Source organism: Equus przewalskii, chromosome 4 (genome assembly GCF_037783145.1).
Source record: "Equus przewalskii isolate Varuska chromosome 4, EquPr2, whole genome shotgun sequence".
Taxonomy (NCBI): domain Eukaryota; kingdom Metazoa; phylum Chordata; class Mammalia; order Perissodactyla; family Equidae; genus Equus; species Equus przewalskii.
The window spans coordinates 51,872,777-51,944,865 of record NC_091834.1 but is presented as its reverse complement, the minus strand read 5'-3'; the positions used below and the strand labels follow the sequence as shown (position 1 = coordinate 51,944,865).

Here is a 72,089-nt window from a genome sequence, read left to right as displayed (position 1 = left end):
CTCACAAACATGAGAAAGGCATAAATTCTAAAATAAGAGGATAAATGATTACAGTCAAGTATAAGAAGGTATATCTATGAGTAGTAGGATATCATTTTTTAAAGGAACAATTTATGTTAAACATTAAAAAGAAAACACCTCCTGAGGATAACAACTATTCAACTATGGAATGCTCATTTAAGAGAGGCAACGTAAGCTCTATTTCTCAAGACAGTGCAAGCAAAACAGATTAAGCAGCCAGAGGGTAGTTACAGGGAATAATGCTTTGCTGACGAGATGTTGGTTTGGTTTAGCATCCAAAACACTGAAATTGGTCTCATTTAAAAATATACTAAGAGATACTTAATTTCAGATAATTTTTTTTTGTCTTTAGCTTGTGTTATTAACAATTATTTGTCTCTGAGTAAGTGGATAAGAAAGATGAAAGATCTGTTTCATGGAACATGTTAATGTGTTTCTGTAGTGTCAGTAAAACTCATGGTAGTTTTGACCAAAAAAAAAAAAAAAGCCCTCCAGGTTTTCCTGTTCTATTCTCAGCTCATAAAACAGGGCCTGGCATCTTGTAGGCAGGCAGTAAATATTTTTTGGGTAACTGATGAAAATATTAAGCTTAGAGGAAAATACACAGACCTAAATTAGGCTCAGTATTTAAATACAAAATGGAGAAATTATTATGCCATGCCAAATCCAATTTTCAGCACCATATTGAATCCCAGATTCTGTTAGGGTTTTAAGTGCTATGGAATAAATTCAATCCTGATATATTTGGAACTCAATTATTTTGATTTTTCTTGTTCCTTAAAGCTCTTTGAAGGTCTAACAGTAATACAGTATTAAATTTCCTAGGTAAAAATGAAATTACAGTAAGAATTTCAGATCCTACCAAGCTCTACTTACCAAATATTTTGTAAATATCATAGACTGTATAGAACAACAAACAAAACCATTCTGGGTGAAATGGACACGTTAACATTTTGCTGGCCTACCACTTTTCCTCGTGGCGGAAACCTGTTTTGTCAGGTTCTTCACAATCTTCTTTTATAAATGAATGTTATACATATAACACAAAGGATGATAGTAAGAATCTAAGACCAATTTATAACTTATGGGGCAATTAAATTGTCATGAAAGCAGCATTTGTTCACTCTTTTGCTGTCTTCTGGTTTATAAATTGTCTATTAGGTAAAATTGATATAAACATTCTCAAAATCTCTATATAAGAAACATCACATTGCTTTTTAATTTAAATACTTTGACTTAAATCACCATTTCCAGAGTTTCTAATAAAAGTCATTGGGATGGGGAGGTGGGGAGACATTTTTTTCTATCCAAGAATTGTGGTATAAGAGTTGGAGAACACCCATTTCAAAAAGTTGGAAAATGATTTTGCCCTTGATTCATCATGGTCTACCCTGAGAAGGTCATTGCCCAAATCAGCCCTTCTCAATTGAGAGTATTGAAAGAGTTAAGCCCTAAAACCCTAAGGCATTCATTGTATATAATGAATTCACTTTTCTCCTATGCTTCTAGAATGGTACTACCTATAAGACATCCCTGGGAGAATTGACAAAATATTCATTTTTTACGGAGCTTAATTCTCTTGCAGAACCTTGGTTGAGAAAAGGTGGTTTAACTTCGGGTAGTCCATTTTAAGCCTATTCCTTGACTACTCACAGCATCCATTCATGTCCTTTCAGCCACTGGGACCTTTTGACATTTCCAAGACCCCTGTTACAGCAGTCATTTATACAACTCCATCAGATGTCTTTCCATCTTCCAGAGCCCTGCATGAGAATGGGGGCCAGATTTCATCACTCACAGGGAAATTATCTCCTCCACTGTCCCTTAATTCTGGCAAATCTAGTCTTCCTCCATCTCTCTTTCAACCCTTCCAAGAGCCCTCCAATTCTCCTCTACCAAAACAAAGCCTCTTGATTCTACTGGAGCAAAGGAAGTCTCAAGCACAATTTTCTCTTTTGAAAGAGAGAAGAGAAATTACCCCCTATTCTTTCTTGAAGAGTCTAAGTAGCAACAGGGCAAGATAATTTCTCAGTTAATCTGTTTAGACATGAATATCTCAACTGGCTCCTTGCTCCTTGCTCCTTCCTGAGGGACAGTATTTCCTGAGTTTCTTGACCTTCTTCAAATCGTGGCATATAGAGAAAATTATGGGATATGGGCTGTTGGGGAAAAATGGAGAGAATTTGGGGACAACTCTATGGGATCTGATAAAAAAATAAATCATTACACTCCTTTATATGGCATAATTGTGATTTAAAAACACATAAAGTATTAGAGAAAATATTACATTTTGAATTTGCATAAAATTTCCAAATATAATCTAACAAAAATTTTATGGAACGTAAGATTATATCAAGCTTTTTTCCAGTGAAATTGATAGATAATTTCTCTTCAAAACTTTGCCAAAATGATCTCTTCAAGTTCTTGAAGAAACTATATTTGGATCAGTAGTTGGTAATAATTTTAAATCATTGCTATGAATCATTATAAATGATAATGTTTGAAATGTAAAAATTCTGACAGCTATTTCTTTTCTGTAATTTACAAACATACTTTTGAAATTTCCTGTAGTAATGTGAATGCCCTTCAAATTCAAGTAGTTTTTTGTATCAGGCATTTCCTAACAACCATCTGTAATCACAAAACTGCTTGCAACTAGCTTGCATGGCACTAAAAGGAATTTTGCATGGCACAAAAAAGAATTTTCCACTAAATATGAAGAGACTGCTACCTAAAGCTGTACCCTCCAGAAGCTTCCACATGGCCACTGATTCCCCCTCCCCTGACTTTATCACCTTGTGCTGCTTCAGTGATCCTCAGGCACCTGGAGCAAAGGATCCTCCAAGGGCCACTTTTTCCATGGAGTATGTTTGCATCTGGCAACTGAAACAGAAGCTCAAAAGATAGAGCACCTCCTTGGCAATGCTCAGTATCACATACTATAGCAGTACGAACTGGAGGATGCTGAATACTCTGCTGCCTGCAACACCTGCAGATTCATCGAGCAGTGGGAAGTGTCAGCAGTGGAGATGGGAAAGGTGATGAGAGGATGGAGGAAGAGCTCCATCCACCCTATACTCCACCCCATGAACCCCTCTAAAGACTGAGAAGACAAATCTTTCCTGTCACGTGTGTAATGCATTTACTGTTTTGCAAAGTGGTAAAATACCAGTACCAACCTCTGCCTTAGGTAATTTTGTGGAGCCACTCTTCCTACGTCTCCTCTTTCGTTCCTTGGCCTGGTTTCAATTTCTCAATCCAGCGCTATAAAATAATATTGCAGTTGAATGCTCTACTTTTTTTGTTTAATTCAGATTTTTTCCATGCATGATATTGTCAAAATGTCCTTCTCACCACCTCCAACACTACCTCCTTCATCCAAGCCTTCATTTATGACTGTGATAGACTCCTTTTGTTTCCATCTCCACCCCATCCCTTAGTGGATTGTATCTGGAGCCAGCAGATTAGGAGATTGATTTTATTAACGTATTAAGCATATCATGTCACCTGCCTTCTCAAACCCTCTAATCTATCCACTTATAACTAAATATAAAACATTACCATGGTCATGCGGCCTTAAATAATCTAGTCCCTAGCTACTTCTTCAACCTCATTTCCAACTTCTTTCCCCCTAACTCACTAGGCTTTAGGCATTCTAGAAACACTCCACACTCCTTTCTGCCCTTTGCCTTCTATGATCTTCCCCCAGTTCTTCCTCAGCTTCACGCGCTCATTTCTCCATTCAGGTCTCTCTACTTATGTGTCATCTGTTGGACTCTCTATCTAAAATACCCATCTATCACTTCATTCCCATATCTTGATTTACTTTACTTCACTATCTGAAATTATATCATACAATTATTTGTTGATTTGTTTGTTGTATGAATACTCTACTGAATGTAAGCTGCTATAGGTCAAATATTTTCTTTCATTTATGGAGTATCCGCAGTGGCTAGAATGGTGTCTGGTAGATAGTAAACCCTCCAAATACATTAGCTATTTTTCATATTCAATATTATTTCATAAATCAGTATTGCCCTGTCCTCCTGCTCAGAAAATGTTTCCAGGGTCTGAGCCCATACATAGAACCTCAAGTCAAGATCTGGTGTGTGAGTGAGGGTAAACTAATTGGAATACTTCAGAAGAAAGATTTATTTAATCAAATTTATTGATATTGTGTGGCATCTCTCTTCCTAACCCAAGCCCCTCAATGTAAAATTTGACCACTTCTTTAAATCTTCTACTGTTATAGACAATGCAATTGTCCAATCAATAAACTCAAAATTTTTAGTTGCCATTGGCTACGAACAGAGTTCTCAAATAAGAGTTCTGAACTAAGAACCATTCCTAAGTTACCAAGAAAATGTAAAAACTACTTTTATTCCTCAAGACTTACTAATTGAAGATGCAAGAAGTGAAATAAAATACTAATTTTATTTTTATCTCAATGGCCTGAAAAAATGAACAGAACTTCTGGCGTTTCTTATTTATTCCCAGCAATTGGCATATGTGCTGAGAGAATATAGTGTTGGCTTAGCAGAAAGGATTTCCTTTGAAATCTCAGAAACTTTATGCTTATTCAACCCCTGTGGCATATGATATACTACAGTTATGACCTATTACAGGAGGAATAAACCCTTTCAAATTATTGGATTTTTCATATTCCCTTATCATTCCTTAAGGGTAGAGAATGCTTTTTTTAAAAGCTTGAAGATTACTGATAAAAAAACCTTTTTAAAACTTATGATTTATTCTGCTGCCTTGTTAAGCTGGGAATATTTAATACACTATAGCTTTAATTTCCAAATATTATCATTATTAACTTAAATTTTTAAATTAAATTTTAATATAATGATGTTCTCTGGAGGTATTGAGATTCATAGGCATTTTCCCACCCACATTAAGTGACCCCAGGCTGCTGTGCTTTTTAATTCTTGTTTCTCATCGCATGACTTTTTCTGATTAAAAATTAATACAAAGTTTTTATTCACAAATTGAAAAGTACAAAAAGTATAGAGGACAAAATTAAAAAGATCATAATCACCAGCTAGAGCACTAACAAAATGATTGTGTAATTCCTAATATTATTCTTTATATTCATACTTTTAAAGACAATTAGGATTGTTTTGTTTACTTATATGATTTTTAAAGCATAGTTTCAGTCATATTTATAGCTAGATAATACATATAATATTTTAATGACTATGAATTATTCTGTCTTATAACTGCCATTTATTTCGCTATTAGCCTTTAACTAGAAAATTACTCTGATTTTAACTTTTTCCCTAAAATAATACTGCTATGAACACTCTCATATGTAAATCCTTTTGATCATCATTGAGTATTTTATTAGAGTAAAAATGAGAAAGTTAAATTACTAAGTCAAAGTATATTTTTAATCCTCTTCATATATGTTGCCAAATACCTTTTAAAAATATCGTACTCATTTATATTTCCATATTTATGAGAATAACCATTTAACTTCACCCCAACAACACTAATTAGCATTTTAAAATAAACATTTGTGGGGCTGGCCCGGTGGTGCAATGGTTAAGTTCCGCATTCTGCTTCTTAGAGGCCCGAGGTTCACCGGTTCGGATCCTGGCCATGCACATGGCACAGCTTGGCAAACGCCATGCTGTGGTAGGCGTTCCACGTATAAAGTAGAGGAAGATGGGCATGGATGTTAGCTCAGGGCCAGTCTTCCTCAGAAACAAGAGGAGGATTGGTAGTAGTTAGCTCAGGGCTAATCTTTCTCAAAAAAAATTAAAAAATAAAAAATAAAATAAACATTTGCTAGTCAAATAATAGAAGAATTTATGACCAATTGCACTTTTTGGTTACTATTGAGACTGGACATTTTTTAACATGTTAACTAGCCATTTGTAACATTTTGTTTCCTATGAAAAATACCTGTTCATACATTGTGACCTTTTCAAGCAGACTGTTTTCTTTTTGGTTTGAAATAATTATTTACACGTGTAGAATAAAACTTTGTCATAAATGTTTCACATTTTTGCCAGGTTATTATTTGCCTTTTTATTTTTAAATGAATTAGTGAAGGAAGCAAGAAGAGGAATCATCATGCCATTTGATTTCTTGTAATTAAATATAAGTAGTTGAAGAAGCTGAAGTGGATAAAGTCTTGGAAAAATAACAGCTTCTCTCTCAGTTTTTCATTAATTCGTTTTTCTTTTAATTTTTTATGTATTTGTTCAACAGATATTTATTAAGTATTTGTTCACTGAGATGATAAATTAGCGTCAACTCCAAATGGGGAAATAAGCATTGACACAGTGAGATATACACCCGAATCTCTAGAAGATGTAAGATGAGCCACTGACCGGATACTTTAGTTCTAAAATAGCTGAACTGGACGGTCATCTCTTGAAACCAAAATTCTAACTACATATTCCTCATTTGAGGGAAAGTAAAAGAATAAAAATTATTAAATCTTGTGCCTGCTCAGGAACTACTCTTATAAACGTATATTTTGAGGGAAATATGGAAAGCTGGAAGATGGAACATACACACAGTGATAAACTGTAGTGTGACAGGAGTCTGGAAATAGAGAGACAGAAAAGCAAGAGGCATAAATGAGCAGAGGCTTGTTAAAAATGCCAAAGACAATAAAAATGACATTTTTAGAAATGTTGAGAAGAAGAAAAATGAGGTCAGAATAAACCCACTGCTTGGGGGCATATTACATAATTCTGGAAGGAATAGCTACTGCATGAGATGACAGAATGAGAATTCAAAAAGATTTCAACAGGAAAGAATGAAGGGCCAAAACTAACAAGATGAAATTAGATAGTGATAAATGAATCAACTTGCCCTTAGGTTAAAAAAAATCAACTGTACAAGTACGAGATTGGGAAAACAGGAAAGTCCACATGAAGAGTACTCTGGGGTTTTCACTTGATTGAAAACTCAGTATGAATCAGAAGTTCAGAGTGTGGCCAAAAATGGCCACCATCATTATAGAGTACATTTACAAAAATACAAAATTACAGAGATAATTATCCTCTAGTACTTGGTCCTTATCAGAACACACCTATTATACTTTACAGAGTTATAGGCATTTTACTTTAGAGAAACAGGAGAAGTTAAGACTTACTAGTATCAGTGGTCAGCCCTGGCAGGCTAGTGATTAAGATTTGGCTGCGTGGCCCTGGTTTGTTTCCTGATCAAGGAACCACACCACCCATCTGTCAATTTTCACACTGTGGCAACTGCATATTGCTGTGATGCTGAAAGCTATGCCACCAGTATTTCAAATATCAGCGAGGTCACCCAAGGTGAACAGGTTTCACAGAAGCTTCCAAACTAAGACAGACTAGGAAGAAGGAGCTGGCCACCCACTTCCAAAAAAATTGGCCATGAAAACCCTATGAATAGCAGTACAGCATTGTCTGATACAGCACCAGAGGTGAAAGGATGGCACAAAAAGACTGGGTAGGGTTCTGCTCTGCCATACACAGGGTCGTTAGGAGTCAGAATCAACTCGAGAACACTAACAACAAAAAGCATCAATGAAATTTCTCCTGTAAATGTTGCACTCAACAAAAGGCATGAAAATTGTAAAATATTTGAACACTATGATAATAGAAATAGTTTTTACTTGTTCTCTATAGTTCCAGAAGATAGAACTGAATGCAGTTGATGGAATTCACAAAAATATAGATGCTGTTTTAATATTCAGACAATTTTTAATACAGTGTGCTCCTGATCTCTGGAAAAATTGAAAAAAGGGTCAAGAACGTGTTAGAAAGGACTTAACTATAGAATAAGATCTAACAAGAGGGATTCTCATTGCCTTATCAACTCACCGTTCTATGCTAATCTAGTTTTCATATTTGTTAATGTAACTTAGCTTCTTCTCATCAATTTCTGTCTTTGAAATAACTATGTAAAGAGTTGCTCAGTTATTAAATACATAACAATGACTAGTAAATGTCTTAGTATTCACTTTTTAAAGTGTTCAAGGGAGTCTAAGAAATCAGAATGGAGGTGAAAACTATCTCTTCCTGGCTGCAAGAATTTGGGCAGAACACTCCATTTTACTGAACTTCAATAGCCAGGCAGCTGATTCTTCTTAAGATAGAAAGCAAGTCCTAGGAGATATTATTATCCCTGGTTTGTCGATTAAAACAGTTGGTTGATAGTGCTGTTTGTTTCTTCTATGTCTTTGCTGATTTTTTTCTCTACTTGTTCTATCAGTTTGGTATTAAAAAATCTCCAAATATGATTATAGAATTTTCATTTTCTCTTTTAAAGTCTATCTATTTTGCCTCATATGTTTTGACATTCTGTTATTGGGAGTTTCCACACTTAGGATTGTTATGTCTTTGTATTAATTAGTCTATTACTCTGTAAAACATTATACCAAAACTTAAGGGCTTGAAGCAACACGTATTATCTTACAATTTCTGGAGCTCAGGAATCCGAGTGCAGCTTAGGTGAGTCGTCTCTCACAGTCGAAGTGTTGATTAGGTCTGCAGCCATCTCAAGGCTTGTCTGGTCAAGAATCTGCTTCCAAGCTCACTCAGGTGATCGTCGGCAGGATTCAGTCCTTCCTCGGCTGTTGGATTGAGGGTGTCAGTTCCTCATTGACTGTTGGTCTGAGGCCACATTCAATTCCTTATCTTGTGGGCCTCTACACATATCAGCATGCTTTCTTAAAACATACAATCAGGGAAGACAAGAGAAATGACCATAAGACGGTAGTCAGAGCCTTTTGTAACCTAATCACAGAGGTGACATTCCATCACTTTTACCAGTTTCTATTAGCTAGAAGTAAGTCACTGGTCTAGTCCACACTCAAGGGGAGGATATTATACAAGGATTTGAACACCGAGAGGTAGAAATCTTTGGGAGACATGTCCGAAGCTAACTACCAGAATCTATTTGTTGAATTAACCCTTTTATCCTTTTATTATGTCCTTTTCTGTCTCTGGTAATAATTTTGTTTCGATGTATACTTTGTCTTTTATTAACACAGACACAGTTTGCATGAAATATCCTTTTTCTTCCATTCACTTTCAATTTATCTGTATTCTTATTTAAAGTGTGTATCTTGTATACAACATATACTTGGGTCTTTTGGTTTCCTTCCATTCGTCTCTGCCTTTTAGTTGTAATGTTTATTTCATTAATTTTTTATACATTTAATTTAATTATTAATATTGATGAATAGTGGTGTGCCATCTTATTTTTTGTCTTATACTTGACTCCTCTATGTTTTGTTTCTGTGTTTCTCCTTTCTTGCCATTTATTTGGACTTTAAAATATTTTTTAGAATTTCATTTAAGTTTTTCATTTGGCTTCTTAGCTATATTTCTGTGCTTAGTCATATATTCTGCATTTTCTTTTTGTTACTTCAGGAACTTCAATACATTCTTAAATTTTCATAGTCCACTTATAGTGAATTATGTATAGTCATGTGTCAGTTAATGATGAGGAATGTGTCATTAGGCAATTTTGTGCAAACATCATAGAGCGTACTTACACAAACCTAGATGGTATAGACTACTACACACCTAGGCTCTATTGTACTAATCTTGTGGGACCACTGTGGTACATGGGATCCAACACTGCCCAAAACATTGCTATGTGGCACATGACTGTACTACTTCATGTAAGTATAAAAATCTTGTAAACATGAGACCATAGTTCCCATCCTTTACATTATAGTTTGTTATATATATCTACATATACTATAAATGCGACAAGACAATGTTATGATTTTTGCTATAAACAGTTATATGGTTTATAAAGATATTTAGAGGAAAAAGGAGAAAAGAAAAAAACAGTCTTTTGTATTAACCCAGATATTGACAATTTCTGTCGTTCTCTATTCCTTTCTTAGGATCTGAGTATCATTTTCCTCAATTTGAAGAATTTGTGATTTCTTGTAATTCAGGTCTGAAGAACATGAATTTTTAGGGTTTTTTAAATCTGAAAATGTCTTTATTTTGCCTTTATTTTTAAAAGATATTTTAGCTATATATAAAATGGTTGGGTTTTTTTTTATTATTTAAGCACTTAAAGTATGTTATTACTCTATCTTCTGGTTTCCATGGTTTCTGATAAGAAGTCATTGATTCTGACACGTAATATGCTATTTTTCTCTCGCTGCTTTTAAGAGATTCTCTTTATCTTTGGATTTTAACAATTTGACTTTGCTTTGTTGTGCCTTGTCGTTAGTTTCTTTAGGTTTTCTCTGCTCGATGTTGACTGAGCATCTTAAATGTATGAATTTCTCTCTTTCATTAATTTGTCAAATTTTGGCCATTATATTCTCAAATATTTTTCTGTCCAATTCTCTTTCCCCTTCTTCTTCCATTCCAATTATACTTATATTTTACCACTTGATACCATTTAACAGGTCCCTGGGCATTCATTCATTTTTTAAATATTTATCTTTTTTATTACAATTGTCAATTTTTATTGATCTATCTTCAGATAAGCTTACTCTTTTCTCTGTCAAGTCCATTCAGCTAAATCTTTCCAATATTTTTTATTTCAAAAATTATATTTTTTACTTCTAGTATTTCCTTTTTGTACTGAGTTTTATCTTCACTAAAATTACCCATTTCTCTATTGGAATATACATTGTTTGAAAAATTGTTCTCTTTTAGTTCATTGGGGATAATTGTAAATCTTGCTTTAAAATCCTTATCTGTTAGTTTCAACATCTAGTTTATTTTGTGGTCAGACGTTGGATTTATTTTCTTTTGAGAGAATATTCCTTATTTTTTTGCTCTTTATATGTTGGGCAATTTTTTATTATATCCAGGTTATTATGAACACTAATTTTTAAATATTCTGAACTCGGTTTTTTTTTTTTCCCAGTAAGAATTACCTTTTTTGTTTTAGCAGTTAATTTTCTTGGCTGTGTTGGAACTGCAAATTTGGATTCTTGCATGGCAGCTCTGGTTTCATGCATGTCTTTGAATCTGTTTGATATTAAAACTGAGAGAAAATATTGTTTACAGTTGCCTATATGTGTACCATTATGATTCCCAGCATTCCTTTGTGTAGACCCAAGTTTCTCTTTGGAATACTTAATTCTGCTTGAAAAATATATCTTTTAATATTTCTTATGATGAAGATTTTATGTCTTTACTAAACAGATTTAGTAATGGAATTCCTTCGGCTCGTTGATATGAAAACATTTGTTTCCTCTTTAATTTTTTAAATATTTTTGCTGGGTATATAATTCTAGGTCAATAGAGTTTTTTGTTTGTTTTCAAATTTCAGTACTTTAAAATGTCATTCACTTGTCCTCTGGATTGAATAGCTTTAGATGAGTCTGAAATTCTTGCCTCTTTTCCTCTGTACATGATATACCCTTTTTCCTCTGGCTGCTTTTAATTTTGATCCTTATCACTCATTTCCAGCAATTTGACCGTGATATGCCTTGTTGTGTTTATCCTACTTGCCGTTTATTGAGCTTCTTTGACATGTGATTTTCTAGATTTCACCAAATTTGGAAAATAATTGGCCATTATTACTTCAAATATTTTTACTTACTTCTTCTTCTAGAACTTATACTGTACCTATGTCTCACTTCTTGGATTGTCCTATAGGTCACTGAGTCTCCATTCATTTATTTTTTAGTCTTCTTTTCTTTCTGTGATTTAATTTGTATTATGATTTTTCTCTTTGTAATTTTAATTTCTATTGCTGTGTCTTAAGGTTCACTGATCCTTTTTTCTTCAGTGTTTCATCTGCTATTAATCTCATATGTACTATTTTTCATTTCAGATATACAATTTTTCATCTGCGAAAATTATATTTTGTTCTTTGTTATATTTTTACTTTATATACTTATTACATTAATATTTTTCTCCTTAATTTTGAACATATTTCTAATATTTATTTATTTTTGGTGAGGAAGATTGTCACTGACCTAATATCTGTGCCAATCCTCCTCTATTTTGTGTGTGGGATGCCACCACAGCATGGCTTAATGAGCAGTGTGTATGTCCCGCCTGGCATCCTAAACCACAAACCCCATACCTTGAAGCAGAGAACATGAACTTAACCCCTACATGCCACTGGGCCAGCCCTTCTAATATTTAAATAGAGGTTTTAAAGCATTAGCTAATTCCATCATCTCTGATATCCTAGTTATGGATCACATTTTCTTGCATCTTCATATTTCATATGTAAATTGAGTAGTGTATATTGTTGAATGCTGGTTTTATCACCTTCTTTAAGATGTGTTAGACTCTGTTAAGTTACTTACAGAACAAAGTGATACTTTAGAGGCCTGTTTGAAAGCATTTTTAGGTCAGATATAGAATTGCCTTTACTCTAGGCATCGTTTAGCCCCACTACTTAGGGGTGCCCCACCTGTATTCTCCACTGAAGGCTAGGTGTTCCATAGGACGCTTGCAGGCTATTAGGAACCTGAATGTTTGCCAGATCTCTTGTAAGCTTCAGATTTTAGTTCTCTAGTCCTTCCATTTCTAGCCTTGTGGAATTGCCCCCTTGATTCTGTGACTTAGATTTAGCAACAGGCCCAAGGGATTCCTGTGGAGATTTATGTATCTCTTTCTCCGTCAAACACCCTCCACTCCAGTACTCTGTTCTGAAAGTGTTGGCTACCTCACCCTCCCAAGAATTTTTCTTTTTGTCCCATAAATTCTGTAAGACCACCATGCTTTGCTTAGTACCCCTCTTCTCGTAGCACAGTTTGTTAAGTGCCTAAAGTCAAGACCAGGACAGAAAACCTTGCTTGTTTCCCCTCTCTCAGGGATTACAATTCTGCACTGTCTGTTGTACAGTATCTGAACACTGTTTATTTGAATACATTATCTGTAGTAGGAGAGTAACTCTAGTCCCAATTACTCCATAATGGCCTGGAGTGGAAATACCCACACTATTTATTAAAAGTAGAAATCACTATAAAATACATTGCTTGTGGGTTTTTCACATGTTTAAAAGTCATTAATAATCAAAAGATATTTCAGACATCAATCAAAATTGTAATAAAGTACTAAGTACTATATTTCCTCTAATTTTCATAAACACTATTACTAATAGTGTTACTATTAGATAATTAATTCTAGGCTATATAATCACTAGAAGACAAAAAAAGGCAAAAAATAAATTCAGGTTTAATTATCTCTGCTTCTTGATCTTTAAATTGGGAAAAAATCTTCAAAATGTTGCTTTCTTTTTTTAGCAGGATCACCTTATTAAATCTCAGCTGGGTCTTTAGAGACAATCATTTCTAACTACACTGATGAAAGTATTAAAATATTAAATAAACTTTTAGCATTTAAGATGTGCAAAATGGTTTGGAATAGTTTTGTGATTTTTCTTTTCCTTAATCTTCTATACTACATTGCTCATTCTGTCCAGCACCTAAGGTCACCTTACAAATTTAGTTTATAATAGCTTGAACACTTTAAATCAGATCTCAGAATTAATCAGTTTAAAATTTTGACCAGTTTAGTTACTAACCCTATACTAGTGATTGAATTGATTATTTCATCAACTTACTTCATTATATTAAGACAGGTGGTATTTATTTACCAATTCCTGGATTTTCTTTTATTCACACATTAAAATGTCTACAAATCTTATTTGGGTAAATAGATGCATGAGGATCTCAGAACTCTTAACTATTTATTGGCAGAACTTAGGTCCTTAAAGAAAGCAATTGGGAAGAATGTTCCTGATTAGCTAGTAAGTTTACTAAGAAATATTTTGAGGTTCTCCACACATTCATATTTCCCTGCGTCATATACGAGCCAGCAGGTGGCAAACTTGAGATTTTTTATACTATTGCTCTTGTTGAAGATGTACAGGTTTTGAACCATGTATCCCTGGATCTCATGAATAGCTCTTTTGGTGTCTCATGGCATGAGAAAAATTAAATATTAACTGTGGGGTCACTGGTATTTGGATAGCAATGCACTTTATTTAGTTTTCTCTTGATTTAGTGTTTTATCCTATAATTCTTTTTGAGAGATATTGGATGCAAATTTGAACCCATCTTTTGCTATGATTTTCACAATTAAGAGTAAATCAGCTGTCTTTGCATTTACTTTGGGAGGATCTTTACATCACTTAAAAAGGCATGCAAAATATACGTTATCTCCTGCAACAGATAATGTAATATACTTTTGTAAGTTCTAACAACATTGATTCTCATGTTTTTAAACATAAAACAGAAATTTTTTTTGTGGGTAGTGATTGTCTTTATTTTATTCCTATAAATATTTCTGTTTTAGTGTGACGCATTGATAGTCATTTGTAAGTGAAGATGAATTTAACTTCTTATACTTGCATTTGATTTTCAAGTTTTGGATTTTGTACCAATGACAGAGGATCAATCAATATTGGTTATATTCAGGCATATGATTAGGTTTTGGCATATTTAAGTAAACATATTTCCAGCCATCACATTCACAGATGAAAATTCAACCATAATACGTGATTTACGCATTTCTTCCTCTCTCTGAAATTCATCTATTGTTAACACTACCTCTAGGTTCTCTACAAATTAATTTCCCTTTCTATAAATTACACTTCTTCCTGTATGTCTACATTAACCAATCTGCTTTAACAATGACTATAGCTTGTTATTCTCTTTCTAATGGGGAAGAATTCTTTAAAAAGTAAAGCAGTGACTAAAAACCAACTGAAGTTTAGGCAAATAGATGCTTCATTATTTCTACATATAAATTGGATCATTTATATGACTTCAACAAGGTTTGAGTAAAATAAACTATGCTTTATTAAAGCCAAAAACTGTTAGAAAGATTCTAAGAATTGGCTATTTGGTACACTGATTTTTCAAGAAGAGGAAAGTGAATCCACTAATTACTCAACATAAGTGGTTGAGTTGTTCTTCAGACATCACAATAACTGGAGACCCAAGACCAAATAACTTATACTTCTTCCTTCTTTGCTATTTTATTTATAAGAGAAGAGTATTCAAATTTTTTAAAATATAGAATACAAATATATCATAAGGAAAGTAAATTACAGTGTAGAATTGAACTTAAACTATGAAACAAGCCCTGAATCACATTTAAGAAAACTGAAACTGGTACTTATCTTATAGATTGTATAACACTCAGCTTTAGTGTTCTCAGCATTGGGGCTTTAGAAAAAGAAGCTTCTAGTCAGAGTTGCACTAATGCACTGCACGAGTCTGCGTGTAATCGGAGGTCAAGATGTCCTGGTCTTGTCTAATGTGTCCTAACTCCATCCTCCTTTCTTCTAATCCTCCTCCTTCTTCTGGACATCTTCAAATGAGGAATCCAGTTTTTGAGAGGGGTGACCCACAGCCCAAAACACCTTCTCCTCCCTCTACTTCTTGGATCTTTCTGATGGAATACCTCGTGATTATTTATGAGGTAAAATCAGGGATTTGAAAATGAGGTCCAGACACAGCGATTCCCAGACTTCTAGAGTCCCATGTGCATCAGATTACAACACGAAAATGCCCAAGCCAAGCTTGACCCCTGCCTTAATGATTCTGAGGAGGGCTACTGTCATAAACAGTCATGCAATGAGTCAGATTTTTTACTTTAATAATGCCCTTTCCAATAGAGTACTTAAATGTACACATCTCTTGAATTTGAGTGAGAACATGCGACCTAAGTGGTCCTCGGTCTGACGACGCATCCCAGAACGTGAAGCAGCCAAGCAGCGCAGCTAGGGGAGAGCAACGGTCTGCGGGCTGGGGAGGAACAGCGACCACATCCCCACAGAATTACAGCCCCAGTCAATTGCGTTTCCCACCCACCTGCCTCCAACACGGAAGCTGACAGGTCGAGACAGCAGGGAGTACACGCTCCTTAAGAGCAAGCTTCAGTGTAGCTCTTATACAGAGAGGAGCTCCTTCGTGACGGTCCTTCAGAGTTTTAATGAATTTAAGAGTCTGGCCTTTCTCCATCCCCTGCTCTCTGTCTGCCTTTCTTTGCCCACTGCGCCCCCACCCCACCCCGCGTACACGCAGAAGAAAGTTTTACACAGACTGAGCCCCACGTTGACGTAGGCATTGCCTCCCCTCCCATCTGGGCAGAAGGGAACGAGTGGGGGAGACGCAGAGCTAGGGATCGCTTGCATTGCTAAGGTTAGGGTCCTGAGGTGGAGCCGATCAAGTGCCAATCAGGAGTATCGGTTCTAGACCCACAAATAGATCAAGATTTTTCCCTCCTCCATCAACCTCTTAAATACCAATGAGGTCAGTGCAATGAGAGAGAATCAGATCAAGAGAGAGGGCGAGGAAGAGGACGACGACGAGGGGGAAGAAACCCAGACGGAAAAAGGCCATCAGACAAGGTCGCTTTTTCTGGCGACACAGCAACTGCGAGGAGCGTGGTGCTGAATATCATCCGCCCGCTCAGCCTGGGGACCGAGGGACTCGCAGAAGCACTTTGTGTTATCAGGAAAACAAAGGAAAGGAGACGAGAGGCAGAGTAAGAGGGAAGCTCGGGGCAGTTCCGCTTTGGATCTCCGGGAAGCAAAGCTCTTCTCCTTGGCAAGGAAAGAAAGGGGAACCTGAAAGGGTCTGGAAGGCTGAGGAGGGAGCGGGGTTTCCCTACGGAGACTCGGGACGCGGCAGAACTCTGGACAGCGCCTTGCGAGTCGGGCTCGGAGCTTCCTGGCTCCTCCAAGGTTTCAGGCTCCCTCTTGAAAGCCCTTCTACTGGTGTGCTCTCCTCTCCTGGACTCCGACCACCGAACCCAGAAAAATCCTTCTACGATCCCTGTATGAACGTGCCAGGGTGTAGAGTGGCTCTTTTGCCTCTTGTCCGGTCAGGGAAGAAGGTCTGCGGTTCCGGAAATCCAGTCCTTGTGGATAATGCTTCGCTGGTGAAGAAAGAAAAGTTTTGGGGTCTGGTAGGGGGCAGAGGGGTAAGGAGAATAGTGGAAGAAACAAGGTGGATTGTTGGTTTCCCTCTCTGATCTGGAAGGAATGATGACCGAGGAAGGATGTGCACCAGCGGCCAGATTATTGGGAGCCTCTTGGTGCTCTCTGTGCTGGAGATAGGGCTGGGGGTGTCCAGCGTGGCCGTGGGGGCGGTCAGCTTCAGCCTGGCCCTCCGAGATCACAAGCCGCAGCTCGGAGACTCGTCCCCGGTATGGAGCGGGGTGTGTGTACGTTGAGCCATTTCACTCTCTCTTTACCTCTTTACGGTGATGGTCAGTGTGCGTGCGTTAGTCGCTCCTTTCCTGGGGAAGAAAATCATAAATCTCCTCTGGCTTGCGTGTGGGTTCATGTTGGCAGGCTATGCTTCTTTATGCTGTTCTCTTAATTATTAGTTGGGTTTTTTTTTCCTTACCTTGGCTTAAGACCAAATTAAATGGCTTTGTTTAAAGTTGGAGGGGGCTGAATCTGCAAAATGCTGCCCAGTGGTGCTGCTTAGGGAGTCACACCTGTCAAGGGCAAGCTCACTTAGCCTCTTGTTTCTTTTACAAGGAAAATCAAAATGAAAGTGTTACATCATTTTCTTGTACCAGGAACAAGCAAGAATAGAGTTATACATTTATTTCTGGGTAGCAGCACCCCAAGTACACCAAAGGCAACACAGATAAGACAAAAAGAGAGATGTGGTATGAGTGAGCAAGGAGCATTTTATCCCAGAAAACATTGCTCTTAATTTTCCCTTGCTAGGTTTCTGATGCTTCATGTCTAAAAACTCTTTTGTAAGTTCTAGGCAATAAGTTAAACAACAAATGGTATGATATGTAAGAACAGTCTAATAGGAGAGTAACTCAGCTTGAAGAGTACCTAATGCTTGGAGAAAATGTCATAATTTTCACTGGGTCAGATGGCAGACCCAAGAAGATTCTTGTTTATCTAGTTTAGGCGAATCTCCAGGAAAGCCTTTGAGACCCATTCCTTCCACCAAGGATCAATAAAATAACTCAGCACTATTCCAAGTGTGGGCCTAATTGTGAAAATCATATTTTCTTCTCCTTTAAGTTAAATAGCTTCTATATCCCTCTGGGTCTCTAGCTTGATTATACATTCCAAGATAATTTAATAGGATATTATTCTGTCGCTGATAATCAATAGGTATAATTAACAATTGTGGGTTAGTTACTTGTGCTTTAAGTCACTGAGAAAAAAATGATCATTTAAGAGTTCAAGAAAAATCACTCCAAAGTAGTTCGTTTTTGAGGAAAGTTCTAGCATTCTTTAAACTGGTATAATTATGCTTTAGAAAATTAATTTTTATATTTTAATTCTTCAAAGTGAGGCGAATGTTTTTAAATTGCAGAAATTCGAAGAAAAAAGAAAAATGGTGTTCAATTCTAACATTGAAATCCTCCAAGAATCCTTGTTCTGAATTCAATAATAAGTTACTACCAATCTCCAAATAATTACCTCTGTCTTAAGTATGTAATTTTTATCAATCTGTATTTTAAATTTAATATGGAAGGCTAAAAAGCAAATCTTAAATCTGATGATTTCACATCTTATAGTAGTAGCAATTATTTTGAGAATTGCAGTTATTATTATTGCTATTATTGTTTAAACAGAAATAGTCAGACTAAAATTTCTATCAGACAATTGTTAAAATGAAATGTCAACATTTAAAGCAAGAGGAAGAAAATGTGATCTTTTGATGACTTATGAGGGAGAAGCCTCAAATACTCTTCAAATCACTTTCCCTCTGAAATTCCAGAAATTGAATGAGCAAACTTAGATTGTCTCTAAACAGTACTAAAATATCCAGTTTTTCTTCAAGAATTAAGAAAAAGATGACATTTGCTTGACATCAAGTAAAAAAATAATTAAATGATTTTTTCTCTTTTCTCAGACTATTATCTAGATTAGTCAACATACGTGTACGTACAGAAAACGAAAATTTTGAATCAGTTCAGTGAAGAGCAAATAAAACAGTAAAAATATATACATATATGTACACTCATTATCATAAAGAATTATTTCCATTTTAACTGGTTCTTTAGAGTAGCCAAAATTTGCCTAGGATCCTCAAATGATAGTCTGGAATTCTATTGTCTGACTCAGTAAAATAAAAAAAAATACACGTGATTGAATGAATGGCTTTGAAACTAGAGTCCAAACAGTTGGTCACTTTTATAAACTAAAGTTAAAATAATCAAATATATGAAGAAATAAATACCCAGTTGTGATCATTGTTTATCAAATTATAGGCTTGTTAAATTGATTTTTAAATTATTTTTCAGAGATCATTTGTGATACAGTTTGAATTATCCCAATTCTGTCAATGATGAATTCATATAACCAATATTTATAGAGGGCTTACCATGTATAGGGCGTTTTACTTTTTAGCACATATTTAACACAAAGACTTTTCAGAGGAATCAGAATGTCTAGCAGAGGAAACAAGATGGGTACATTGCAAAATTTATCAGCAGAGAGGAATTAGAGTTTGACCTCGGAGAGATACAGGGGCAGATAAAGAGGAGAGAGGTGGGTGGTCAATGAAATTTCCATGGGAGAATTATCATTTTTCTCTTGATCTTGAAAGTTTATCGGGACTTGGAGTTAATGTATCACAGTGTTAAGTAGCATATCACAGTGTGAAGTTTGCAGTCTACCCGGGTGCAAATCCCAGATCTGCCATTTGCTATCTGGGTGATTAGCCAGTTTCCTCATACTCCATAAAACAGAGTAGTTAGCAGGCACAAATGAAGTAATGTTCTTAGTAAAGTGTGTGGCATGTAGTAAGCACTGAATAAATGTGGGCAGCTAATACTGGGTGCGCAGACTGGCAGTGAAAGATATGAGAAAGGAGAGCGTTTCAGAGAGCAAGGATGAAGGCAAAGACATGGGACAGGACAGGTTGTGTTCCAAGAAGAGCAGGCTCTTCTATTTTTCTGTGGTTTAGGTGGGTGAGAGGGAGATAAGGATGCAAAGAGTGGTTGGGGCCAAATCATGAGAGGCTGTGTGCCAGTCTCAGGCAAAGATTTATTTCCTCTTATTTTCAATAATAATAATAATAATAATAATAATAATACCAATTTTTACCTCCCAGAGAGAATCCAGAAAGATGCAGAGGAAAACTAGATTAAGAGTTGTTAATCTCTCTGGTATTTTATGAATTAAAAATCTGTATTATTTATGAATGGTAGATGAGATTTTATAACCTGTCAGGATAACCATAGTCTATAATCACAGTGTGTTTTGATTGGTTCCATCAAGTTTTTCCTAACATATCAATATCATTATTACAGGATTTCTGATTAAATTTTAGAAGTCAATGGAAATAAAAACTGTACTATGACGGGATTACTTCTTATATACAGACCCCCAAATCATAACTTTTTCATCTATGTCAAATACACTAAGAATTCAGGCAACTATTTCAATTATTTGGACCCATATATACAAATTTCAAAAAAGTGGCTTTGAAAATAAAGTAGTACTAGATAAAGGGCTTAAAAGTCCATGAAATGTGTGTTCACATGGATTATTTCCAGTCACTATTTCATAATCAGGCAAAGGATACATTCCTATGATCTAAGAAATGTGGGCAATTAGAATAAAAAAAGTCATTTAACTATAATTTCATAGAGAAAGGAAGCTATAAATTCCTTTATAGGATTTTTGCTTCTTCTTGATTCTTTGTTATAGCTGACATAGTCCCCTCATTGAAAGCGTAAAGGAAGACATTACTGTTAGATAACAATGAATGAACCATTGAGTAAACTGCTTTGGAAAGCACATAGCTATATGAAATATAATTGATGTGTGAGATGTATTGACAGGGAGTTAAATAGACAGGGCTATGTTTCTAAGTTGTTTTGCAAAACAGTCAGTGTCCAGTGCATCATCTGTAATGGGAATGGCCTGTATTTAATAGTACACAGATTCCTGGATCCAAGAGAATTTTATTTTGTTGCTATAAATTGACACGTGGATATCCAGAGATTCAAATGGTGGTGTCCAGAACAACACTTGATGCTGAGTTGTATTTGATAAATACCATGCTAATTCTATCCATTTATATCTGATAGTCATTCTATAAATTTAATTTATTAAAATAACTTTTACCCCACATGTAAACATGGTCTTTTAAAATATTCAAAAATTTTATTGTCTAAATCATATAAAGTTTGAGTGATTATTATTGCTTATTTTTCTGGAGCATATTTGATTTGTATATCATAACTTTATCTGCTTAATAAGTCAGATACTTTGGGTGTGTGAAATTTATAGTAGTATGATTAAGGCATATATTTATTATGTGAACTCTTGATTCACTATGGTAACAACTCAGCCAATTGTAAGACTGTGTTGAAATTCACCTACTATACATTCTGATCCATATCACAGCAACGCAAATGAGGTGCTGCATATAGATGATAGCTGATGATTTATTTATTTATTTATTTATTTTTGGTGAGGAAGATTGGCCCTGAGCTAACATCTGTTGCCAATCTTCCTCTATTTCGTATGTGGGATGCTGCCACAGCATGGCTTGATGAGCAGTACATAGGTCCATGCCTTGGATCCGAACCCACAAACCCCAGGCTGCCAAAGCAGAGCACACGAACTTAACTACTAAACCACCAGGACAGCCCCTCTAAAGCATCATTTTTAATATTTGAATCTGTCCAATTAATTTAATGAAAAATGAAAAAACAATAAAGTGAAAGTAGCCCCTCAAACAGTTACTTCAAATGTCCACAATTTGAAGTTAGTGTGTCTCTGATCAGCTAATATATCATTTTTCTCCAGAGTCAAAATACATAACATAAGGGATTCATATCCTTTAGCATGAGATGAAAACATTGTTCCTATTCTCAAAAAAAATTTACAAGTGTACATTTGTGCCCCATTTTAAAATTAATTTTAATTATACCATTAATTCTTAAACAAATTCTCCTTTCAAATGATTTTTAAAAAGGATCAAAACTGAAGTTCTTTTCCGTACCACTTCACCAAAATTAGCCACTGTTATAAATTTAGTGGATAATCTCATGAACATTTCTCCATGCATAAATAGTATTGTTTGAGCATACAGATCAATTTCGATCAAGTTTCTGGATATAATAAAGCCCAGGTAACGACTCTTTTCCTTATGACGCACACACTCATTCTCAGGTGCTACTTGTTATCTACTCAGGTTAGGCAACTAGATAATTGGCAATTGGATAAGTCAGACAAGCTAAACTACTTGGAAATACAGTTATCATTCAAGAAAACATACCATGTGTTAAAATAATCGTGAATATAATGTCCATTTCTGGTGTTGACTTATAATGGTATGATGAAAGAAAAATGATGAGTTTTGCCATTATCTAATGAGATTTTCTTTTGTCCATAATTCATCCACGTATAAACGGCATATGTTGGAATTTCTATTCAGAGGCCATGACAAATTCTGCTTTGGGATTTGGCTTTATCCAAGGATATAACTGGTCTTGAAGATTTTGCCATGGAAAGATTAGAGGATAAGAGAGAATAATTTATTTGTTGACAACTTGTTTGATATAAACATGATCTGAATAAGTCAAGTCTCTTCTTTTGGACGCTTTTGCCTAAAATATTCGTTAGTTGTCTGGATTGGCTTAATCATTCGCCAGATCATCCAATATGTGCTTCCAATATGGCCAATTTAACTTTTTTGTATATTCACTTAGTCCTCACATAATACTTAATTTTATTGGTAGATAGGAGGCATAGCCCAGTCATTCAAGCTGAAATGCCTGTCTGTAAAATTCAATAAAAACTAGAATAGATTTTGGTGTATGTGTGCATGCACACTTACCAACAGGGGAAAAATCCCAAAATTTTATGTTCAAATGATGTTGGGCCATTCAGTTATGAAGTGAACCAAATTTCATTTTACTACTGCATTATATGTATATAATATAATATACATAATATTCCTTCAATTGATTTTTCTATACTTAAATATCTAATCCCAGAGTTGATAAAACTATTTTACTTTATTGTATTAGTAATTTTGTCAAATTACCAGGTAGCCACTCTACAGACAGAGGTTTTTTTCAACATGCAAAATAGACAATGCTAGAATAATTAGATGATAGCATATAAAGACTCTCACTGAGCATATTTCTAGGAGAGTGAGAGAAGAAACCATGTGACTACTTTTCTCTATGATGTACAAAGCCATGCAGTCCTTCTCATGAATGCAGATCTAATCTACATATACTTTATTCAAATCGAATGACAGATTGGATTGATACATCTCAATATAACTGTGGCACTGGATAACTTATCTTTCTTCACTAAGTCAAGGAGAGAAATGCCGGTACCTATCTCATGCAGTTGTGCAGCTAAGACAATGCTTGTAAGTCTGTCAGTACCAAGCCTGGCACAGAGTAAGTGTTCAGTGAACATTCGCTTCTCTTTTCTTCTCCTGCCCTTGTGCTGTTCCTTAACTGCCTGGAACCTAAAGCACACCAGTAGTGCCCTGGTTCTCAACATTTCTCCAACACCCTTCATTAACTCCAGTTTACTTCAGCTTTTTTTTTTTTTCACATATAGTATGTGTCTAGATAGGTTTTGATTTAATTCAGGTATATACATTAGCAACTACAAAAATGTACCAAAATATCAACATTAGAGAGGTCATGTAAATATTCAGCTTAAAACTGAATAGGAAAACAGTTGCTGCTGTAAGATACCTCTCTCTTTGTTTTTGTCTTCAAGGTGGAGAAGATGGTAGAAACTCTATCTTAAACATATTCAGTAATCAGAAAAATTAGACAATTAGAGAGTTAGGCAAGTCAGAGAGTGGGGTACAGTAACTACTATTTATGCCACAAAACCAAGTCCTTGCAAAACACATAAAACTATATAAGTTCTTGTCATAAACTCAAAATAAAAGTACAAATTAATACTCCTAATAAAGATACTTAATATCTTGGAGACTTGTATGGTTTTGCTAGAACTACCCAAACAGCTTTTGAAGCAATGTTTATTACACATTGCATTATTAACAGATGCAGCAATGAAGTATCTACATTACAACAATGAATCTTATAACCTTAATTAGTGCTGATGATTTTTAGCACCAGTGTTAACACTCCTGAGAAACAAGTCTAAGTTCCATTAGTTCGTAATATATTATTAAATACTGGACAAATTATGTTGTCAAGGCAAAAAAGAAAGTGTTAGTGGTTAAATAGGTCATCTTGGGAGACAGGGTGACTTGAGCTATTTATCCTATAGAAATAATACTAGATATCATTTATTAATAGTTAATTATGGTCCAAATGCTTTCACATACATTAATATACATTATTATTTCAAATCTTAACAACTTTATGAATAATGTAGTATTTTATAAAGTTTATATAGGAAAAAGAACTGCCTGGAGTTCACTGAATCAATCAGCTGAGTTTGTATTTAAAGCCAAGGTAGGCTTTATTTAAAATCTGTACTTTTTCTATTGCATTACGTGGAACATGGGAAACTTTCATGAAAAAGTCATTTACTAACTTTTATTATTACCTTTATTACTTTTTACTATTACTTACTACTTTTATTATTTGCTCCCACCCCAGAATATATGAGTCAGGCAGGATGGCATAAATGCCAGGTCCCAATCACTGTTCGTATCCGTTTCCTAGAAGACATAGTCATAGTCAACAGGTTAACAAGCACAACCCCCATGTTCTCAGAAGAGGGTGAGATATTAGACTAAATTTTTCCTACCCCTAAAGCTTAAGTCTAGCCTTAAAAAATAAAGCTAAAGTATGCATCTCAAATGATCGAGAGCAAATCAGGAAGACACGAGACAACATATTTAAACATAGTTCAAGATGAGAGGTAACATTGAGGTGTCAAGGGTGACTTCTTCATAGAGGAAGAATTTTATCCAGGCCTGGGAGATTGGGAAGGTTTCCAGTGGACAGAGGAGAGAAGAAGTTGTGCTAAGCAAAGCTATTAACATGTGTAAACTCATGGAAGGGATAATAAAGAGGAGAGTTTTGGGGAGATTGAGGAGACTGAACTTGTTAGAGCAAAGATGTGCTTACATAAAAACTGGTAAGTGAAGATCAACCTCATCCAAATCGGATGGGACCAGCTTTAAAAGGGTCCTGAAAGAATGGCGAGACTAGGCTGCTTTTGATTTCCAACTAAGCTTGATGAGCTCTGCAGGGTAGAACCTGAGGATCATGAGGCCAAGCCACTTGGGCCAGGCATGCCTGCTCAATTTCAAAGCAAAACATCAGCCCTTGCTTCCAAGATGCGTATCCTGGATCAAAAGAAAGAGTTGAGTGAAATCTTGGGACTTGAGGGAAGAGTAAATCTACCACAACAAACCTAACCCCAACTTCAAGTGACTTTCCTGTTGATGGTGGGTTTGTAAGATCCTAAGTTCCTTTTGTTCAATTATTCTTACAGCTGCCTGACATACTAAGATAAGAGCTCAGTTATTTAATTGGAAGTATCAACCTGACATAAAGAAATGAAAATAGGTTTTGGAGGTATTAAGACTTCAGTTCAAATTCTGGCTCTGGTGTTTTCTAGTTTAAGTTTAAGTGAGTTACATTATCTCACTGAGAAACCAGCTAACTCATCTGTAAAATAGCAAGACTATTACCTATCTCATGGGGTTGTTCTACAAATTAAATGTAATACTTTTTAAAGGGTTTGACTTATCTTAGGTATTCAATAACTATGACTGATCCACCACGAAGGTATGCTTTTTCCATATTTCTGGAAAATCCATTTTCTGTATGTGAATTCTCCTTGTGTGTTACAGACTTTTTATTTTCATACATTTCTGAAGAGGAGCTTATTGTAAGACCATTGATGAAATTGATCTTGGACTGAAGGCTTGGTAATATTTAGGTCAAATACCCTCTCTTAGAAAATGTGGACTTTTCATAACCTATTTTGGACAGTAATATTCAGTTGTGATTCAGTGCTAGGTCAATATTCGGATAAAGAGGTATAATTTTGTTTGTTCTACTAAATAGAGATGTGTGTTTGATTTTTCTCATTATTTTTGGCTGAGCTATTGAAATTCCTAGCTAATTTTCTACTTGTTTTCTGCCAATTATTTTCCTACATGGATTACTCTGAGGAATTAAAATAATAATGATAATAATGATGACTTAATAAGAACAGCAATGGCAACTTATGTTTATGATACACTACATTGCGTAAGAATTCCAACTGCTTTTGTAATACCATCTATCCCAGCAGATGAGTTTCTTCGCTTAGAGGATTTAGGATTCAGTGATTCGAGATCAGAAAGTGAAATCAGTAACAGGAGTAGGATAAAAACCTAAATCACCTGAAGAAAGAATGTATATGTGGGTGTGGATGTGTGCACACATGCATGCATGCAGTCATACACATGCGCAGGGGAGATGGAGAGAGAAGAAATTCCTAGGAGGAAGTTGATAATTGTCACTGATATGCAATGTTAGCTGCATTTAGGCTGCCAGTGCCCTGATTTGGGGGCAAGTTCACAACTTTTGTGACCCTCTATCAGCTACAGCTTATCTCCTAACTGATTGGCTTTCGGAAACCGCCAGGCATGTTGGATGGACATTCACTTGTGGTGTTGACAATTCTTGGGAAGAACATAACTTCTATCTTCTAGTCCCCTGGGATCACTGGCTGTTTTCAACTCTGTGAGGATAAGGACAGGTCGCAAATCATAGAGTCAAAGCTGGCATGTACCCAAGGGAGTGCTTTTTTTTTCTCTCCTCTTTACCAAACCCATCTTCTACATTTTAAACTCTGCTATATTTCACACATGTATCAAGTTGTGAGCATTATATTTGAATGTTGCCAAAATATATTACAGCATCTAAGTTAATTTTACATATATATAACATGAGAGAATCTTAAAGAAAAGAATATACACAGGGGGCCGCCCCGTGGCACAGGGGTTAAGTTCACACATTCCGCTTCTCTGCGGCCAGGGGTCCGCCAGTTCAGATCCCTGGTGCAGACATGGCACTGCTTGGTGGGCCATGCTGTGGTAGGCGTCCCACATATAAAGTAGAGGAAGATGGGCATGGATGTTAGCTCAGGGCCGGTCTTCCTCAGCAAAAAGAGGAGGACTGGCAGTAGTTGGCTCAGGGCTAATCTTCCTCAAAAAAAAAAAATCATGCAAGTTGGGATAACGCACATTAAGGTAAAACTTCCTTAAGTCGTACAAAAATACTTATCAAATTGTTAGTATGAAATATCTCATACAGAGGTCTTGTACAACGTCTATAAAAAGTTTAAGCTACTTTAATAAATGAAATGTTATTGACATTATCAATACCTGGATGCTCAATATTGACTGCATCTTCCTTTGCTTCCCTCCAAATTAACCATTCTTAAATATTTGTATAAGTTTGAAGTTTAAAATTTATTTATTTATTGTATTTGGCTAAAATAACAAAAATTTGGACAGAGGAGATAAACTCTTCTGGTTTTGTTACTGTTATCTGAGACAGTTTTACTTTGTTTCATTTTAAGGACTAACATGAAAAATGACTATATCTAAGATTTATTTGGACAATTGACACTTAAATAAACTGCAAATTCAAAGTTCCTCTTACCCCAAAATTGTGAGTTGAGTTACAAATTTCTTCCTACTTTTAGAGTAGAAACATCTGTAACATCAAAAAGCCTTACTTACTTAGCACACTGAAAATATTTGACAGATTAGTTTTGAAAAAGAAAAATGAACACAAAATAGAATTGGATCAGAGCACAATGCATAATGCACTAAATACAAGAATGAGTGCATTATGTGAACACCGAGGGAGAGATGTGAAGGAATGACATTCTAAGAATCAAGGCTGAGTTTTTCTCTACTCTGAAGGCTTTGGGTCCGGATCAGTGGGAAGTTTCTGAGATTTTTGGACTTCGATTCATTTAGAAGAGTTTGGCAGGCCAATCAACTATATGCTATGTCTGACAATTTCTTCTGAAATTCATTCTTGCGTATTGTTGGTTTCTTTCAGTTACTTTAGAGTCTCTGAAAAGATTTCTCTCCCTACTTCCACCCCATGGACCACTGTGGGGTTTTCTTTCCATGTCTCCTTTGAGTGCTTTTGCTTTAATTTCTTTCTTTCCTGTGGTTGCCTCTTATCCCATGCTGTCTGCTAAGTCACCAAAATGGCGCTAATGGAGGAGTGCTTATCACATCAACATATGTGTTGTACATTTTATCCTCTTGTATTTTATTTTTCTGTGAAGTTGATTATATTTGTGAGAGATAATAGGTCTGCTACAAAGATGTACATTTACCCTTTTTCAGTTGAACTGGTTTTGAAATTTTCTAGAATAGAAGAACAATAGTATATGGATCTAAGTGCCTTATTTTATTTCAGTGCTTTGTTCTCGGGTGGAAAATAAGAAATTAGTTAGAGCTTAAGGGAAAAAAGAACACTGCATAATTAGCAGGGTTTTCCATGGACTAAGAAAAGAAAGAAATATAAATAGGAAAGTGGAAAAGTGGCTTCTTTTAAAGATGAACACTATGCAAAAATGCATGAGAACTGGGAGAAGGGAAAGCAAAGGCCATTGAGGAGATCCGTACATCTAATAAAGGTAGGGAAAGCTCAAGGACCTGGGTTGTGAGGTAGCACAACTCAGGGCCCGGGATCCCCCGGGGGTTAGGCTTATGGAGATGGGGCCAAATCAATGTGGAAGTCAATGGCAATGACACTTGATGGATCTGAGCTCCATTATCTGCATTGGGTTGGGAGGAGTCAAGAAGAAGAATGACAGCACAATGTGGAGAAGGAGCTATGGAAAGTCAGAGGAGTCAGGTTTCTTTTCCCATTCTCATGAGCCTGTTGTTCACTCTCCTCAGTTCTCTTTCCTATAAGATTTATTCAACAAATATTGATTCCACAGCTGTGACATTCTATTCTCTGAGTTAGGTTCTGAGGATCTAGCAGTGAACAAAATAGTCATGATCCCCCCTCATCTGAAGCTTAATTTAAAAAATATGTAGAAAATGAAAAAATAAGGCTTAAATTAACAATTACAGGTTGTGACATGTTAAGCAGGAACACAGGCTTATGAAGAATATAAGATAACTTTTATTAATAATGGGGGAAATCAGTAAAAGCATCTCTAAGGAAGCAATATTTTCTGACAACAATGAGGCATTATCCAGAGGAAGAGGAGGAACAGCATTGTTCTAAGCAGAGTGGACAGCATGGGTTAAGACCTAGAGACAGGAAAAGTTTAGTGTGTTTGAGAAACTGAAATAAGGCCAGGGTGACTGGAGTATCGCAATTGAGGAGGAGGAGGTAGAGGGTGCTAGTTGAGGTAAGAGGCAAAAAGAGGTAAAAATCACTTAAGGCTTTATACAAATGCTACAATATTTTGATTTTTCCCTAATTATAATAGGATTCATTGAAAGATTTTAAGCAGGAAAGTGGAAAGATTATATTCGCCTTTAAAAAAGCTCATCTGAGGGGCCGGCTGAGTGGCGCAGCAGTTAAATTCCCATGTTCCACTTCTCGGCAGCCAGGGGTTCGCTGGTTCGGATCCTGGGTGTGGACATGGCACCGGTTGGCACGCCGTGCTGTGGTAGGTGTCCCACATATAAAGCAGAGGAAGATGGGCATGGATGTTAGCTCAGGGCCAGGCTTCCTCAGCAAAAAGAGGAGGACTGGCAGTAGTTAGCTCAGGGTTAATCTTCCTCAAAAAAAAAAAAAAAAGAAAGAAAGAAAAAGTTCATTTGGGGCTTCAGTTTAGAAAACATATTGGAGGTAGACAGGTTAAGAAGTCACAAGTCTAGTTAAGAGGCTACTGGGATGTATGATACGATGGTTACTTGGATGAGAGTGGAGGTGGTAAAAATAAAAGAAGCACCAATATTTGAGACAAAGAGTCGACAAGATCATGTTTGATTAGATGCCATTGTAAAGTATTAAGAATGACTCTCAGATTTTGGGATCCAGCAAATGGTAAGGTAGTGTTCCCATTTACTCTTTTGAAAATCAGACTATTAGAAAAGGAAAAATGGTGTGTGCGTGTGTGTGTGTGTGTGTGTGTGTGTGGTATAGGGTGGAGAGAGATCATGAATTTATTTGTGATCTGTTAAATTAGAGGTGCCTGTGAGATAGCCAAATGGAGAGATGCTGTGGACTGTTAGATGGGTCTAGAGTTTAGAAGATAGGACTGTGTGGAAATCCAAATGTGGGAGTAGTCCATAAATAAAAAGTATTTAAAGCCACATGACTGGTTAAAACTACCCAAAACAAAGCCTTTAGTTGCTAGAATATCCAAAAACTGGATAATGATGAGGAGGTAGAAAAAATAGACTGTGAAGTTGTGACTAGGGAAATATGCTGAAGACCAGGAGAGTATGGTGTCAGAGAAGTCCAAAGGAGGGAGCTTCCCTGTAAGATGAGGACTGAAATGTGGAGGTCATTGCTTACCTTAGTAAAAGCAGTTGAACAAAAACAATGGGAGTATAAGTCAGTCTGAAGGCTGCTTATAGTCTGGCTTACTGAAGCCAGTCTGAAGTCTCTAAAGAGAGAATGGGAAGTAAGAATACGGAAACAATAAGTGTAGAAGCTTGATGGTGAAGGGAGAGAGAGCGATTGATGTAAAAGTATTTGGAGTCAAGGAAGGTTTTTGGTTTTAAGGGAGATTTTGGAACACTTCTGCATGCTGATATGAATAATGGAGTAGAAAGGGAGAGAAAGTCTTTGAGTAGGTGAAGGGTGATTGAATTTAGAGCTCCAGTGGGAGGTTTCATGTTGATGAGTTTTATCTTTGTCTACTGTAAAAGAAAAAGAGAGAGCAAGACAAATATAAGTGAAGATGCAGATAGTTTGTCACACTTAATGGAGAACGGTGAGAAGAGTCTCTGACGGCTTCTGTGTTTTCTACTTAATCCAAGCCCTTTCAATAGCTAAGTGTAAAGAAGAGATAGAAGTCTGGTCTGAGGAGTACTGAGAACATCATTAAAATGTTTTCTTTCCCCATTGATTGAGAATTATAATTAAGGTACACAATGTAAACTGGTTAGAGATACAGGAGTAATTTATTCCAGATATATCATTTTATAGATAAGTAAACTGAAGCTCAGAGAATTAGCTGGCTAACTATAGAATTGGGCAAGAGTCCAAGTTGTCTAGTTCTTAGTCTAACACTGTTTCCACAGATGCCTCAAAATATTAAGTATCCTTAAAATAAGTGGTCAACCAAAAGGAAAATGCCACTGTCTGGCTACTGTCCCAAATTGATCAGAAATCATTTCAAATTATTAGCACTAGTAAACTATCATGGAAATGTAATAAGTATTTCAACAAATTTCAGGAGTTTCCTCCCAGTTGGGAGTTTCAAGGAAGGAGCTTTCTACAAAACTTGTGGCGTGTTCTCCATGGTGCTTTTCCTGAGCAACTGGGAAATGGCAGCTAATGTTTAGAAGTTAGCTAATATTTCCAAACCCACAAGAGCTATTGATCAATGTAGGTAAGTAAGCAAATTGCTTTCAAGAAGGCTTTAAAAACAGATTCCAAAGCTCGTTTATCAAGCTGGACACAGTTGAAGAGCTTGGCCAGGGAATGTCAACATTCTGTAGTTCTGAATATTTTCTGACTGAGTGTTTTCTTTTTAATTAAAACATATAGGAATCAAAGCTAACAGTCAGATTTAGTACACAATTGTACTAAAGCAGTTAGGAACAAACATATGTATATACATTGTGCCTTCATCCAACATTGCTTTAAAAATTGTCAAACGTTTCAGAAAGATATATGCCTTTAAAAGGGCCACATTAAAAAAGGTGCTTTTTTCCATAAATGTATCCTTGACCATGGATGTAGCAGAGGGTACTTATCAGTGATGGAGTGAGATGAGTTTTTAATGTGATGTTAAGAACTTAAATATCATTATGAAAGACAAGCAATGTCCACCAGCTTTATACCCCAATCACTTGTAATTAAAATAAAGGATTTTCTCAAAGGAACAGTTCTTTCAGAGAAAGAAGCATAACTTTAATCCATGATTTTGCTATAGCTAAAAAGGTATCATCAAACATCTTAGGACTTCAGACCTTCAGAATAGTCTTTTAGAGGGAGTCATGACAAGTTTATGAAATGTCAAGTTGAAAGTATCTGCTTTGTTGAAAAGATACAAGTTTTGGAGACATCATGCAATGAGTTGCCAAGAAAGTTAAGCCATCAGAGAGCAAATTGCCTCTAGAGCGCTCATATAACTGAAATTAACTAATTTAGGGAAGCATTGGGTCTTCTGGTGATAAGATATTGAGCAGAAAACTTGTTTTTCTTTGACTTTTGACCACAACTAGAATTGGGTACAATCTAGATTTACACAATCAAAATAGCCACTAGCCACATGTGGCTATTAAGTACTTTAAATGTGACTAGTCTCAATTAAGATGTGTTATAAGTAAAAAATGAACACTGGATTTCAAGGACTGAGTATGTAAAAAAGAATTTAAAATATCTTGTTTTTTTTAATGCTGATTCCATGGAGAAATGACAACTTGGATGCATTGTTAAGTAAAATATATTATTTTCACCTTTTTCTTTTTTAACATGACTACTAGAAAATTAGAAGTTGTATATGTGGCTCTCATTTGGGAATTAAGTCCGATTTCTTTTGTTCAGCTCTTGTCTAGATACTTTTTTTATCAAAAGAAGTAATTAGCTGATCAGGAAAATCTTCATGCTTTTTCTACCTAAATTATGAGCTATAGATGAGGAAAGACTCTGAGACAATTTGAGTTATTAGTGAACTGGGAAGGCTGAATTGGCTTAGTTGGTTGGTAGAGACACTAGAAGTTTCTGAGCGACACAGTGGAGCATTTCCCAAAATGGACACTAAGTTACCTGCTCCTGTGACACAAGATTTGCAAACTTTATTTTTATTTATTTATTTATTTATTTTTGCTGAGGAAGATTCACTCTGAGCTATTGTCTGTACCAATCTTACTCTATTTTGTATGCGGGACACCACCACAGCATGGCTAGTGAGTTGAGTAGGTCTACGCCTGGGACCTGAACCCACAAACCCTGGACACTGACACAGAGCATGAAGAACTTTAACCACTTGGCCACGGGACTGGACCCCAAACTTTATTTTTTAAATGGTGAAATCAAATACTCTGTGCGACTTTTTATTAAAGAGATTCCAACTATCATTTGGCAGGTACCAAAAGTGTTTTGGGAGAGGAGAGGCTTTTTCTCACTTCTCCTACCAACCTGAAGTCATTCATTCACTTATCCATTCTGTATTTCTGTATGTGCAAGGTCCTGTGTTAGTGCTAAACTTTTAAAGACTAACAATATATGACACCTGACTAAGAGGAGTTTAAAACCTTTTGGAGTGACTGATATATAGTTAATAGTTACCATAAAATATTATCAAATGCATCAGTGTTATAATAGACATGAATATAACATGCTTTGTTAGGTTCTGACTAGGAGCACATAGCAGTGTTGCAAAAAGCTTCACAAATAAAGTTAATATTTACACTGGATCTTGATATTTAAGAAATAATTTTCCAAATAAAGGGAGAAAATAAAGATTTATTGGCACCTGCCCTGTCCCATAGCCAAGGCTAACCACTCTCACATGGGTTGTCTCTTTAAATTCTACAATCATGTGGTATTAGTATGAGTCTCCTCATTCTTATTAAAGGAATGGAGAATATCATTGCATTATAAATGATAAGTTCAGTGTCAGAGAGCTGTGATATATGTTATGGCAATACTGGGGAAATGTCTGCTAAAAATGAGTAGAGACAAAATAAGTCCACTTAGATTAGTGAGGAGAGAATGTCAGAGCAGGGAGGCACTCGCAAATCCCATCCAAGCCAACTCCTTCCTTTGAAAGGTGAAGCCCAGAGAATTCAATTGACTTGCCCAGTATAATTTAAGGACAAAGGAAGACTGAATGGGAGCCTAGGGGCTCTGCTCTCAAGTGCAGAACTTTTCCAGCAAAAGTGGATGGCCACAGCCTCCCAGCCCATGATACAGAAGACAGTTCCATCAGAAGCTGCACTTTGGTAACAATACATGTCAAACCCTACTCATCCTTTACTGCAAGCTCCCAGCTTGTTTAAACAAGATTCGTTTCTGTATTCTACTATTTAGAGTTGCAATTATAGTATTGTTGGCAATTTTTTCACATAATATCCCTTTTTTGAAATTCTGATGATTTTCCCTCCTCTTTCTTTGCCTTCCTACATATTTGTTCCTTTAACAGGACTGATCTTATTGAGGTAGTTATGTTAATACACAGCCTCAAATATATAGGACCCTAGAGCTTCCCAATAAATCAATCTGACAAATAATAACTGGGCTCACTTTAAATGAAACACTTTGCTGATAATTTAAAGATAGATAATTATCTGGACTCTGGATTCAAGGGCTTTATAGCTGTTGGGGGAAATGCATGCAAAAAATAACAGATATTGAGCACGTGAGATCTTCTCAGTGCTTTACACTTACTATTTTATCTAATATTTACAGCAATTCTATGAAATATGTTCTCTTATGCATCTAATTAAAGGGAACACTGTGGCAAAATAATTTAATTAACTTTCTCAAAGTCACACAGCTGGAAAATGATGGAGCCAGGATTTAAATCCAGCCAATTTGTCTCTAGAGCAGTCACTCCATCACTAAACTACATTGCCTCCTACTAAATCCAAATAAATATAGTTAAATAAAGAATTCAGTGTATGAAAATCCTGTGGATGCACAAAGAAAACAGAAGTGGGAGACAGATGACTGCATGGGGGATGCGCAGTTGGTGGCAAGTCTGGAAAAATGAAGTAAGGAAGGCTTGATGGGAGGTGAGGAGAGAAAGGCATTCCAGGTTGGTGGAGACATGATCCATGGAAAGCTGGAGAACGGTAAAGAGAATCTTGGTTTCAGAGCACAGAATGTGCAGAAAGAAGAGAGTCTGAAGAGGCTGGCTTGACCTAACTGTGAGGAACTTGAGTTCTATACTATGGAATTTGAATTATATACTTTTTAAGAAATGGACAGGTACTAAAAATGATTGAAAGCTTTTGAGGATGGAAGTAACATGAGTTAATATACTTTAGGAATAATCACCTAGGCAGCAGAGTGAACAATTAGAGCCAGGGGATTATGCACATCTTTCATATTAAAATTTAGAATCAGGATGAAGGTAACTCCAGTGGGCATAGAAATAAAAAGGGCACACGTGAAAAACTTTATGGAGGCAGATTTAACAAACCTTGGTGAGAAGCAGGCTATGAAAAATAAGGGTGATAGAGACTGGAAATTAAGGCTGACTTTCTGCCTGGGTTAAAGAGAATGAGAGATATTGAGTACACTGAGATCAGAAAAACAAAAATGGAGGCATATTTGTGGAAGAGTAGAGGAATTTGATGAGTTCCAAGTAGTTAAGAGATAGTTCAGTGAAGGCTGAAGCTGTAGAAGGCAGATCATGAAACACTTCATAGACAGGTAAAGATTTTTGACTTTCTCTTAAAGGCAATGGGATAGCATTGAAATATTTGAAAAGTGGAAGTCACAAGTTCAGAGAAGAGTGGATTTGATGGAAGCAAGGGTGGAAAGAACAATTTGAAGCTTTGCTGTAACACTGATGAGAGATGATAGTGGTTTGGAATAGAGAGGAAGCAATGGAAATGAACAGAAGCAGATACATTTCAGTTATATTCTGGAGACAAAAAGAACACTGTGTGGTTCAGTGACTGTGGTGCATGAGGGTATGAAGGCGGTGTCAATGAGGAGTCCCAGATGTCAAGAATGAAAACTGAGTGGATGGCTGTGCTATTTCCAGAAGTGAGAAATATTGGAGGAGGAAAATATTCTCAGGAGGAAGACGACAGTATTTTCAGGAGAATATTTTCACAATATTTTCAGGGGAGATGATTTGGACATTCTGAGTATAAAGTATTTTTGTAACGTACCTGAGTGCCTGATTCTTCTAGTTGGCTTCATTCTTAGTTTCCACATTGTGGCCCCCAACAGTTCTCAGGTCACATCAGCACCATACCTAGGCCAGTAGAAAAGACAGTCTCCCTCCCTGTCTGATTAAACAAAATTTCTAGAATTTATTCTCTTCTCCTATGATCAACCTTACTTGTATCTTATGGTCATATCTGAAGCAATCACTGTGATGAGGAGGACAGAACATCCTACTTCATTAAATGTGGTTCACAGGGCTGTGGGAGATGAGAAGCAGATGACTGACAGTGAGGGATAGATGATTTTCTCAGCAGAAAAATGAGGTATAATTGCCAGAAGATGAATAAATAAATTCTGAAGAGCAAAATAACATATTTCTACCATCATACATAATAATTGATACCATAGAAGTGAATGAAATAAAAATAAAAATGTATAGTTTGAAATTTGGGGAGGGCATTGTTGTTAAAAAGACAGCTGAAACTCCGTTTCTGAGCTCAGATAGAGGTTGATTCCCAATATACAGACATGAAAAGTTTTTGGCAGAGAAGTAATAGTTAAAGCCACAAATAGCATAGAATGAGAACAGAATTGAAACTTCAGGAATACCAGCTTATAGCATGACAAGGAAAAAAAGAATCCAACAATAGAGAGTGAGGAGTGATGGGCAGAAAAGCAGGAGAGCAATCAGGAGAGTTCAGTGTCATGGAATCTAGTGAGGATACTATTTCAAAAATAAAGGAATGGTCAACAAGGTGTCCTTGATAATCTTTGAATAAGCAATTTTAATGACGTGTGGGGATAAAAACTGCATTACTGGGGCCAGCCCCATGGTTGAGAGGTTAAGTTTTCATGCTCAGCTTCCCGCTGCCCAGGGTTTCACTGGTTCGGATCCTGAGCACGGACATGGCACCGCTGGTGAGGCCACGTTGAGGTGGCATCCCACATGCCACAACTAGAAGGACCTACAACTAAGAATACACAACTATGTTCTGGGGGGATTTGGGGAGAAAAAAGCAGGGGAAAAAAACTGCATTACTTGATTTGCTCAACAAATAATTATTGAGAACCCACTGATTGTTAAGTATTGTGGCCAAGGACCTTACTCTTCCATTCCAACAATTTAATAAATGTGTACTATAAACCAGGGACCAAGTGTTCTAGGTAGGAGTAGGGTTCTGGTGGTAGCTATAAACATGAATAAAAAGTAGTCATGTCCTTAAAGAGCATAATGTCTAGTGATAGAGATAATAAACATGTAAATAACTGTAATATGAGTGAAAATGTTATAAGGTCCGTAAAAAGATGCACATAAGGTACTATGAGAATTCAAAAAAAAAGATGAAAGCACACTGGTGAGAAAATTTGAGAGGGACCAGGGAGAACAGGTAAGAATAAGAACAAATTTTGCCAGAAGACAAGTGGATGCAAGCAAAGATGGTAAACTGAGAGTATACAGGAATTATTATGTCCACTTTGGCTGTAAGATATGAGCACGAGACCAGTTCACAAATTGAGTTGGAACAATCCATCTGGGTCCTGATGACAGCCCAAGAAATTTGTTGAGCCATTGAAAACAAATTGTACGAAGGAGTGAGATACTAAAATAAGAATGAACTTAGAATGAAATTGGAGAAACAGAAGGCAGAGAGACACTCCGGAAAGCTCTTGTATAATCCAGGTGAAGACTGGTCTGAGGGAAATAAAAGGTTCATTGTGAATGCAGAACTAATGGCACACAGTAACTGATTTGATGGGAATGATACGGAAAGGGGGAAAATATCAAAAGTGCCTCTGAGTTACGAGAGAATTGTAGTAGGAGTGATAGAAATTGGAAAGTGATGAGTGGAAGCAGATTTGAAACTCATTTTGTGAGTATCCCCGCTGGATCTCTTTTGTTGACTCCCATGCATCTGGCTGTGAGCACAATGAATTGCAGAATGATTGTGGGCTGAACTAAAAATAGACGAAGCTTTTATGATGACCAACATCCTGTGTTATTCTCTGGTCTCTTGGAACATGGACCCACTTTAGACATGACATTTTGCTTTGAAATATCACATTCCGAGGCAAGTATTGGCAACACTTAGAAGACTTCCTTTACATCAAATAGAAATTAATATATTTGATAATTATTTTCTAGAAGGTAGTCCACTTGTAAGCCTTGAAGTCTTGTTAATTGCAGCTCAGTATATCAGGGCTAGAAGTTGGAGAGAAAAATAGTGCCCAAATCCCTGAGTACATATTGATCTGATGTGAGACAACCCGCCTCCACGAAGGAGGCAACATGAGCAAATATAAACACAGTTTGGGCAAAAGACAAGATTCTGTGAATGAGAAAAAAAAGCAATAAAGAATGAATGCATAAAAAATTTTTTATAATTACTATCAGGAATTCTGGCACTGGTCTGTACTAATCAGACACTCAAAAATATTATGCAATTTTAATAATTGTCAATAGCTCCTTTTATTTATGGTTTATTTGGCATTAGAAATTACACCAAGCACATCATAGGCATTATCTCATTAATCTTTTTAATAGCACTACAAGATAAGTGTTAGAATCCTTGTAGTAATATATCCGTTTTACGGATGGGGAAGATGCGATTCAGAGAGTTTAAGCAGCTACTGTAAGTCCCACTAATATGTCGCATAGCCAAATTTAAAGCCTATGTTTTCCTGACTCCACGGTCTGTATTCTTAACCATTATGCTATACTTCATCCATTTCTTTTAAGTCCTGGCTGTAAAGAGCAGTGCTGGTTCTATATCCCAGACCTTAGTGGACAACACCCATCCATTCACATTTTCCCAGAGTGAGAAATGTCCTGGAGCATAAATATGGCTTTTCTAATGCTTCGGAGTACCCAGCAGCTCAATGTGAACAGTCATTGCAGATACCTTTCTCCTGCTTGTAATTTCATTCTGCCAGCTGATGCACAGCCATCATGCTATCTGTCTTGTCAGGGGAAAGGGATTATTTCCTCTCCCAATATTTGTGCTTCTTTTTCACGTCATTTAGCAGGAAAACCATGCCAACTTCCTTCTTCTTAGTTCTACACTAAAAACCAAAATAACCACGATGTCCTTTTTCGCTAATCAGATGCTCTCTTTATTTTTTCCCCTCAGTAATCAAAGCAACACTTAAAATTGCATTACATATTTAACCATCACCCTTAACTTGTTCCCAGTATTACAGTTATTCCTCACAGACAACTTTGGAAACAAAACACTATTCAAGGAAGTGAGCATTGGAAAACTGTAACCTTTAAAACAAATATTTAGAAAGACATAATACGCCATTGTTCCTCCTTCAGAGATTCTGAAGCTGTATTTTGGTTCCAAATTGTGCAAGCTTCACTTTATTTCTGAGGGAATGATGTTATTTTTACTGAGCTCTGTAAAGTATAGAATTATCCATAATGGAAAGGAATTGGATAATGGGCGATATTTGTTTATAGACTTCTAAACCTTGTGGACCTCATATATTTTCATCTCTGTTGTTCTGTTTGAGAGAGGAAAATGGCCTGGAATAGACAACACCAGAGGGTCACTGCTTAAAATTATCCACCACCCAATGGCACACTTCCACCGGTTTGACTGACGTGTTAATTCTTCTGAGATACAAATACCTGTAAGGAGGGGGGTAAATGCTATGGTGACGATTAGGAACATCAACAATCTGAAAATTTGCTAGAAAGAAATCTCCTGACTAGAAGAGGAAGGTCTGCCAATTTATTGATTTGCTTTCCAGGTAATTCCATTGCTGACACTTTTTTCTTAAAGAGACAGAGAGAGAAAGACAACAGAACATTCAGGAAAGAATGATCATGAAGATGGCTGAGGAGCCAGAGCATACTTGCCCTAGAGAAAACACAAGGTTAATGGTGTACTTGTCTTAAAATGTGGACAATGGATAGACTCCACAGGGATAAAGGCTTCAGGCTTAACGAAGGAAAGAACTTTCTGACAAAGTTAAAGAGAAAAGCTAACTCTCTTAATGGAAGAGATTGATCCTAAACTGTAAAGACTCTTCTCAAGCAAGTAATGCAAATAATATAGTGATGTTGGACATGTTATGATTATATGATTCACTTATTTCCTTGTTTCGACAGCAACAGGCTGAGCTTAGCCCCAGCAATTAGGAGAATTGTTTGTTAATGTTGTTCATTTGAAAGCAGGAGGAAGGATAAATGGAAGAGAAGAATTTGGAGGGGTAGTTAATGAATGCTAGGCTAACTCACAAAAAGCCTTGATCTTCTCTTTCACTGAAAACAGAACTCTCTAGGACGTTTATCACTGCTCTGGATTAGTATCAAGAGTTCTGACATACACATAAAGCAAGAAATGGTGTTTTCCCCATATGGATACTAACTTTGTGTGTGTAAAATGCACCCAAGTTATATGTTGGATTTTAAATGGATGACCTTTGGGAATTCTGTGACAATTCAAATATATCATTCCCATGGTGGGAACTTAAAGCCAGAAAGGGACATATTTTGATAAACTCTTTCCATATTACACTTTATAAGTAGGTCCTCTATTTTAAGAAGAATTGTCTCTTCTGGCTTATTTTCCATCTTGTTCATATTCATTAACTCCTCCAAATGCTAAAGCCGTAGGCCAAAGTCACATATGATGTGATCAGAACAAAGTTCTGGAAATACTAAATGAAATATCCTATTATTTTACATAAGTCTACTGTAGACAATTGGGAAAATACAAAAGAGTAAAAATGACATTGAAGTCACCAGTGATGCCACCACCACTGTTTATATTGTGATATATTGCCTTAGCTTTGTATGGTCGAAAATAATACTTTTTGGAATATAAAAAGAAAATGTGCATAAAGTTTTGTATTCTGCTGTTTTGTTAAAGTATGGTTATAAACATTTCATCATGGTCTAACACATTCTAAAAAACATGATCGTAAAGACTTATTTACTTATTTAGTCCAGGCTTCTGCTTTCAGATAGTTCTATACAATTATTTAAGTCTAATATTACCTACAGTTCTTAAAAAAGGTTTGCCTGAGCTCATTTTAGTCCACCACTCCAATCTTCTGCCTGACTTCAAAGGTAACAAAATGTATTCTTTATCACAACTAATTCACTTCTTCTTGTCTCTATGTCAGAGAATTAAGCATCCTTAGAATTTTAATATTCCCATTTGAACTTGAAAATTAGAAGTCTTTCACAACTGCTTCTTTCCTTAGACATGGTAATACCATTATCAGAGAGTTAGCATGAGACAGTGGAGAGTGCACGTGCTGTAGAGTCAGACAGTTCTGAATTTGAATCCTGATTCTGCCATTTATTCACTGTATTTGCCAACCAAGTATATCTTGGATACGACCACTTACATTTCTTTCAACCTCAGTTTCTTCTTCTGTAAAATGGACTGGTTTTGTGAATTGAGACAATATGCTTGAAGTTTCCTGATTATTGTAAGCCAATATTAATAAGTTAACACTCAGTGATTGCAAATTCCCTTCCACTTATTGTTTGAAGAGCCCTGCTATCCATTCTTACCAAGCTCTGTCATCACCCTGTTTTGGTCAGCCACACAAAAAACACCTCTAAAGCTATAATGTTGAATGGAAGAAACTTTTCTATTGTCATTATCTATGGTCTTTATTCTAAAAGGAAGTCAAAGGACTTTAACTTAGGAGAGGCAAGAGGGCATTACTTCAGTGATGTCCAAGACATCATCATCATCATCATAAATATATATGGGAAAGGAACTGGTAGAAGCAAATATATTACATGAAAATGTTAATTAATTGAAGGGAGAAATCTTTTAAAAAATCACTGCCAGCTAGAGAAAAAGACAAGAATTTTAGTTGTAAAATAAAAAACAATGCTGTCAATTAATTAGTAGCTACTGCCACCAAGTGGTAGAAAAATACTTCTTCAGCGACTAGTATCCAATAGCCTTTAGAGGGAAAGCTCCCTTATCACACTTAGTATTTACCAGTGGACTCGAATTTATTCTGTCTCTTCCCACCGCATCATAACCACCAAAGACCTGATCTTCATTAAATGGCAAACTGTCTTTGATCTCTATTACCACACTCCCAAAGCATCTTCCTGTCAAAAGAGAAAACTTAAGGCTTATTATGATCTCTGCTTGAGGAGCAGCCTCTAATACAGAAAGAAAAAAGAAACATAACTGCAATGAAGTTCAGAGAGTTGGGGTAAAATCATGATTAGAAAATCCTAATTTACTTCAGCCTCTGGAGTTAGAAACGCTGATGTCTGAATGTCAGTTCTGCCTCTTACCAGCTGTATGATGTAAAAACACTGGTCTCAGCATCAGTTTTCTCAACTGAATTTGAGGATTAAATTAGATGACGTATGTAAAGTGTTTAGCCCAGAGCCTAGGATTTAGCAAGTGCTCAAGAAATGTTAGCCCATTCTTTTTATTACTATAACTTTTATACTGCATTTCCTTTCCCTAAACCTAAATAAATTTTTATTATCATTACAATTGTTACTAATATAATTCAACCCAACCCTAAAAAGGCACATGCTAAGAGGGTAAAATCACTGTAACAATAAACTGCCAACCATGGTAGGGATGATCTATGATTTCTCTAGTCCCCAAGAGAGAACTGGATGAGAAGACAGGAATGAAGACACTCACCAAATTCTAAATCTGGACCTGGCGGTAGTTCCTTCCTGCTGAGGTTCTGGGCAAAGCAATCAAGTCCACTTTTAGCTCCCCTAACACACACAGTGCTATAAAGAATATGAATTAATTAATTCTTTGGAAAGTGGCCTAGAATATAAAATCTGTATATAGATGCCTATAATAATTTAAACACTAGGAACCATAAAGAATCATCTATTATTAACCTTAAATAAAAAGAAAGGTAAAAATAGCATGGCTGTTTCCGCAGTTACAGTAAACCGCTATCTGGCATACTATATTCAGTAGCTTCAATTAACCAGTAGGTCCATACATTTAAACATTGTCTTGTCTAATGTATGGTCACAACAATAAATAGCCCAGGACACTGCGGAGCCTAAAATATCTTGTTTCATCAGAGATAGATTGCACAGTGCCATATGTCTGTCACCGAGCTCCAATTCTTTGAAAATTGATCATTTAACCATGTGGTAAATTACTCTCAACCATAATGTCAATATATTTCATAAGATCCTACTTCAACCCCTTGTCAGAATTGTACCAACTTTTCCTCTGTACCCTGGGAGGTGGTCATTCAGTCGCTCCTCAACCATTTCCAAAGAGACCTTATTAATGTTATGAGGAAGCCCAAGATACTTTGTGGACAGATCTATTCGTTAGAAAAACTTTCCTGGTAATGAGTGGAAATCTCACTCCATGCAACTCCTATCCAGTATTCTTGGTTCTAGCATTTAAATCCAAAAATAATACGCAATATTTTAGACTTCTCCCGTTTCCCAGATAGGCCAAACCACAGAATTTTTGGTAGTACTACCTTCATTCTATAAATATACACATCCTGCAGCACAAAACGTACCTGTTCTGTATAGCTTATCTTTCAGCAATCATATAATCTCATGGACAGGTATTTTTATGGTCTCAACACTTTAAAATAAATAAAAAGAAAGATTTTCTGTGTATTTGATTTTTCAAAATCTGGATAGAAATTAGAATTAAATGTAAAAGTGTCACCATTTTTATTGTCAGCTCACAGAATACTCCAAAAGATAATTTCGTTTGGGAGCAGATGATCACGGAAGTGGCCTCTGGCCCTTTGTCTTCTAAGGTTTGATATCCTCCTGGCATTAGTACTGAGTCCTTCAGACGGGATGTAGGATGGCACGCAGCCTGCATGTTAGATGAGTTATTCGCCAGGAAGGGGACCATTGCCATGCATCTTACCCTTTCTTTGCTAATTTTGCTCTTGTATCCCTTTGTTTTCTTATCAAGTTCCTTTGAAAATATCAGCTTATTTTAGTTGTGTTGAGGGGATAAATAGGAAGAATTTTATTTTATGTTATGTTTTATCCACAAATTGGACTAGAGATACAGCCGGGATACCTGAGGCTGAGTATGATAGTGACTGTGAGGAAAAAGAGAAAGCAATTTCAAGGGGGAGGTTAAAAGTAAAGGTGATGGGCATACTTGTATAGCTGTCCTCCTTCCTACCAGAGAGATTTCCCTCAAAAGCTTTTCATGGGAACATTTTATGACTTGTTTGTTAAAAAGAATATTTTTTGACAAGGTGTTTCTACTATTCTTAGAGTTAATGTGAAATGGGGTATAGCGTGCAACAAGCAATGATTTGGGAGCCCCAGTCTTCAATTCTCATTGAATTTCTACCACTGACTTGCTGTGTAATTTTTTTTTTACTTTGGCATCTTAATCTCTCCATCCACAAAATGGAAATAGTAAAGAGTTTTTCAGCCTTCCCAGAAATACTGGGAAAGAGAACCCAAATAGTAAGTGTTACAAACTTTTGAAAAAGTAAACTATGGAAATTTGCGAATTTATCCCAACTGAATACTTGTGAAAGTGTTCCCGTTTGGGGTCCTTAAACAGGAATTAAAACAAAGGAATTGGACGATGAGGGTAAAGGTCCGTCTGCTGAGACGTCTTATAAACTTTCTTCCAGTAAGGCAAATAACCTTTGTGCTGAATGGTATTGATGGAGAGTGCAGTGTTTAATATTTTCTCCAAAGTCCATAACCCAAGTGGTTTTTTTAATGCTCTGAAATTATTTCCTTTTGCCTCATTATTATTTCTTCCTGCCATCTTTGTGGGTTTCTCAGTAAAAGTGCACCTTAAAGCCAGGAAATAGAAAAACTGTCAGGTTTAATCTTTTTGCTTCTTTATGGGCCAGCACCTACTGTTTGGCTCTGTTCAAAAGTATAAGTATTTTTTATTCACTATAGTATCACCTTATAATACTACAAAGACATGTAAGTGTCTATGCGACTACACTGGCATAATAAAGTTGCTGAGTAAAGAAGAAATGAATCAGGGGAAGGTTGAAATTATTTTATGATGGTCTTCTTTATCCAGAGAAAGCAGAAAGCCATCACATTAATAAAATAAATCAGTGCCGCTCAGAAACCACCATTCAGAGCTATTCTGAAACAATTCAGAAACTCAGCATCTTCCCTGAGTCCTTTGTTAGCTTAAGTTTATAAATCTTCTGCACTGTTATTGCATTATTCAATTACAATGATTCCTTCCAAAATTTAGTCCTCAAAAACCTCACTCTCCAGATTCGTTTCCCAGAATCTGCTAGCTTTAACAGCCTGATTCATGTTCTTGTAAAATGTTATTTCAAACTTTGTTAAGGCAATGAGGAATTTACAATCAGTTTTAAATCTTGTAAGTTTTCCAATGACCTATTTGGAGAATTGAGTGATAAGTCTCCTTATTTACCTTGTCAAGGTTTTAGGGCTGTCTGGCAATCCAACTGAACTAGGTATGGAAAAGATATAACGCACGTTTGCCGTCGTTTAAAATCAGTTCGAAGTTAACTAAGTAAGTGTGTGGAGAAACGGGACACTTCACCCTCAGGAAATTTCAGGTGAGCTATAAATAGTGCTCAGCAACTTGTTGGTCGCCCATGGAGATTGGAAACACTTTATTCTCTTTTACTCTTTCCAACATCTTGGTTTTCACAGTCCAATTATGTATCCTGACAGACTGTGGCATAAATATATTTAGGAAGAAAACTATAATTTCCTACTTCATCCAAAATATTCATTATAAGAAGTGTAACAAACAGAGAAAGGCTTGCTAAATAATATAAACTATGATGCTGAACCACAGAATTGAAGTAAAAGTGGTCTCTGTGTTTATTTTGCAAGACTCTAATCAACTGCTCCGGGCTAAGAGAGAGAGAGACAGATAGAGAAAGAGAGGAACAGAAAAAGTTGGGCAAAAAAACTTTCCTTTTGTTTATGCCTTTTAAAGAAGCAATTCTCTCATTCCTTCGAGGCTTTAATGTGGGATACTAAAAGCCCCACCTTTGCTTCTATCTAAGTGTTCTGATCCCCAGAAATGATTCATCATCATGAGAAACAGAGAAAAAAATAAAGCTTAAAAGACCTTAAAAGCCAAAATGTACTACCAGTTCTTTGATGAGGGAAATGAACCTGTCAAAGACAAACCACTTAAACTCGCCGTGCAAAGGCATAAAATGTCTGCAGTAGGACTCAGAGAAAGCAACATCAACCTCCTTCCCCCTGTGGCTGATGGAAATATGTATGAACAAAACACTCTTACTTCTGCTAGAATGCTTCTGACAACTGGCTTAACGCCAGGGAATGGAGAGATAAATATTTGCTATGAGAGTTTAAACTTTTCCGGAAAAAGAAGCCTGGTTCATCACATAAGCCTAAGGAGTCTTTGGGGTCTGATGTTAGACATCCGTTGCAGCTCCCTTCAGGGCTACTCGTCCCATGGTAAGTCCCACATCCAGCCAGCTCCTGATAGAGCCAGCTCATCTAAGCCAAACTAGAGAATTAAATCAGTCCTGTGATCCTCCAGCTAAGGTTTCCAAACTATAAAGAGTATAACAGTTCCCTTGGAATTTATCCAAACTGCGGATCCTTGGATCCCATCCTACCAAAATTTGATTCAATGGGGGCCCATGACTCTGCGTTTGTAACAAGCATCCCCATGCCATTCTGATAAAAATGGTTTACTTATGTCATCCTTTGAAAAATTCTTGTCAGTGCTTTGTAACTCAGGTCATTTGGGCTAAAGTTCAGATAGCCAAATGCATATTCTCAAAGATTCTCTTTGAAGAAGAAAAAAGGAGGTAGCATAGGCAGCTTTTATAGTGTGCCTAAATCCCAAGAGAGCTGAGGGAAAGCTTGTTACTTGAAACTGGATAGACACGTATTCAGATGGGATTATTGCGTGAAACACATGTTCTCACTTGGGGAGGAATCCCTTCACTCTGAGTGAGATCTTACAAAGGATTTCAAGTCCACAACGTCAAGATTACTGTAATTGTGACATAAGGCCTAAGGTTTGGTGAAGTTATTTTTAGGGACCCTACTCTGCCTGCCACAGTATTCTTTTATTTCCCCAGAAGGAACACATAAAGATAGTAATTACCTGCCTTTAGTCATAGCCCTTCCAGGATGGGCCATTGCTTATAACCAGAAAATGAGGTACCCCTCTCCTTCTTTTAGAATCTCTGCTTTCAGACAGGCTTGGCTTGCCAGGTATAGTACCTATGGCTTAAACGAACCACAATGTAATAAAGCAATTGACCCTATGTTTTAAAAACTCATATTCTGATATTTTGATGTCCTGGAGCTTTTTGTGACATCATTTGACTGTTTTTACATTATCTGATCTTGACAGAATGAAAAGTATCTGGATTTCTTCCATGAGCAAATTTCTGAATGGGATTGGGATAGTGTGTGCCTTAAGGTTAAAGGAAAGATTGAACTACAATTACTCAAAACAGTTTACTACAGAACGGGCCAGTCAAGAGTAGATAATAGCATTCAGAGGACAGTGCTGAGACACTGCCCGACTTCTACATTCATCAAGGGGGGAAAAGCTATTCTGTGTCTATTCTGAAGCCAAGCCTGGTGCTCTGAGAGGAAATTAATCAATATCTGGGATAGAGACTCATAGGTTACTTTCCCAAATCATTTTCTGTCTCATATAATTAAGAACACAAATTAATATAATGTTTTACGCCAACCATACCTCAACAAAAAAATTAACCAAAAAAACCCACAACCTTTTCTACTTTGGGAAGTCAATTCTCACCTTTAAAAAGAATCTTCTGACGATTATCACTCAGTGCCAAGGTAATACCTTTCTCAGTGATTTTCATGTAGAAATGTCTACTGATGCTGACATCTCAAGAGCATCTGAGGTTTGAGAAGGAAACTTTTGAAACCCACAAAGCTATGATTGTGACACTTAAAAGGGCAACATCATCAAATTATTTTCAAATGCTACCATTGAGAAGAGAATTAACCTAATCTGACCAATCACGAGAGTTTCAGAAAAACAAAAATGAAGTTAACTGTATTTTATTCAGTGAAAAGACTGATCACACTCAGTTATGTGTCTTGGAATTGGCTAAATTTGATTAATTTCTGCCCCTCCTCATGTATACTGTAAATACATTCATCCATCCATCTACTAATTCATTCAGTTTGAAATTCCATTATGTCATCTAGAAACTTTATTTCAAAAGCTCAGCTTTGTCTGAGGAGCTACGGCAAAGTTGGATATAAAAATAGATGATCTCTCACCCTAAAAGTACCAGTAATGGCAAATGAAATAACGCATTCAATTCCACTTTTGTATAATATGAGGTTTAAAACTGTTTCTTTGGTTCACAGTTTCTTTTCTTCATTGACTTGCCCATCATGGAGCAAAATTCCCTTTTTCAATCCATTTTTTTCTAGAAGGTTGAGACTATCAAACTGCTTTGCAAAATAAGAGCTTTATTTCAGTAACTACTATGAATGTATAGGACTAGGAAATCTTTTCTAAATAAAGATGAAATAAGGTGTTCAGTGAAGATGAAGCTGCATCTACTTTAATGTTGAAGTGGTTTGTGATTCATTGTGCTTAACTGAGAATAAAACCACATTTGGCCTCCACGATAGGCTCCATTTATTTCAAAAGAACTGAATTCAATTCTGTGAACTACTCTGTAGCATTTTGAGATTTGTGCCTGAAAGGTCTGACCATAGCAGGTTCCAAATTCTGTTCAATTAAACATCAAAACCAGCCTTGTGTAAAAGCAGGCAAGATGATGGCTTAGTATTGTGATTGAAGAAACACTAGCAAAGCTCCCTGACTCAAAAATACAGGCTGGCATCCTACTTTTCAAATACGCATTCTGAAAACATAGATTGAAGAGTTTTTATTAGTTTGTGTTTTTTTAAATACCCACAGGGAGCACAGACCTTTGAGTCATTCAGGAATCCATACGTTTTCAGAAACTATGGTCCCCTTCATCCAGCTGCCATCACTCCTCCAACCCAGGTGATCACACCTATTTGTTTCTTACGTGTTTTTCCAGAATTAGTTTATACGTGTAAGATCAAATATGTATATAGATTATTATATATTTCTTGCCTTTTTACACAAAAAGTAGTTTGTTACATACACAATTCTGTGCCTTGCTTTTTTCACTTAGCCATATATGTTGGCAAGCTTTCCCTATCAGTGTATAGAGAAGTTTCTCACATTTTTTTTAATAGATGCAGAGAAGTCCATTGAATTTAATCAAGTCTCTACTGACTGACATCTGAGATTCCTCTTGTGTTGTTACTAACAAGGCTAAAATAAATAATTTGACACATAGATCATTTTGCACACTTGCAACTATATCTGCTGGATAAATTCTCAAATGCAAGGTTGCTGAGGCAAAAGAGATATACACATGTGTATATGTGTGTGTGTGTGTGTGTGTGTATATATATATGTGTATATATATATATATATAAATAATTTTGATAATTGTTGCCAACTTCCTCTCAGTAGAGGTCGTATTGATTTATCTTCCCAAAGCGATGTGTGACGATCTGGTTCTCCATATCTTTGCCAAGATTATCAAACTTTAGGATTAAGCTGATAGGTGAAAAAATGCATCTGAGTTAGTTTGAAATTGCATTTCTCTCATTATAGATGAAGTTGAGCATTTCCATGTTTAGGAGTCATTTGTTTTTCAGAGAATTATCTGGTCATACCTTTTGCCTATTTTTCCATCAAATTATTAGTCTTTTCCGTATTGATTTCTAGGAGTTCATCTTACTTTAGGAAGATTAGTCTTTTGTTTATAAACTGCAAATATTTTCTCCAGTTTTTCGTATTGAAGCTGCTCATAGTAATATTTTACCATGCAGAACTTTTTTTGTTTACTTTCTTGCTTTTAGTTTTTTAATAAAACAGTCTTTTATTTCATGAAATTTAAATCATAACTAAAAAATCTTTGCCAGGCCAAAATGATTGTAAAAGTTCCACTTTCTTCTAGTATTTTATGGTTTATTTTTCAATTTTATTCATTAGTTCATTAGGATATTTCTCTGTTATAAGGTGGAGTGTGTAGATCTAATTTCATTTTTGCTCCAGATGGATATATAGATGTCAGATGTCCAAACACCACTTATGGAATGATCTATCTTTTGATAATTGTTTAGAGATGCCATTTTGTTATATATTAATTTTCATATAATTTATTTATTTCTAGACTTTACAATTCTATTATTTAGTTCAATTTTTCTGTTCATGTGGAAATGTCATTCTGTTTTAATTATTGAAGTTTTATAATATATTTTGTTAACTGATGTTAACATTTATCCTCATAACTCATCTTTACCAGAGTTTTCTGACAATGTTTAGATAGTTATTCTTTTATACTAATTTTGAGATCATCCTTCTAGTTAAAAAATGGATCCTTTTGCTATTTTTATTGAATTATGTTAAATTAACAAATCAGATCAAAAAGTATTAGCTTACATTTTATAATGAATCTTTTTTTATCCAAGATGATGTTATATTTTGCCATTTGTGCAAATTTTCTATTATGTTCTTTATTCATGTTTCTAGGTTTTATCTTTATTGGTTTACACTTGTATTATAAATTTACTTTTAGGAATTCTGTTATTTTTTATTGAAAGTGGAGTTTCTTCCATTACAGCTTCCAATAGGATGTTATTTGTATACGTGAATCTTATTAGTTTCCGTATATTAATTTGTGTCTTGTTACCTAACTAAATTACGTTATTTTTTGTAGTAAATTTTAGAGTTGATTCTCTTGGGAATTTCATGTGTCAATCATATTGTCCACAATCAATGACAGTTTTACCCCCTCTTTTCCAATTTCAATACCTTTAATTTCTTTCTATTATCTATTTGTGTTATCTAATTGTAAAGTAGCTCCATTCCAATGTTCAAGAAAAGTGGTGATAGTGTGCATTCTTGCCATTTTCATCACATCATATCAAGAACACATACTATCAACCTAACTACCACTCTTGGTGTTGACGTTGATCACTGGCTGAGGTAGTGCTTCTTCAGTCTCTTCTTCTCTAAAGTTGCTCTTTGTTCCCCCTTTCCATATGGCACTCTTTGGAAGGAAGTCATTATGTGTGCCCCACTCTTAGGGAGTGGGGAGTTATGTTTCTCTCTTTGAGAGCGAAGTATGTACATAAATTATTTAGAATTTTTCCAAATAGAAGATTTGTCTCTTCTCCCTATTTATTTATTTATTTATCCAATCATTTATTTATATCAGTATGGCACCATGGATATTTATTATACACATAGTCATAATCCAATATCACTGTATTTGTTTTGTTGCTCAAGTCATTCTAGCTTTAGTCATTAGAAGTTCTTTCAGTTGGCTCCTATGTCCTTCTGACAAACCTCAGTTGATGTGGGGTTTTTGTCTGTTTTTTGAGCATCTCTTTATCTTCTGACACTATATTATGCTCCAAGCTCATCTTGTATATTTCCTGCTGCAGCCCAAGGAACAGCCAGTTCTCCAAGGGTCCGTGATTCCTTTTACTGGAGGATGGTATTAGAAACCAAGATCTGAGTGATAGGGATGTTCTTTGCTGTCAAGCTATCACTGTTCCTAGACCCTCTCAGGTGACTGAGCAAGAAAGCATGTGCATATACTAATGTGGATATGCACAGATCTATAAATAGCTCTATTATGACTATATTCATAGATATTAAGCTAAAAATTAGTTCATACTGTTATCTGCAAGTCTAGTCCATTACCATATGGATCATTCTAGCTTGTTTCCCTTACTTATCTACGCTCATTCCAACAGTAAGAAACCTGACTCCCACCATCCACCATCCATTTAATCTAGTTGTTCAATTTCAGTATACATATATAGTAGTATCAGAATTGTTAATCAGTAGTCTTGTAGGAAACAACTTTGTTAAAGTGAGAACAGTGATATGTATAGTTTCTTTTGCCTTTAGTTTTATAGACTCTATTCATTTCCAGAGTTACTTTGGTCAGTATCTTTTCCCCCACCTCCTTCAGTGAAACCATTTCACATGTTTGCTATACAGTTACATTGTTTTGTCACATTCTGCATTCTATCCTGGGATTCTTCTGATCCCCTAAATGATTTTTTAAATTTGCATAATTAAGGTTTATTCCTTGTGCTGTAATGTTCTATGAGTTTTAACAAATTCATATTAGCATTATCCACAATTACGGTATAATACAAAATAGTTTCATTGCCTTAATAGTATCCCCTATTCATCTATTCAACTCCTTTTATCTTCCCCCTGCCCCTAAACACTGGAAACTATTGATCTTTTCACTGTCCCTATTATCTATTGTTTTCAGAATGTCATATATTTGGAATCACACAGTATGCAGCCTTTTTAGACTGGCTTTTTTCCTTTAGCAGTATGCATTTAAATTTCTTCCATGTTTTTAAATATCTTGATATCTCGTTTCTTTTTATCAGTGAATAGTATATCATTGTATGGATGTACCACAGTTTATCCATACACCTATTGAAGGACATCTTGGTTGCTTCCAGTTTTCGTCAATGATGAATAACACTGGTGAAACATTTGAAATTAGTTGACTAAATACCTAAAATCACAATTGTTGGATCATATGGGAAGACTGCGTTTAGCTTTGTAAGAAACTGCCACACTGTCTTCCAATGTTGTATCATTTTCCATTCGTACAAATGATGAATGAAAATTCCTGTTGCTCCACACCACTAGTAATTGGTGTCAGCAGAATTTTGGATTTTAGTCATTCTAAGACGTGTGTAGTCATATTTCATTGTTGTTTAAGTCCATAGCATTTTAATGACAAATGATGTTGAATATCGTTTCACACTTTTACTGGCCACCTGTGGATCTTCTTGAGTCAGGCGTCTGTTCAGATCCTTTGCTCATATTTTAACTCAGTTATTTGTTTTCTTATTGTTCATCTTGCTTGATTTCAATCTATTTCCTTCCAATATTTTTTTACAATAATGACTATTTGTATTGGTGTCTTTCTTAGGCCTATTTTCTCAATTCCCAATACAAAATTAGTCAGGTTCTTTCAGACAATAGTGTATCATGCACAATTCTACATCTAGTTAACTATAGAAAAACAGAAAATTTGAAGAAAGTTTAGAAAAGATTAGGGGCTTAGGGGAAAAATCTATTAGCAATGATGAAAGGCACTGGATAGAATAAGTTAAAAGATGATGAAATAATGATCCTTATTTCTAAGATCCATTAAAGACCAAATAGCTCTGACACTTTGACTCTACGTTATAAACAAGGACTTCATGTTTCTCCCTTGAAGAGCACCTTATTTGGCTTCATGTTTGTTCGCATCTCACTGAGAGTAATTAAGGGGAACATCGGTGCTTCAGTGGAGAGCTCTGAGGCAGTAGCTCTGCTGATAAAGCGCTGGCGAAAGCCCTGCATGCAATTCTGGACCTTCAGAGCACGTCAGAATCACATTGGAAGATTTAAAAACACTGATGCCTGAGTCCCAACCTGGAAATTCTGATTTTCAATTGGTCAAGAGATCAGGAATTTTAGAAGCTAATACACAGCCAAGTTTGAGGACCGCTGCCTTTTGGCAGGCTTTCCAACTTGATAAACTTGACCTGTTTTACACAGATCATTTTTCCTTGAGTCGCTGTGGAAAAGGGATCCTTAAAGAAAGGAAGCCCATGATAGACAGGATATCATTAGGAGTCTAGCCAGGGTGTCATGTAAGAAAATCACAGTCATATCAGCACAGTATCAGGAAAAGTATGAATTACTTTAGCGCACTAGCATTTTCTGTGCTCAGCTACAAAATAATCCTTCAAGAGACTGCAGTTATCATTCCTTAACAGGTGATTGGAGTAAGTAAAGGTGTTCAAGGACTGGAGGTAGCAAAGCAAATCATCAAACTTTTCATCCAGGTACAAGAAGAAATACACTGTTTAACCAGAGATAGATGTCTTTTGAATCAATTTCTCAACATTTAATATTTGTCTGTTTTCCTGATAACTTTTCTATACATTTTAAAGAAACTTACTAATTTTGATGAAATTGTAGAAATTGTTAAAGGTTATCAAAGTATCAAGTTCAATTTGTGCTTTAGCTCATTATCTTGAGGGGAAATAAAGGTAGCGCCATTTCTATTTTCTAATGTATTTATCTTCTATAATGGCTGGTGAATGTCGTGAAAATTATTTCATCTGAGGTGGTTAAATGTTAGGTGGCAAAAATTTTAATAAGCTGTTCTTTAGGCAAGTTTGGCCCACCATCTTTCATAATCCCATCTACTCAACCCTCGCTTAATCTCCTGGTCAGTTGATAGAACCACTGCTTTTATCTGCTTCCATTAGAGCTATGGTTTCAAAATTTTCCATTACATAGTTTAAACGGAGAAATTTTATAATAGACTTGTTTTACTCTTAGTCCTCTCTGAAATAAACTTTCTTAAACAGAAAGAAATACTAATAAGGCACTCATTAACTAGAACCTAAGTTAGTGCTGAGAGAGAGAAGGGAGAGAGAAAGAAAACCAGTAAGGAAACAAAAGATTTTTATTCATTTTAGGGAAGCTTTAGCAAATCCCTTATATTTTTAACCTAGCAGAGTGTCTCTCCCTCTCTCTATTTTCTCTCTTATTAGGAAAATCGAATACATTCACATTTAGTCTGCTTACATGATTGAAATTATTTATACCAACTTATTTTATAGTTTCACTTTCTTTCTTTCTTTTTTTAAACTTTTCTGACACCTGTTGTTTCAATCTTTATTACCATTATTGTATTTTTCTCTTTATTTTCTGGTCTTCTATATTTTAATGCACAAATTTAAAGTTATACTTTTCTATCAATAGCTAGATGTAGTTAGCTCCCCTTTTCTTCTGCTAAATGATGTAAGAAGCTTAGAACATATTACTTACATCTTCTTTACCCTCAACCCACCATCTCTAACATCAAAATCCCTTGGCATGTTCTTTCTAAGCAGATGTTAATTTTTCTGATCAATACTTTTCAATTAAAAAGATTTACTGTTTTGTTTTACTTTGTACTTTTGCTACTTTATCCCTTGCTTATCTCATGTCTTTCCCTATTTGTTTTCATGAAGAGCAGCTTTTAGTAGCCCCTTTAGAGAGTCTCACATGAAATAACATTTTAGAGACTGTTAGTTTCCTATTGCTGCTGGAACAAGTGACCACAAACTTAGTGGATAAAACAGAAATGTCTTCTCTCACAGTTCTGGAGGCCAGAAGTCTAAAATCAGCCTGCAGGGCTGCATTCCTTCTGGAGGCTCCAGGAGAGAGTCCCATTTTTTTGTCCTTTCCCATTTCCAGAGGCTTCCTACATGCTTTGCCTCACCGCTCTCTTTCCTCACCTTCGAAGCCATCACTGTAGCCTCTTCAAATCTCCTTCCCTCTGTCTCTTTGTGTCTTCATATAGCCTTCTGTCTCTTTTGACCTTCATGTCTTTCTCTTAAAGGATCCCTGTGATTACGTTTAGGCCCTACCTGGTTAATCCACAATAATCTCCATATCTCGAGATTCTTAATTTAATCACATCAGCAAAGGCTTTTTCGCCCTATAGGGTAACGTTCATGGATTCTGGGGGTTAAGAAACATATATCTTTAGAGAGCCATAATTCAGTCTACCATGCTGTTTTTGCCCAAATGAGCCTGTCTTTCCTGTAATCTCTTGAGTGAATGAGAGTTTGGCTGGATATACAGCTCAAAGATTAAAAGACTGGTTTTCAGAAACATGTGACTATTTTATCTTAATACCTTCTTTTAGGCTGTTAGTGTGAAAGGTGGAGTCATTCTATTGAGGAATTGACTTCACGATTTCAATGATTATCTGTGGTGCGCTGTAGTCTTCAAATTCCGTTAATAGTGGCCTGTGGTTGCCGTAACTTTTTTCTGTGTCAGTAGCTCACTGTCAGCTTGTCCCTGCTCACCTCCATCAAAGAGGGGATCTCCTTCCATGCTCTTGCCTCTCCCTCACTGTAGACTGCTGTTGCGTGTTACTCCCACCTGTTAGACTCATGGTGTAGGGCAGGTGGGGGTCGAGGAGAAGCTTCTTTCTTCTTCTAAGCCAGTCTCAGCTTGGGATGGCCCTGTGCATCTGGCCTTGTGGGCAGGACTTTCTCAGTATTCTGTATCCTCCTCAAAAGCCAGACTTGGCCTCGTGTTGATGGTTAGTCTTGAGTAGGAGGTCCTGCCTCTACCCCAGTGGATGATGACTCCCCTTTAGTATAGGCATAGGATGTTAGTCCCAAGATGAATTTTTGCTTCTCCTCCTGTACAAAGAATTTTTTTCGCCTACTTTTCCTCCAGTTACAGTCGCAATCCATATTTGCATATACCCTGGAAATAATAGGCTTTGCTACCCTTCTGCTAAGGGCTTAAAATATTTGATTCCTAAGAGAGAAAGCCTAAGGGAGGAGCAGAGCTTTCCACTCTTCCTCCCACACTTGTATGACAACCAGCACCTCCTCCTCCCATCTCTGCAGCAGGTGACATAGCTTGTGTATCCAGACTATCCCTGGAGGGGTTTGTCCCTCTTTGAATTGCAGTTATTCCACTGCCTTGGAACCTAAGCTCTCTGATGGGCTCTAGAAAAGTTATCAGTTTGTAGTTTATCTGTTTTTTCATATTGTTAAGGTGGTCTTTCGATATCCTAAGCAAAAGAAGGAGGCTCTGTGGACCTTTCATTAAGAAAATCCACTCAAAATATAGAATGCTATTTTAATAATAGCTCCATTTCATCCTACAATGAGTCACAACCTTAGTTATCTAATAAATTTAATCTAAATTGGAATCAAATAAATTCTGCTTGGAGGACTACCTAGTTTTATTACATAATTACCCTTGATGCTCGAGCGTTAGATTGCTCCATTTATATAACTTCATATTGAGAGCAAAACAAATAACTCCCTGGACAGCACATTTTCTCAGAAGTAAAATTATATTTTCTCATGTAAAGTTTTATATCTAATTCAGTACACACACACACACACATACACATATGTAGCCATCCATCTTACTTTTTTTTAACTAATTTGTTTTCCACTTGTTTCATAATTTCTATAATGTGGATAACTGCTTTGCATCCTGAATAAAGTTATGGGGAACAAAAACATATCTTAAAATATTATAACAAATTCCCTATATAATAAGGTACACTTAATTTTAGAGTATAGTACCATTAACTAATCTTATGATTATTTTTATTACAGCAAAAGTTAACAATGGCAATTATAGATGATCAGGTGTTCATTGAACACTTCTAGTTGGATTTGCAAGTATAATGCACACTGTACTAGCCCTGAAAAATCCTCTTGAAAATCATTTCCATTACATTGTTAGAAATAAATTAACTAACTTAGACACTTAATAAAGCCTTAGATTATAGGTAGATTATATGTGTGATTGGTAACCTTGATGTGTGACCTTGAGCAAGTCACTAAACCTGTCTGGACTTCCAGTTCCCCAAGTGCAAACTGGGAGGGCTGAATTGAGTCATCTTTTAAAATCCTTTGCAGTGCTATGATTTGGGGTAAAGATAGCCAGTGAAATAAAAGATTACTTAACTGATTTTTTGTGCTTCTTTTACTCTTTTCTATAAACTGTCATGGCTAAACTTCAGCCAAGATCCCATAGAGCCTCCTCAGAAATTCCATGATTTTATATACTTCCCATTACCCAGGTTTGTTTTTTCTCAGATTACAGGTTTCCTGTAAGGAATGTGGATTTTGGATAACCTAACAGAAGTAACTATGGGGAGTATTTACCCTGCAGGCCTGACTGAGAGTAGAAAAATATTGTTTGACTTCCCTCCTATTCTACCTTCCCCCTCTCAAGGCCTCAACTTCCTTTCCTTATTGGGACAATAGAAAGAAGCAATTTTATTGTCACCTAGATGTTCCCACTGAGGAGCTGGGATGAACTGTGCTTATGCTCCTGAGGTCCCCTGGGGCTTTGTTGTGAATAAATAGTGGCAATGTTTATAGGTTTCAAAAGAGATCCAAGGAACACAAAACTACAATACTTTCAAATTATGTCAAGAATGAGTTCCGGGTGAGTGGACTTTCAGGGTGGACAATGGGTTAGCGAGGGAAGCAAGGAGAAGGGCATGCTGAGGATTCCAACTGAAGCTTGGAAGCGCGAGAGGTACAGAACTGGTTCAAACTGGAATGGCTGGTGCACAGCCTTGAAAGATGTGAGATGGGATCAATAAGAAAGAGTCCATGTGGGGACAAAAATTATCTAGACCTAGGCCACAGAGAGGGTGAGAAATGGTCACTCAGAAGTAGCTTTTTAAGGTTTCTAAAAATTATGCTAGTATTCAAATTTTATAAAATTCTGAGTTTCTATCTTCTCATGGTTTTATGGTATTAAAATTATTTTGTTAGATCTATTTATATAGTATGTTAACCCTATGTCTGTCATATGCTTTCTGAATATAATCCCAATTTATATTTTGCCTTTGATAGTTATGATATTTTTGACTATGGGAATTACAATTTTGTGTATTAATATTTATAACTATTTTCCATTTTGGTCTATAGCTTTGCTGCTATGTTTAGAAAATCCCTCCCACTCCTCTAAAATTATATAAATATTTAACTTTATTATCTCCTACTACATTTGTATTTTTTTAATGCATTTAACTATTCAAACTGTTTCATAGACACTCTGGTATATGATATTGGAGAAGGTTAACAGATTGTCCTAATTCCATTTATTGAATAAATGATTCGGATCTTTTCCCCATTAATTTGAAAGGCCATCTACATTTTATACCAAATTCTTATGTATTGTTGTGTTTGCTGATCTGTCTTCTGCCCTCATTGCCTGCTTTATAATCATTTTGTTCTCTTATACAGAAATTTCCTGCAAAGGAAAACCTCCCTTACCCATTAATTTTTATCAAATTTTGTTGGTGCTTCTCACACGCATATTGCTTATTTCAGATAATTCTTAGAATATTTTGATGTGTATATTTAAAAATCAATCCATATGTGAGATACTCAGTTAAAACCATGTATATTATTAGTTCTGACTTGAGATAGCAAAATTTAAAAGAGAAATGAAATAGAAATAAGTTTAACCACATTCAAAGTTTTCTTTGCTAATCTGAAAGCCCTTCATGGGCTTATTATTTATTAATGAATATATTATTTTATTTATGTGGTTTACTTCCAGCCAGAAGTATCTACAAATGCGCACTCAAATGGTCCTAAATGGTTCTATCCAAGTTAACAGTTTACTGTGTTTTGATAACCAAAATGTCTAATAGGCTGTCATTGGTAGATGATTCAATGCAATTACTTTTGTAAAGCAATTATGTCACCAATGTGCTTATTTACAAGAAATTACATGCCATCAATAAGGTCATCCCCTTATGTTCTTCTGTCATAACCACAAGGACAATATTTCTGGTAGAATGAGAAGGTAGCCATTTTACCTGATGTAGTTTCAGAGGTACAAAGACTGTCTCTATAGAAAAATATCTCCCTGTCTGACACCTTATCTTTTCCTTTGTGCTGGATTCCCTACCCATAGAATAGCCCACTGATTTATGATTGCTTAGGATGAATGAATGTATACACCACTTTTCTCCCTGAGAAAGTAAAAAGGGACAAGAAGACAATGAAAGAAAATAGGAGGAACAGAACTCTAAATTCATTTACTTCATTATTTTCTCTGGCGGTAAAACTGATTCAAGTTTTGCTGAAATACCACACTTACCTATATCAACCTTGCAAAAAATAAATTTTCATTAGCATTTGCATTTTTATCCCTTAGTATTCTAGAATGAGGTATTTTCCTTTTCAGATTTTGATGGGAATGTAAAATTTTCAAGCTTTCCTAGAGCAAGTGTCATGAGTGAACCATAAACTAAAAACTAGGGGTTCTCTTATCTTTGGATATGGAATAATTGTTATTCTTTTCCTTTTCAGTTTCTTCTTTGTGGCATATGTGGAATATTGTGCGCCAAAAAGAAATCTGGACTTGTTGTAAGTTTCTGCCTTGTTTGTGTTATGCATTGAAATATTTAAAATATCAGAACTCAAAAATGGAAATGATGAGTAGCCAACTTTCATATGCTGAATGTTGCTAATTTTGGATAAAAAAGAGACTGGCAAATAAACTCTGGCTTTTTTATTGTCAATGAAAACCATCAAGATTATTAGAGACTATGACAAGAGGAAAAGAGAGAAAAGTTTCGATATACTCTTTAAATTAATGAGTATGCAACCCTTAATGACTGCTGTGGATGGCAGTCTCCACTTTTCCAGTTTAGAGATTCCCAGACACTCACATGAATCCTTTAGTAAGTTGGTAAAGACGTAGCTTGATTTCATGGGAAATTTAACTATTTAAATATGGAACTGGGCCTAAAGATTACTGGCTTTGACTGTGAAGTTAATTTTGCAAAGCAGCAAAACAGCTGTGTTGTTATAGTTACAGTTAATTCCCGAGATTTTTTATTTAATTTTATTTTATTACAGTGAATGCAAATGTAAGTGTTTTCAGATGTTTTATGGTACTATCGTGGTTTTCGGGGGGTATGGAACATGCTCCCAGTTAATCCTGATATTGGCTGGAGAAGAACTGCATGCTGCAGTGTGGATTCCCCATTACTTTCCATAACATTTTCTGATGGTTGGAAAGAAGGAAAAAACATTTTTTTTTTAATTGAGTACCATAGGAAAGATCATAGACCTTTATAAATTTGCAAACTTAATCCTACACATGGACTCTAGCAAGTGGTCTTTGACCCTAAAAAGAGTTGTCCAAGGTGAGTGATCTGAGGAGGCAAGGAATAGGAGGGTATTGCAGTTATTTTTATTTAACTCTTTTTTCTAATCACATCTTTCTTTGTGAGAATATCTATTGTGACAGAAATGGTGAAGCCCCCATTGCTTTAGACATGCAAGATACAATTTTTAAAAATTACATAAAGGGAAACCTTTGGATAAAAAACTTTTTGGAGGCTTACAATTTGCATTTATGATTCTCCCATCATTCGTTAGACATGGCCTTCATTCTTTGCACGCTTTCTTTTACCAAGACTCTTTATGGCTATATAGTAACAATTTCTTGGAACTTGGATGAAGCAAAGAAAGAGAAAGAGAGAGACAGAGACAGAGACAGAGAGAAAGGAAGCGAGAATGGAAGGAAGGAAAGAGAGAGGAAGGGAGGAGAAGAGGGCAGGGAGGAGAGGAGAGGGAGGCTTATAAACAACAGAAATTTCTTTCTCACAGTTCTGGAGGCTGGAAGTCCCAGATCAGAGTGCCAGCATGGTTGGATTCTGATAAGGCTCTCTTCTGGGTTACACATTTCTGGCTGTGTCTTCACATGGCAAAAGGGAGAAGAGAGCTCTCTGAAATCTCTTTTATAAGGGCACTGACCCCAGTCATGACGGCTCCACCCTCACGACCTAATTATCTCCCAAAGGTTCCACCTCCAAATACCATCATATTGGGGATTAGGCTTCAACATAGAATTTTGGAGAGACACAAACATTCAGTTCATAGCAGAAGAGGAGGGAAGGGATTTTTTTAAAAGACACTGGTCTCTTTTTGCTGTCTTTCTAATTCTCTTATAAATTATTTACAAATCGTAAGATCTGAACATTTTAGAAACCTCCATCCACTTTATCATCCTGTGCCATCTGAGGTTCCAATAGATGATATTTAGCTATCAAGGGGTTCTGTACCCTTCGATCAAATTGTGTGAAGATTTCTCCACTCCAGAAATCTCTGCAGTCTAGAATCTCCAGTCTGGTGAGATTTGAAAACAGTATATGGTTATAAACTTGGGTACAAATTTTAACATTTTAATTCCCAGGTAAGAATGTTCTGTCTGCATATGTTAATAAATTGTCATGCTTTTAAGACGTAATGAGAATAACATCAGGAGAGATATCTGTTTTCCTGTAATATTCAATTAAATTTGTCATTTATTTTCTTAATTAACAGTAATTCATTATTTGAAGGCTGGAATGTAACATCTTTCCATATTTTCAGAGAATGAATAAATACCAAAATATATTCCCAAGGAACTGCATGCCATGTGAATATACTTTAGAAAGAAATATAACTGGTTAATTGTATTTGAAATTGGGAGCTATAAGTTCCCACTTGGGATGATTCAATTATTTGGTAATTGATATTCAGTATTATATTAATCAACTATAAAATTTATCCTAATCCATCACTGGGTTTTCAATCTTGGTGATAAGTACTATGAGACATTCACAGTAAGGAATGCTGATTAAGTTAGAGAAATAAAACTAACTACTTGTGCTTCTTTCTGCTTGTCATGCTATTTCGTTGTGCTATTTCATACATCCATGGCCTTACTCTTCACTGGGAACTGCGTGCCCTTAGCTTGGATGACGTGTTTTCAAGGAAACCTTCTCTGAAACTTGTGGTTGGGCTAAATTCCCCTTCTCCCTACTCTGAAGGCAACCCATTTACCCTTCTTTTTTAATATTTGCCATGTCATGTTGGAATGTTGTAACTTCTCTCACGCAAGACTGCAATGTACTCAAAGGGAATAACTATGAGCTATTGTTTTTCGTAATGCCAACTGCTGCCTCACTCAGGGCTTAACAGATGCTAGGTGCTCAATAAGCACTTGATAAACTCAGCTAACTGTCAGCAACAAATAATACCTGATAATGTACAATTAAATGCTGAAGTAGTATAGCTGCTTGTTCTGTAGAATTATGGGAAAGGAGGAGATCAGTAAAGTCTAGGAAGGCTTTCTGAGGAAGTTAGGACTAGATTTGGGCCTTACATCTAGGAGTCCAAGAAAGAGGCAAAATAATTTCCAGGAGATGAAAAATATCATTGCAGTGGGAATGAACAAGCTATACTGATGGACAAGAGAGGTGACTGGAATAGAGACTGTGTTCCAGAGAAAAATAGAAATAAGGTTGGATAATTAAGTTAGTATCATGAGATGCTAGTATTATGAGAGCCCATAGGAGAATTTAGTATCATGAGATCCCATAGAAGAATTTAGACTAGATGCAACTACAAAATAAAATTATTAAAGCTATTGGAATATTCAATTAAATTTATTAAATATTCACAGAATATTAACTATGCAGAAAGCATTGTGCTTGTTTCGGCCAAGGATCTTAGGATATTTAGGTTGAATAAAACGTCCCGCTCTATTGATAGAGACCTAGAGCAAACCAATAGGAACAAAAGGAAAGCAACATTTGGTGTTTCTCCAAAACAACCAACCAAACAGTATTTTTGGAATATCTCTTGTGTATTTGTCATTGTGGTGCCACTGAGTAACAAAAGATTTGTAAGATAAAGGGCCAGTTTGTAGGGAGTTCCTAAACTATCTGTGGGGGAAGTAGATGCACACATAATAAAATTCTTATGAATGAAAACAGCAGTTAACTAATTCCCTAAGCTCACACAGCCAGAGAAATATAAAGATTTGAGGCTCAGTGGAACTAATAACAATTCAATGAGAAGGTATTTAGACATTTTGGGAGGATTCACATAGTGAACTGGATTTGGAGACAGAAAATCTGGATTCAGTGCCTAAATTTAAGTGTTATCTGCTCACCATTCATTTTCCAAAATGTGTATTACTATCTCTCTCAGAGGATTACTGGCTGGGGTAAGTGAGATGAAGACAAATTTTCTTACTTCAGAGTTTTTATAAGCTGTATCCCTAGCTTGTATATAGTTAGCTATTAATTCCCAAAACACTATGGTCTGTGTCCTCTCCATTGAGTCAGATTGCATAGAATCTTGGTGAAAGGATAGCTCCTGTCCTTTAGGAAGCATCACACGCATCTTCTCTTTATTGTAGTTCTGCCATCCTTGACTTGCAGCAGGACAGTGCGCTGTGTTGGGGTCAACTTTGCTTCCTAAACTTTAACGCCTTCTTTCTTTTTCCTATCAGATGATCCTCTTTTCTGCCTGCTGCATCTGTGGACTCATTGGGGGCATCCTGAATTTTCAATTCCTTCGGGCAGTGACAAAGAAGACCTCTTCCCTCTATCCTCTGCATCTTGCCTCCATGTCTCTTGCGTGCATTGGGATCGGGGGCTGCACCCTCTCTTCATGGCTCACTTGTCGACTAGCCAGCTATGAACAGAGGAGGATGTTCTCAGAAAGGGAGCATTCGCTGCATCACTCTCATGAAATGGCCGAGAAAGTGAGTTTTGTACCTTTTCCTCTCACTGCTATCCTGTGATGAAGATGACAGTCAAATCTAGGTGAATCAATTTGCAGCTTTAGATGAGAATTTAAGGAACTGGATTTTATAAAAGTTTGGTCCTATTAGGCTAAGAATAGGAATTTATTATTTTTTTCTCTGCAATTCTAGATACACCTATTTTCAACATGATTTTGTAATCTATCTGTACAAAACACAGTTCCTAAAATAGCATTTCATGAAATATTGAATGCCTTATAAATATGGATTTCATGTATTGTACTAAGGAAAAACACATAAACTAAATACACACTCAACTCAGTAATGCCAGTTTTAGAAATCGGATGAATTCCCCTTTCTAGCTCACCCCTTATGCTTGTAAGTAGATGCATTTGATTATGTAAATTGAATTTTCAAACATAAAGGGGCCTTTTAATAAGGCAACAAAAAAGCCTTGCTTATCAGTGCAGATATTACAATCCACATAAAGCTTCATTTAATTCTCATCTAAACTTCATGCATATTTGGGTAGCTTTGCCTGTATTTTAAATAATGTTCCTTGCATAATTGTTTCATGAAGCCCGTTCAAACAGGAAGTTACATTTTTTGCATAAAAGGACAAATGACATAGTGGGCTGTCTGTGTTTCTACTACATTTTGCACATATTTCTTAATTCAGTTCCTGCTTCTGGATCTGTTAAGGAAAAGATAAAATATCTGTAAAATAAACTCTCTAAGATACGAGCCACATCATATTTTACTTGATATCATGGAAATAGAACTGCTTAACCACAGAATAAAAGAAGGAGTAGCAGGAGTTACTACTGAGTATTTCTTTATGTTATTTTGAAAAAAAAAATATTCTGTAGTTTTATGTGTTTGCATTTCATATACAATATACATTCAAATAAGGAGAGTAGCTGCTCTTAAATTGTTCCAAGAAAGCAACTTTAAACAGATCTACATGTGTCTTTCAAAAAAAAGAGTTAACAGTACAAAAAGTAGGACTGGTTATTTAAAGAAATGGGTTGTTAAAAATAGATTATCATTGTATAATTGGGTAGTGGCTCTTCTGTGTTCTATTTTTATATTAGTGTAATTTAGTTTTTTGTATATATGTTTGTGCAATATTTATTGTATGATTGTTATATTTATATTAGAGATTGAGGGCTATTGAAATAACCGACTTGCCCAGCTGCCCGGTGGTGCCCCCGACACCCGAGTTACCTACAAGGTACGCTGATTTCTAGGGAGTTACCATGTTGTAATGTCACTGCAGGAAGCACTGCCTCTTGTAGGAAGCCATGATGCCAGCAGATCAGTCTGGACTGATGCTGTGATGTTGCTCCTCAAAGTATAACTTTCATGAGAACTACTTTGAGGACCTGACATAAACCTACATGGCAGTCTTGCAGCTTGAAAGTTGGTTGAGTATTTAAAATATTCAGCCTCCCTGTAAGCATCCAAACACACTTCTGCTTGGATGATTCATGACTCCTTTAATCTCTGCTACATCATGGTTCTGACTCAGTATCATCATTCACAGACCAGAATTTTGTTTTTAATAATAGATGTGTCTGACAAAGAGAAACTGTGTATCTGCCTCATGCCAAAATTGCATGAGCAGATAACCTAGATTTGACACTAATACAGTAAAAATTCTGTATGAAAGCTTTCTCCTTGTAAAACATCTAATGTGATACATCAAACTTTTTCCCATATTTTGGATTGCTGAAAATAAATAGTTGCCATTCTTGCTTTGGTTAAACAATATAACTGGAAATATAGAAAGTCACATAGATACTATGGCCCAATTGCAGAAAGTATATCCATTTGCAAATAGTCATATTTGGTCCTGCTCAAATTTAGAGTATAATCTTGTTAAATTGGACATACCTATTTGCAAACAACCTGAAGATATTCATCCATTTAAAAACTAATTTTCACTGTTTTTCCTATCAGTGATTTTACTGTGTCCATGTTAAGATGCATTTAATTAGGAAAATTCTTGTGTAAGATTTTTAAAAACTGGATTTTTTCTTAATCCTGCAATAAAAGATTATACATTAAATTAGCTTTTTATGTTTTTTAAGGTACTTTTTGAATGCAAAGTCATTTTAGAGGAAGAAAAGGTACCCAAGAATCTTACTTCTATAAATTCATAAGGAAAATGTGTTTTTGTCCCAGTAGAAAGAATAGAAAAATATGTATGAGTAAATCTTGTTAAAGATCATTGTGGAGGGATCATTTATACTCATCTTTCCACCAACAGTGAGCTTTTGAATGAAGCCTCAAATCAGGTTCTTCTCCATAAACTTAACCTCAGCCCAATAACCCCAATGTTTTCAGACCAACTTTTACCACATATATCTCTAGCAGAGCCAGCATCTCAATTACACTGAACCACACCAGACCATAAAGGCAGGCTGCTGGCTCCAAATGTTCTTCTCCAGCTTCTGTCAGAGCCATTACCCCAAAGGGGTTTGAGTTTTAAGTCTTTCCTTCTGGTAATTTCTCAGCACCTTACTAGGGGAGATATCACGTATACCCAGGTACAAAACAACACCCCAGGACCTGGAAGGGGCCAGGCACTTTGCGTGGAGAGACGGGTCTGAATGTGAGAGTAGGAAAGATTTCCAATGCATATTATCTCCTTTCTCAGAATTTTCTTGGAAGAAATTCTACCCTATCTCCTAAAAGACTACAAAGTTTTCAAAAGCAAAGTTGGAAAACCAGGCCAATTCCTACTTTCTAGTCCCTCATTGATCCTCCTAAGCAACTTTCAATACCACCCAACACAAGAAGCAAGTATCTTTATTCTATTTTATATCCTGTATTGAATTTTCAAAGAGAAGAGAGAAAAATGAGGCATGGATTCCTTTTCACCTTTCAAATAAATACTTGGAAGAATTTCTAAAGGTTACAAAAGCAAACATATTAGTTTTTAATTTTTAATTTACCCACACGGATATTAGATATAAACTGATAGGCTGGAGACAATTGAGAAAATAACTTTCATTTGAATTTCCTTTAATATATTTTTGCAAATAGGCTTGTTCAAGTGTGGAAAGATGTTGTCATCTATTTTCAGATAGTTTTGCCTAAATATTACTTATAATATGGTGCACTAACCATTACAAACGTGAATGGGCCTCACATCTCACTACCTTTAATCATGTAGAGAAGAGTTTAATGTTTAATGAAACATGAACTCAAAGCATCTAAATTGTTCTTAAATTAAGGTATTTTCTATAATTGCAAATGGAATTTTTATGTTAGTTTTATATTTTTTATATCTAAATTATCATTGCCTTCCCATGAGTTTTCCTTATCAACTTCTTAGTAATTGATACCTTAAAAAACACGTTAAGAGGTTTTACTATTGGTGTTTTTACTGTATGAGTGATAGTGTCATGAAAAGTCTTCCCACTGTGATTTATCAGTGATCCACAGTTACAAATAAGCAGTGATCCCCTTGGGCCTTTTTCAGTTCTTTGCAAAAAGGCCACACTTTTTTTTACAGAATAAAGATAACCCCTAGAATCTGTCGGCACTTTGTTGACAGGTTCAGCAGAGGAGCCTATGCAATGGGAAAAATGTTGGCATTTAATCATCTTCTTCTTTCTAGGTGAGGTCTTTCCACAATAGAGTTGAGGAACGAAAGGGGAGACTCAGGGGACTGGGGACAGATTGAATTGTTTTTGTGAATAGAAGACTTCGGTCTAACAGACTGGCACTTCAGCCTTTTCATGCGCTCCAAGACGCCATGAAATTTCATTTCCTCAAGCACAACTGTATCAATCCTTGTCCTTCCCCAAAACTCAGCAAGTTTTTCAATGGCTTGAAATTTCTGCTTTGCAAACCCATTAACCAAATCAATGTCTTACTCTGAAAGTGAATTTTAATTAATTCATGTTATTTTCCTAACAGGAAATGACAGACAACATGAGCAACGGAGGACCACAACTGATATTTAATGGAAGAGTATAACCAATGTTTTAAAGAATGGAATATTTTTTAGGACTTTCACGACGCAAGGAAATACCAAAGGACTAGAAGATAAAATTAAAACAGTTCTTGCATTTGCTGTTGTCTCTCCTGAGCACCCACTAAAATTATTCTTCCTCGATTTGCCTCACTTATTTCTTCAGTTTTTTTTATTGGGTGAAGAACTTTCCAGAAATGTTCTAGTACAGTAATTTCAATAGACTTTCCAGATTATTCTAATGAAGACTTTCTAGGAAAAAATAAGAGGAATAGATGAAAAGAAAAATTCATATTCTACACAAACACTATTTCACTAGCATGAGCATTAGATTTGCAATGACATATTTCATATAAGTAATTAAAAAGTGCAACTATTAAGAAATAACAATAACTTACTGATGTCTTTGTTTTGAAAGACGCTGGCTTCAAGAATGCCACAATTCAAAACCTCAGCAATGCCTTGTTGTAAAAACATTGTAATTATTTTCAACTTGTGAATGAGCTATATTTCATAATTTATTTGTAAACAACAAAAAACCTAAAGCATACAAAATAGGTTTTTTTAGAGAGAGAAAATACTAATCTGTATGATATTTTTGCATTTTTGCACAAGAGTGAGAAGTTGTAAATGAATATCATTTAAGGAAAACAAATGTTTTAATCATGCTGTGCAGATTGATCTGCATGCTCACGAATGAGCCTAAGAATTAAATAAAGTATGCGTGTGTGTATGTGTGCATATATATACTGTAAATATAGAAAATATATATAGCATATATTTGTAGCATTCATGAATGTAAATAGGTAGTAGAAAAGAAATTGTGATGCTGCGGCATATTATTAAGATTCTATTCCCATAGAGATGGGAAAGCTGTTGTTCAAGGCTTTTCTATGTCCACAAAATCACATATTTAATTTCTACTAAACTTGTTCATTTTTATTCTTTTGTTATGTCTGCTGTGTGTAAATGGCATTGTGGCTGATATTCATGGAGTTGAGTGACCTGAATAATGTAGTATGAAGACAGATTACTTAACTATTTGGTTATTTTACCATTATTATGGTATTTATGTAATAACAATTATTGAGATTAATTTATAAACATAACTTTAAATCACATACTTCCACTTTTATAAGTATAGACATAATGACTTGTGATTATTCATGATATTTATATTTCAAACACTTTACAGCCCAATTAAGTTATATAAAAGGACAGATGCTCAAAAGATGAAGTTACAATTAGGTTTGCTGGAATTTAATTTAGGTTTTTGTTTTGTTTGTTTATAATACAGACAGACAGTTTTTAAGAACACATAAATCCAAAGAACGCAAAAGAGTTCTCTGTAGAAGGAAATAAAAAGATGGGCTTACATTTACACAGCTGGAGTCAATCCTTATCTTCCATAATGAAATGTTAAAATAGCAACCTACAACAATACATGTAGGCAAGAAAATATTTATGAGGATATAACCTCTGGAAACAGAAAAAGAACTCTAAAATTTTTAAATATATAACTCTCACTGTATTGTATACTTTTATTTTTTCCCCAAAGTTAATCAATTTTCAAGTCATTTTTTATGAGTTACTTATTGAACCATACTCATATTGAACATATTCAGTATGAGAACGTTATAATTTAGAAGCAAGATATGGGTTTTAATTGTGCTAACAAAATAACAATAATTCCAGATAATGGAAATCTGAAGGTCTTTTAGTTTTAGAGCATCATGATCACCACCAACCCTATTTAAATCAGCTCATTAAAAAATTCTGGCTGCAATAACTGGACTGTGGTTGTTTGGTGTAGTTTTTGAAGTCTCCCAGCTCAGATGAAGAACTTCATTATCCAATAGATTGCAGAAATTGCCCATAAATGCAACCTCAAATAATGAATCAGCATCATCACTGTTCATTTGATGCCACAAGCAGGAATGATCTCCATCACTGAAAATCTAAATTATATAATGAAGATATTTTGGGTGTGTATGGTTCTACTGAGTTTACACAAGGGTGTAGTTTTGTACTGAAAGAGTAACCACCTACTCTAATTTTAGGTGGCCTTTCTTTGTAAACATGTTTGTACAATACAGAGTTATAATACATCAGTAAGATGTTTTAATGACTTTTGAAATAATTTATGAAATCACCCATTAAGGATGAATGTAGGCATATCATTGCTTTGGCATAGAGTTAAGAAAAGATGCAATCAACACAATTAGCCAAATAGTCTACAAGGTATTTAACTAAGTATAGATATATCTTTAAATGTAATTATTTTATCCAAATACCTTCAGGGCTCAGTTATTTAGAGTGATTTATTTGGGACGTGTAGTGATTCTTTTTGAGGTAAGTAGGGGAAGTTAGGAAGACATTGTTCAAGTACTTGAAAATTTAATTTTCATAATACGTTGAACTATGAACTAGAATATTTTAAGTGATTACATTACAGTTTTAGTATGAGCCTATCTTGAGGAAAAAGTAATGTGATACTAAATTAGAAAAATATGTGACACTAGTGTGGTGGCGTGCTGTAGAGACTAGCTACAAAAAGATGCAGTTATTATAAGCATAAAAGAATAAAAGTGGACTCTGGAAATTTTTAAACATGTGTGTGTGTGTGGACCCACCCCCACACACACACACACACATATATACAATTGTTTAGAAGTGAAACATGGTATGATGATTTCTATTGATATGTCTATGTAATAAAATGGTGTGTTTTGAAACTGCATATGGTGTGAGCTTTCTTTTCATCATAGTACAAAAAGTAGTGTCCCCCAACAGCTGGATGAATACATGTGCTGTTCTGAGATTGGCAGGGGACAGGACGTTGTGAACAAGGAGGCAGAGATAGTCCCAGCCAGAGGATATGGAATTAAGAAAGGGTATTACTTGAGATATAAAAGATTAAAGCATGTTCAAATGCAGAGAGGGAGTAGTTGAAGATACAGGACAAAATGAGCATAATAAGAAAGTGAGGTCCCTGAGGAGGCAGGGGGAAATAAGATACAGATCATAGGAGACAAAATGAACTATAGATAGGACTGAGATAGGACTCACAAATGAATCCACAATGTTTAGGGAACTCTGCTCACCTATTTGGGTTTACCAAATTAGTTGCTACTGGCATTTGAGATGGACAATAATTCATTGTGCAGACTGTCCTATGCATTTCAGGCCATTAAGCATCTTTGGTCTCCACCAACTAAATGCCAGGAGGACACCCCAGGTATGGCAACCAAAAATGTCCTAACAAATTTTATCTGTCACTTTGGTAGGGAAGTATTGCCTCCTAATTTATAACCACTAAGGAAAACCCTTGAACATGATCCAGAGCAGCCAATGTGAATGCTACCCACAAGTGTAGACTTGAATTGCTCAGGGTCATAAACTCACTGTTCTAAGGTAAACCTATATTATCTGTACTATAGCCACTATCCTATCCATGTGTGATTATTTAAATTTAAGTATAAATCAATTAAAATCAAATATTCAGTTTCTCAGTTGAACTAGACACATTCCAAGTGCTAGCCACATATGGACAAACGTTAAAGAATATTTCTATCATCTCAGAAAGTCCTATTGGACAATGCTAGTCAAAAACACATAGACGGGAACTATTCCTAACCCCTAGTTCTTACACAGTCAACCAATTACCATTATAATAGAATGTATGAAAAGAGTTGGTAAATGCTCCATGGAATTTGAAGTTGATGGATCAGTTAAACCCATGGACTAAGCAAAACTAGCAAAAATACAGTGTAGGCCAAACCTTTAATAAAATTGAGAAGTTGCTTTAGAGATTCATGTTTAAAAAGATTCTTTTCATAGAAAGAATCCACTAAATCACTATATATTTTATGTTTGACAGGTAAAATGAGATGTTGTATAATTCCTATTTTTGAAGAAATTTACTCAGAATATTACCACGCATCAATGAAAAATTCTGCATTTCTAGTTCTTGGGAAGGTGAGAACAATATGCTCCCCTCCACTATTTTCACTGACTTAGCTCGAAGTGGCATGTTTAGAAATCTTCTGTCTAAAAATTATTTAG

General features: G+C 35.8%; 1 protein-coding gene across 10 annotated transcripts; it reads left to right on the top strand.

The window, feature by feature from the left end:
- Positions 1–15,714: 15,714 nt before the first annotated feature.
- TMEM196 (transmembrane protein 196) lies at positions 15,715–70,764 on the top strand. 10 transcript variants are annotated; one of them, XM_008521685.2, is made up of 5 exons: positions 16,018–17,132; positions 59,803–59,859; positions 63,785–64,039; positions 65,200–65,273; positions 67,970–70,764. In XM_008521685.2, the coding sequence occupies exons 1-5, from the start codon at positions 16,986–16,988 to the stop codon at positions 67,974–67,976; spliced, it is 540 nt and encodes a 179-aa protein (XP_008519907.1). In that variant the 5' UTR covers positions 16,018–16,985; the 3' UTR covers positions 67,977–70,764. The 10 variants fall into 10 exon arrangements, with proteins under 10 accessions (XP_008519909.1, XP_008519910.1, XP_008519907.1 ...); XM_008521684.2 differs by having other exon boundaries at positions 16,048–17,150; XM_008521686.2 differs by having other exon boundaries at positions 16,097–16,907.
- The last annotated feature ends 1,325 nt before the right edge of the window (positions 70,765–72,089 follow it).

Excerpts from the sequence above, each read along its gene's own strand:
- TMEM196 (XM_008521684.2), top strand. The coding sequence starts at position 16,986 with ATGTGCACCAGCGGCCAGATTATTGGGAGCCTCTTGGTGCTCTCTGTG. Across the intron at positions 59,860-63,784 it reads AAAAGAAATCTGGACTTGTT|ATGATCCTCTTTTCTGCCTG; the intron begins GTAAGTTTCTGC and ends TTTTCCTATCAG. Across the intron at positions 64,040-65,199 it reads CTCATGAAATGGCCGAGAAA|AGATTGAGGGCTATTGAAAT; the intron begins GTGAGTTTTGTA and ends TATTTATATTAG.